Below are 72,089 nucleotides of genomic sequence, written 5' to 3' on the forward strand. Positions count from 1 at the left end.
GAGCCATGAAGAGAAAAGCAAGTTGGTTTTATTCGAAAGATTTCGTGTTTTATAGTGCCCCCAGCGCTTGTCCGGATACAAACGGTGCTTTATTCACTGAGAAATTGAACAATTTAGGTTAAAATTTTGATTTTCCCGCTCAATCGTGCGTTTTCGTGGTCCCAAGTGACATCACGGGAACCGACCGCTCTGCAGCCTAGAGTACCTTCATTCACGCATCCGCCGTACAGGGTAGAGACACGTAACGCTGGCGCCGCCATGTTCGGTTGCTCGCTCGCCGCCGAAGCAAGTCATTGTGTCAAAACTGCGCTGAAATTATCGCCGCAACGCGGTTTACTGAAGAAGTTTGAATCATATTGTCTGTTTCGCGTTGCTAGGTCTCGTGGGAAACGAAAAGAATAACGCGTTGAGCCCGTTGGCCCAATTGCGGCGGCACGGGACCGTTCAAAGGTTGTCTCCACCTTGTAGTGGTGTTGGTTTGTTCCCGCGTTTCTTTACGTTCCGTAACCTAGATGGCGCCACCATACCGTGGCAAGCGTTTGGTTTGTTTTTGCCCGCATTTAAACCTGGCTTGTTTTTGTTCTGGGAGAAAATATTCGTTCCCTGAAACAGTGCTCGCTCGACAAATGGGGTCACGTAAGACACCGTTGCTTGCGTCAATCGGCCACTGTCGTCTGAGACAACCCCAAGCCCCATAGTGCTGTGCAGCTAAACCAAAGCATGCTGTGCGCAGTACGAACAGCAGAACGCATCAGTACTTCTATGTTTACATGTGCTTTCGTAACTTCCACTGTTTGTCCCATCATTCCTATTGCTTTGTAAAGAATGTGCCCTAAATTTAAGCGCAAATCGCTCGTTCGTCTAGTTTGTAAGCTCTACCTAATTTGCGTCTGCTTCTGCCAGCCTCCGCCAATCGCAGAGCTTAGCCCATGTGACATCACAGGTTCTGTTGCGGGAAATGAGCTGGTGGGTCGCATGACCATTCCCGTTTTTCCTAATTATGTAGCTTATTTGAGCGAAGTTTACGTTAAAAGTGGTGTCAGTATGATTCTAACGAGACAATCTTTTGAATGAACCAAACTTGTGTTTTCTCTTCATGGCTCCTTTAAGTGTTACGTGGTGGCGCAACCTCCGGTAATGTTTCTGTGAAATCACTATTTTTATTTACTGAGTTAATCCTTTTCCACATATTTTCCGGTGACGCTAGTTATGTTCTGCAAGATTACATAGTAAGTGTTTTCGGTTTTTGGATCAAAGCTCAGAACTTATATAGGAAGTATTTATATTTGTTTTGTGATATTTATTGTCATTCAACTTCTAATGTTTTCTGAACCACTTAGCCGCTGACTGAATTGCAACAAGTACTTCTTTTGTTCCCCACGTAGAGATAGGCTTTGTAAAGCCCCCTTTCCTATATGCAGAAAACTGAAATATTTCAGGCGCTAAAGAACGGGGACCAGAAGAAACACGTAGAAACACACAAGGCGCCTCCAACTAAATTTATTAGTGAAATACCTTAGGTTAAATACACAGTTCTGACGTCATGAAAACAGAACACCAACAACGTGTGCAATCCTACACGTGTCCACCTAAGAATTCAAGTTCTTTAAGTGATAATGCGACCGACGGTGTACTGATGCACTCTTTTCCCACCTTGTAAATGAAGTACGCCTCCACAATCTCCCTTTCTTGCCTATCTCTGACCTATTTCCTTCTGGTCCCCATCGTTTAGCGCCTCAAATTGTTCAGTATGTTCAACCAACTAGCCCTGATCAGGCTTTTGTTCCTATATGCAATCGTTTCTGTAATAAAGAACGTGATTCTTCTAACAAGCCGATCATATTCGGAATGGATGTCAGAGCCGCCAGTTATATGAAGCTGTAGGTTCACAATTCGTGCTACCCGCCGCGGTGGCTCAGTGGCTTAAACGTTGTGCTGCTGAGCACGAGGACGCGGGTTCGATCCGCGGCCACGGCGGCCGATTTTCAGATGGAGGCGAAAAGCAAAAATGCCCATGCTTACGAGATTCTGGCCCATGTTAAAGATCCCCGGTGGTCAAAATTAATCCAAAGCCCTCCCCTACGGCATCCCTCATCACAACGTTGCGTCAGCGCGTTAAACCCTACAGTCAAAATCAATCAATCAATCAATCAATCAATCAATCAATCAATCAATCAATCAATCAATCAATCAATCATTCATTCATTCACAATTCGTATTGATAAAGAATTATGGTCGACATGGGTAATTACACGCTTTCCCATCGTATGTAAGAATGAAAACCGGGAAGTTGTATAATCTGAATCAAGGACACTTGAAGGACACCTCAAGGCGTTTCAAAGTTGCATATGATGTGATCCAGTAGTGTAGATCTAGAATACAACAATCATGTGCTCTGGTTGATTTGATTAACGAATTTATATGATTCAATTAGGTTTTTTACGATAAATGCTACGTCCAGCGTATCAACATTAATATCGCCACATATTACTGCTGACCAATGGTGGGACGAAATTTACTCCAGACCTGGCTCTCGCTTATTTAGGATATTTCTAATTTTGGTACTTAGAGGCCGGTAGACACGGCCAATTATTACCTTGTATTCGAGCTGAATGAACAGAAAATTGTGAGAATCGCTGTCTTGGTAATAAATAAAGGTATTTTTGGAATTTATACTTACTGTTTACATTCGAAGCAACACCCCCACCGCAAGAACGTCCTGAACGTGGCCGGAACACGTTTATAATTTGGGATGTTGATGAATTCTTCATGTTTTACCCAATTTCGCTCATTACGATTACATCTTAAGAAAAAGAATGGAGTTCCAACAGTAGCCATGGCAAATCGATATTTTTGTTATGCTTCGAAAATTACGATGCAGTGGTTAAATTTCAAGGGGCTCTTGTTTGACGCATTCACAATTTTGACCAAAAACGGCTTGTTAAACATTTTTTGCGGATGCGCTTAAACAACTTACTTCAGATCATCTACCGAGGCCACGTGCACAATCGTAGATTTCTCGGATTTCCTGACTAAGGTTCCACTGTTCTGCACGCACGAGAATTCCCACGCCTTTTTTTTACTTCATTGTGTGGTCATTTACGTAAACTGGCGAGTCTTATTCGAAATTAAATTTAACAGTTTAAAGCCCCTTTTTCTTTGACATCGTCAGAACCTTATTGCAGGTTTTTCGTGAAAGGAACCTGGCGGCAGTGTTAGACTTGACTTATGCTTTGTAGGTACCCGATGTATGATGTCGATTTCGGAGGATTATATCTCAATGCCAATTAGGTTAGTCCCCCGGCGTCTGGAAAGTGGTCTCAAGCAGTGTTGCGGAGTTACCACTCCAGAATTGGCATATGTCCCGATTCATTTCAACTTTTCGAGACGCTGGACTTGAATGGAAACGTACTGAGAACAACCTTTCGAGTAAAGGATTGAGAAGGGGATCAGGTGCCTGTGGCCCGGAAGCTTGAAATGAATTGCCCGGACGATCGCACACGAAAGGGAGAAAAGGAAGAGTGCGAGTGTAAAAGGCGAAGAGCGCTTGGCTTTTCGCCGTTGTGCACACTCCCCGCGCTCTGGGTCCGAATTGCCGGCATTGAATATCGCCGGAGATTTGTGCGCTCCACGCGAGCCTCTCCTCGCGCACTTACGTGAAGCGGCTAGTGTATCAATTGGCGTGTTGCATTTCACTATCTGCGACGGCAGCGCTGTGGCTTGAACGCTTACTCCTTTGTATTCTAACAAGTTACGAGTGTTTCAACCGTGCCTGTGTTGAATATTTCGCGTTCCCAGGTGCCGCGCACCGCATTTGCGCTTACGTGAAGCAGAAAGTATTTGGATACGCAGTGTGCACTCTACCGTTTCCTGTCCTCGTGATCTTACGTGAACTGCTACAACCTTGCCTCTGTGAGTGAATTCGCCTTCTCAGGTGTTGGCTGGCGCTGTAGATCTTGAAGTGACTCAACCGTTCGCAAATCGCCGCCTAGTTGGAACGCACGTTTCTCAAACGTAGGTCTATGCCGTTCACCCTGTGATCGACCGCCGCTGTAGAAGTTGTAAAGTCAACCTTTAATTGTCAGGTGTCGCCCACCGCCGTAGATTTCGAAGTGCCTCAACTGTTCGCAAGTCGCCGCGTAGTTCGAACGGCTGTTTCCCAAACATGAATCTACCGTTCACCCTACATGTGATCGGCTCAACCTTTGGCCTGGAAATCGCATTTTGTGCCCCGATTTTTTTCTGTGATAGCGCAAGCGACTATGTCGCTTTCGTTTTTTTTTCACTAGCGTTCCGTGCTGATGAACCGGCAGTTGTAACTCGCTAAAGTTTCGGCAGGCAAATGATAACTGGTCAGTGTCCTTTAATGATTTACTACTGCTTAAACGATTTCTTCAGTCGTATTAATAAGGAGTTTGCTGCGTGAGCACCAATCTGCAAAAGACGTGATCGCTCGCTGGAGAGCGGAACAGCTTGCGGTATTTGAAACAGCCTTAAATATTTTGACATCAGCGGCATATAAGAGAAAGTGGCAATCACGAATTACTGAGGAAACCTCATTTATAAAAATTGAAAAAAAAAGTGGCCCTAGAACAGATCCCTGAGAGACACCACTTGTGGCCTTGTAGGAGAGGGAAGACTGGCCGTTTGCATGCACGAAGCATGAACTATCCGATAAATAATTACATAAAAGGGATGTGATGGATGGTTGTAAATCTAGTTGACACAGGTTTCTAAATAGTATATTATAGCAGACGACATCAAAAGCCTTGCTCAAATCGAGGTTGACGACATCGAGTTCTCCTCTTCCCTATACAGCTTCCGAAGCATGCAGCATAAAATTTACTAGATAAGTGATGGTCGATCTCCCAGCGAGAAAGCCGTGTTGCTGAGGTAATAATACAGTCTTTACGCTAAAAGAGAGTATTGTATGTAGTACAGTCTCAAAACGTTTTGAAGCAGCACAGAGAATATATTATTATAATAATCAATCAATCAATCAATCAATCATTTATTTGCGTGCCCAGGAACAGCCGGGGGGGCCTTTATGCTGGCGCACGGAAACAGAAACACACGAAACATAATGTACACATCTTTCAAATACAAAATAAAATACAAAATTAAAAAAAAAACGAAAGGATAGCTTATGTTGAAGTTACGGAATGAAAGTCATTTAAGTGCATGAACTCAAGGATAAAAGACAAATGCAGAAAAAGAAAAGTTGGCAGTTACGCCAATACAAACTCACAGACATGTTTGCGAAACAGAGTAGGGCAATCATTAAATGTATCAAGGTAATCCGAGTACCGATTGTACATGCATTGCAGTCGGAACACAGGGCACAAGACACGCAGACAATTGGGGTTGCAAAAGGTATCATGTTTCCTGGTCCACTTTTGCGGCACATAAAGACGGACATGCTGTAGCAGCTTACCACAAGACACTTTGCCGTGCATAATTTTAAAGAGGAAGAGAATATCAGCCTTGTTCCGCCTGGAAGTTAAGCATGATAGCGTCAATGAAGAGGGCGATCCAGGGTTATAATTACTACTATCGCCAAAGCGATGGTTGAAGATAGATATGAACTTATTTTGGACCCTTTCTACAAGCTTACACTAATAATAATCAATCAATCAATCATGTATATTTATTGTGACCAGGAACAGCCTTGAGGCCTTGGTGCTGGCACACAGATGGATGCAAGTGAAAAAAAGGGAAAAACATTACACCATCTTCCCGTGGGGAACCCTGATGAGGATGCGAAGCATCGTGGCGGTTCCGTGTGGTTCCATTGTGTTGCCGTTATGTTGAGTGATCTGGTTTTTACTAGCGCCAGAGGGAATTCCGCGTCCGGGTCCACACCGGTGGAAAAGGCACGCAAGTGCTGTTGTGTTACGGTGAGTACGCGGTGGTGCTCGAGGCGCCGAAACTCGTCCATCATGTTCTTGTCGATGTTGTCTCTGTGGTAGAATCGGTAGTCTCCGTCAGCTTTGGTGAGGTAAAGGTTGTTGACATTGGTGCACCGGCTGAGAGCAATGTACACGCCCTCCTCTTCGCAGCTTTGTCTTCTCGTTCTTCTTCTTCTTCGGCGGTTCCCCTAAGGGAAGATGATGACGGTGGTTGAACGCGAACCTATCTCGTGATGGATTCTTTGGTTGGCCAATCCCTAGGGGCATCCTGCCACAATCAGCATCACAGGCGCTGCGGACGGGGCTGGTTGAGCTGCAAGGCGCGTGGCGCTTCCCGCCACAGCTTTCCCACGGAAAATTCAGCATCCCCCTCTAAAGTTTTCAGTTCGTCGTTTCCGTTGACGTTCAGCTTCGCGTGCCTTCGTTGTATCAGTAGCTTCTTGACGTAGTTTGAATGAGTCAAGGACATAAGGCGCGTTCGTAGCACTTGCTCCTGTCCCGGATTTGTAGCGTAATGGGAAGAGCACCGCGTACCTTCCGTTGCGGCCAGATAGTCGTGGGATCGAAACCGGGCGCCGCTAACTATTTCTTTTTTTATAGTGTAGTATCCCGGAGCTGTGGGTGTAAGGAGGAGAGTTGCGCATGCGCAGTGAGCGTGTGGACGGCGCCGCCATCAACGAAGCAGGACCAGGCGATCCTAAGAAATGCTCCGCATTTAAAAAGTGAAAGCAAAGAGCACTTTGACAACGTGTAAGATAGAACAGTAAAAAAAACTTTTACAATGTATATTACAAAGTATACCACACAAACCATTACAAAGCGTAGATAGGGTATACGCTACATGCAATGAACACAAACAAAACTGACAGGATACAACAGAATTTGTAATTACATCGTACAGATGAAAAAGAACATCTGCACAATATAGATAATCTTGTAACGTTATAACAGCAATCCACAAAATAGAAAACAACAAAAAAGTCATATAAACAGCATACTATCCATATAGTAAGGCAAGCAGGCAAAAAGAAGTTACTATAACAAGAACAAGATCAATTCAGTATGACGGAGCAAATAATTATTCCATATAGTTCCATGTAAGAGAATAAGAGGGAGCATATTAGCGAATTTTCCAAGTGTCTTAACTGAACTGATTGAGGGAGCTGTTAAAATTATCTACGGCTGCAGAGTAGAAGTTACACGGGCTCTGCAGCAGAGAACAGCGGGCAAGGTCGGTTATAGGAGCTGAGAAAACGAAAAGGATGACAGTTTCTTGTGGTTTTAACAGGCACTGTTAGCTGGAGCTGAGAAACAAGTTCCGCACTGCTAATTTGTCCATGCATGAGCTTAAAAAGAAATAAGAGGTCAGCTGTATCGCGCCTAGCCTTTAGATCAGGCAGCACTTGCAAGTACCGTGGTCCGGAGTCAAGACGGTGATACTCGCGAGGGAAGCGATGTCTAAGTATGGACAGCAGCTTATTCTGCACTTTATCAATGGCCCCGCTGTTAGATTTGCATGTGCCATTCCAGACAACCGAGGCATATTTCAGCACCGGACCACAGACAGTGGAGTACAGTTTCAGGAAGGACTTTGCACTACGAAATTCTCTAGACATCCGGCAGGCCATGCCCAAGCGGCGGAGAGCTCGCTGTTTGATGGATCTAACGTGCGGTGCAAAAGTCAGCTGGTTATCAAAGAGCACGCCAAGATCAGTTGTCGTCGAGATTCGAGGCAAAGTAACATCATGAACTGAGTAGTGATAAAGCAGGCAGTCTGTTTTACGCGTGTACGACAACACTGGTTTTCGCTGCGTTCACTATCAGTTCGTTCTCTTTGCACCAGAGTGTAAATGCATCCACGTCCCTTTGCAAATGCCTGCAGTCGCTAAGACACAAAACTTCCTTAAAAATCTTGATGTCATCAGCATAAAGTAAAAAAGAAGAATGCCTTATAGCAGCGGAAACAACATTGACAAATAAAGAAAACAAAAGAGGGCCTAGAACAGACCCCTGTGGCACACCACTTGAAACGCAGTAACGATAGGATTGCTGGCCGTTAACATTTACGTTGCAGTTCCGCCCACGCAAGTAGCTAATTAGGATGTCAAGAATCGAATTATCTATGTTCAGGAGTGACAGTTCAGAAATTAACAATGGGTGACTGACCACATCAAATGCCTTGCTCAAGTCAAAGTACACAGTATTGAGCTGCCACCTATGATGACCCGCTTCGGACGCTCGCTGCATGAAAGAAACGAGGTTAGTGGTTGTTGAACGTCCGGAAATAAACCCGTGCTGTTCGGAAATTATTATGCCCTTAACACTGGAAGTTAAAACATCGTGCAACACAGTCTCAAAAAGCTGAGTCGCCGCACACAGGAGCGAAATAGGCCGATAGTTCCTAGCGCTATCTTTAGCACCAGTTCTGAAAACAGGGACCAAGCGTGCTAACTTCCAGGCTGCTGGAACAGTAGCAGATTGAATTGAATTATTAAAAATAGCGTTAGTATACGAATCAGAAGCTCCCCATAGGTTTTTAATATTGCGGGAGCAATGCCGCCAGGGCCACAGGAAAATGACGGTCTGAGGCGGTTCAGGGCTTCCGAACGTCGTCCTCACTTATTCTGGGAACGCAGAATTTAGACGACGCAAAGGAAAAGTTGGACACAATGTTAACTTCATCCTTTAGAAATACAGAGCTGAAATTATCCGCAAAGTCATTAGCAACATCTCCAATCGGGTTGCCATTGCCGTCTATAAGGTTAACAATTATGGCAACCTTGCCAGCAGATCGAGAGCGAACATGCTGCCAGAAACTTTTCTGGTCGCGCGAAGCGCTGATTTCTACCTTGGCTATGTAGTATGACCGATCGCGGTCATACAGCTCTTTACACAGGGCTCTGAAATACTTAGACTGCTTTTTCCAAGCTTCGGATTGTGTCCCGCGAATTTTCTTGTGAGCACGGGCTTTAAATTTTAAAGCCTTTCGCAGTTCCGCAGAAAACTAGATCGGAAATTTAGATTTCTTTCCGGACGTTCTTGGTATACACATGTGCATTCCTTGCTGAATAACTGTAGAAAGTTTCTCGACTTGGTCATCAACAGAGGGAAGTTTGACGAGGACAGAGCAGACAGTGTTACATACGTAGTGGTAAAAAGCAACGTAATCTCCAGCAGCATAATTGTACGTCGGATGTGCAGAATGGCCGGAGCATCTCGAGTGCCGCGACACATACGGCAGTGAGATATGAAGGACAGGATGAAATTTGTTGATGCGGACCAGCGAGGTATCCGACAGAGAAATGGTAAGGCCCGCCTGGTTGGAAAAGCAAAGGTCTAAAACATTACCACAAATGTTTTTACACCCATTACTTTGTTCCAGATCGCTGAAAGAAATAAAGTCTAACAGACAGTAGCCCCTCTGGGAAATGTAATGATGATCGTGTCTGACAGTGCGATCATCGCAGTCTCCACCGGGAACGTTGAAGTCACCATATAAGAAATTTAGTGTCTGGGTAGGCATTAACATCCTCTATTGATACGACACAGCGCTGAAATACAGCGTAGTTAATGGATGGGGGTATTTAAAAGGTGGAATTTAGGATACTCTTTTTGCTACCGCCGAGAACCTACACCCACACTGATTCTGAAGCAGTTTCGGGGTCTCAGCGACGACGGCAGTTCAACGACTTGTCCACCGCTATGAGCACTCCCCCACCGCAATTTTTAAAAGTGGGGCCAGTACGGTCACTTCGGAAAACAACATAATTATCGGTGAAATAATCGCTAGACGGAATTTCTGAGGATAGCCAAGTTTCGGTAAGGACGATTACATCCTATGGGGACGAAGCTATAGAGAAAAAACTCAGCAGATTTGGTCCACAAACCACGGACATTTTGGTAACAAACACTGATCACGCGGGCGAGGAAAATTCAGACAGGTGCAGCATGGACTCACGCAGTACGCCCCGGAAGGGCTTAAAAAGACACTCATTTGGCCACAGAGCTGGATCCTGCAGTAATTCGTAGCCCCGATTGCTTACGGCAGCATAGAAGGAGGCATAGGTGTTGTACCTAGTTTTTATCCGCTTGCAAGCAAGAGGAGCAGCATCTCTGGCAGTCAGGTACGAGCACAGCTGAGCTTTCGTGGTTTCGGGTGAAAGTTTCGTGACGAACAGAGCCTTCGGCAGCCGCCGCCGCTGCCCCACCGTAAGCTCAGACGAGTCCGAGGTTCCAAAGGATGTGGGTTGACGAGCCTTGCCGTTGACATCACCAATGCTGGGGTGGCCCACGGTGGATCATCCTCCTTCAGCTGACGGTTGCGATGCGAAACACGCATCGGCACCAGTGACGACAGCATTGGGGCTGGAGCAGGACGACGCAATCTGCCGCTGCAGACTCTGCTGTCCGTGTTCAGCCACCGGCTGGTGACGGTGGATAGCGTTTTTAGGCGCACCACGAACAGTAACAGCAGGAGCGCCTGTGACGGCAGCGGCGAACGACGATGTCACAGGGACTACAGGTGACACAGACCCAGCCAGACCAGACGCCGCGGATGAAGGCATCACGCCGGGAGAAGACGGGGACTTCGGGGAGGCCTGCAGGGAAACCGGTTGCCGAGCGGCGAGCTCTTCTCGGAGACTGCGTACCTCTTGCCCTAGGGAAACGACGATGACAGTGTGGTAGGCCCACTCCCGCTCAATTTCCCGACGAAGGCTGTCAAAAGCCTGCATATTCTCCCGGCGCAGCTGATCATTGTCGTCACTCAGTCGGGCCATTTGGTCAGTCAAAAAAGAAATGCCCTCCAACGCGTCGGTGAGGAGCGCACGGAGGACACTAGCATCAGCCCCAACGCCAACCGGTTGGGACGGCGAAACAGGGGCCTCTTCGGCCGGCGACCTCCGTCGGAGGGAAGAGGGGGAAGATCGCCTCGTGGCGGACGGGACGGTGTCGTTGCTCGTCATTGAAGCTCTGCTGCTAGGCCTAGTCGCCGCCTCGGCCGTCTCACACAGGTTGTACTTAAACGGCCGGGCACCGAACCTCAGACGTTGCAGCTCCGCGTCCGGCCACGCAACACACTTCGCGTGTACACGTTTTTTACAGGCGGCACAGCGGAAAAACTTTTGCTTACCGAAGAAATCCTGGGAGCACAAAATACAGAAATCCGCACTAGGCGCCATCTTGAGCTATAAAATAATAATAATAATAATAATAACAATATTAATAAGAGCAATATAATAAAATTAATAATTATAATATTTATTATAATAATATTAATAATAATAATAATAATAATAATCAATCATGTTTAATTACGTGCCCAGGAACAGCCAGAGGCCTGAGTGCTGGCGGACGGATAGTTACATGAAAACAAAATACAAGAAACATATTGCGAGAAACAAACGAGCGACAAGACACACACAAATCGAAGTAGTGAAAATGACAGAAATAAAGCACAGGCGGAGCCTAGGTATAGGTAAAACAGAAGATTCCTTTGTGGCTCAGCTTATTGTAAAGACCCCACAACAAGGAGCGAACAAAGTTTGACAGTAAAACGACAAAAACAATGACACGAGTATAGAGACAAATAATAAGACAAGCATGATAATTAAACAATTTCAAATATAGGCAACTATCCATTGGTTAAACAGAACCGCAGAGAAACCAAATTCGAGCAATGAAAAAAAAAGAAAAATGAATGACAGAGATATTATAGATGTTTAACATACTGTATTCAACAGCGCAGTACGGAAAATTGTAAAGGAACTTTGAAAGATGTCAAGGCGGTCAGAGAAGCGGTTATAACAATTCTGTATTCTGCGCACAGGAGAATGATTGGAGTTGCGCGCAGCGGTCAAGAAAGGGCGATGCGACCTGGTGGGCCTTTGTGGAACACTAAACTCTAAGCAGTTAAGCAGGTCTGCGCAAGAAAGGTCACCATGAACAATTTTGTGAAGAAAGGTAAGGTCTGCACGCATACGTGTGCAGTTCAACGACGGGATGGAAGGAACTCTGGGTAAGTCAGAATACGGATGAAAACTGTGATTGTGATGACGGTGCTTAAATATGGATAAAAGCTTCTTAAAAAATAATAAAATAATAATCTTTATTGCCCTTCTATTTACAAAGTAAAATGGCAGGCCTGTCGAAGCCAATATAGGTTGGTGTGACTAGGCCTGGCAAGCCGGCGAAGCGAAAAATAAGAAGGCAATAGAGCACGTGGAAATACGAAAGTGCGAACACAATATTCACGAAGTCAATAAACTAAACAGAACGTAAGCACAACGTAAGAAAATCATCGCAGAAAAGATATCATAATCCCCATAAGTACACGCTTACATAACTACAAGACGCATATACAATACTTGTATATGTAAACAAAATGTCAGGCACACGAATTAACAAAAGGTCAACAGGGCTTTTTTAAGTTATTGTTTTGATCGTGCGGCAAGGCCTTCTTGGGGTAAGTCATTAACTAATTTTGGCACATAAACACATCTACGTGCCATACCATACGATGTAAGGGAGGGGGGGACTGAAAAGCGATGCTGATTTCTTACTGGCCGGGCAGACTTGACTTCATGCTTAAAATATCAGGCAACCAAACATGTTTAACAACCACTGTTTCAATAAATGAATGAATGAAGGAATTTATTTAGAAGGGAGAGGTCGAACGCCTCGTGCAGGGAAAGGGGAGGAAGAGAAGGAAAAATACACAAGCGGGGGGTTGGGTTCAATTAAAACGCATGTCCGGCCCCGCACACGGACCACTTGATTTCGGTCATTTTCATTAGACCTGTACGTTCAGCAAATGCCCACAGGGTCAGTAAACTTTCTTTCACGTCGCTCGACGGCGTTATCCATTCTTGAAAAGACGTGACGTGAGGAGGTAGACACCTACGCCGTTCCTCGTAGAGTCCGGCAGTCCCAGACAAGGTGCTGTATGGTGGGTTGGTCGGCACTGCACAGGGGGCAGGGAAGGGTAGGAGGGGGAACAGGTGTGGAGCCATCTGGTGTTTTTCTGCCGAAACGCCGGTACCAGGTACATCGGTCGCGGACGTCCGGAGTGACCGCTGTGCCGGAGCGGGCCTTGTGTAGAAGGACCTGGAGGCCTCGCGGGATGTCCTCGGGAACTGGTGGGTCTGGCCTTGGGGTTGTTTCCTTGAGGTGACGGCGTCGCCGCATTTTTCGGATACGGCGTTCAACGACTGGGTTGTTGAGGGCAGGTTCGGAAAGTGGGGCGGGCGTCGCATGAGAGTTCTGGGAGGTACGAAGGGACACAGATGCCATGCGATGGGCTGTCTCGTTCCCTGGGTTGGACTGGTGGCCGGGGGTCCATTCTATAAGAATTGTGGTGTCATTCATTTCGGCAAGGTTGTCGATGGTTCGTCCAATTGCATTGGAGATGTAGTCATGCGGATCTGGAGAGTGCATTGTGCTGATTGCCTCTGCATTGTCCGTACATATGACAACTTTAGAGGGATTGTGTTTTGTCTTGATGGACGGGAGATCCCTCTTAAGTAGGGCGGTGGCAAGTAGAATGGCTTTAAGTTCTGCTGTAAGTGGGTCGATTTCGGATTTCGTAGAGAACGTCATGTACTCTGTCAAGCTCGGATCGTTGACGTGGTGTATCCCGCACGTAAATCGGTCAGATGCTAGTGCGGCATCAGTGTAGATGGCATATGTGTTTGGTTCTAGTAGGTGCTGGAAACAAGATAGAGTGTTTCTTTGGTGCTTGTGCCTTTTGCGCTCTTTTGTCGACCTTGGTTTGTGATTTACCAGTTGTGTCCATTGCCAAGGCGGGTTTCGGGTCAAAGAAATGTCTGCTGACGGGCCAGGTGTAAAAGTTCGTGTCTCATCGTAGGCGATGAGATGACGGCCCTGAACAGTGAGTTCGCGACGGTCGGAATGGTTGTCGCGCGCTGCTTCCTTGTTGCTTCAATTGGTGGCAGCGATGCAAAAGTATTCAAGTCATTTAGCTTGGTGTGCCGAGGGAGTCTGGTGATGACTCGAAGCAGTTTGTGATGTAAAGTTCGAACTTTATTTAATTGGGTTTGCGTCAGGTTGAAGCAGGTCCCACCATATGTTAGCCGGGAAGTTAGAATGGCTCTACCGATGTTCCGGATGAGGGCGGTGCTGCCGCCACCGAATTTTGTGCCGATACTGTGGATAAGGTAGGCTGTAGCATCCAAGCCCTGTCGGACCGGCTTGAGCCATTCTGTGGCGTTGCCTTTTTGACTGATAGGAACGCCGAGTAGGCGGATCCAACCTTGCGAGGATAGCGGAATCTCTTGATTTTCAAGGTAAAGATGGACTTTTTGCCTTTCCTGTTCTTTGCCACCCAAAAGCAGTAGAGTGGAGTTTTCCGGTGAGGGATGCATTCCTGCTGCCTGGATGGCGTTTTCTAGGGCAAAAAGGGCTGCTTGAAGGTCTATGCACGCCTCATCGGTGGTAGGATAATCGTCTCGCTCCGTCCACAGCGTGATATCATCCGCATAGACGGTGAGGCGCGCGCCGCTGGTTTTGTGTATGTCAATTGCCACCTTTCTCATCACCAAATTGAATAGGAGGGGTGATATTATGGAGCCTTGTGGTACTCCGCGGTCATTGTAGTAGGTCTTCGGATGGTCATTGCCTTTTCGGATCTCGAACGTTCTATTTTCTAGAAAACTAGCAACGTAGTTGTACATCCTCTTGCCCGGATAATGGTTCTGGATTTCGGCCAGTATGGCTTCGTGCGACACCGTGTCGAAGGCCTTCTGCAGATCAACTACCACCAGAATATGTGGTTGTCCTGATGGCGGGCCTGGTCGAGCTGAATTGATGAGCCGTCTTAGAAGCCACAGACTGTCATGAGTCCCCATGTTGGGGCGGAAACCAGTCTGACCAGGGTGAAAGTGGTTGGTAATTTGTTCAAACTGGTAAGTGAGACGATTAGCAGCCATCCTTTCAAGAAGTTTACCTATCGTAGATGTTAGAGAGACTGGTCGGAGGTTACGAACGTGGTTTGTTGGTTTCCCTTGTTTGGGGATAGGTTGTATAACCGAGTTTTTCATGGAGGCAGGGATGGAGCCAGATTTCCAAACATCGTTGAGGAGTTGGAGGAGGAGTTGTTTGTTTTGTTCGTTTAAATTCTGAAACATAGTCCAAGTGATACCGTCTTTACCAGGAGCGCTACGCTTGTTAACCTGGTGGATGGCAGTCTCCATTTCCGCCATAGTGAACAGTGATTCTTCATTGTCCTCGTTCGTAACCGTTACGCGAGGGTGGGGAGGTGGAGGCGTAAGGCTTGCGTTGCGGAAGAAGTTGTAAGCCGCCTCTTGTTCAATTTTTTCGATAGAACAGCCAATGTTGAGAGCAGTTTTGGCAATACAGTTACCAGTCTTTTTCTTGCCGTTAAGGGATCGAAATGTGTGCCAAAGCTTTTTAGTAGAGGTGTCTTTGTTGAAGCTATCGCAGTATTCCGTCCAACGCAAGTAGGACAGTTCTTTTTCGTATCGCCTAATTTCTTTATGTTTGTGCCGGGCTCGCTTCAGGTCTCAAAATCGCCTCCCATTACATTTGTAGCGGTTCACGAGTATGTAGTACGTATCCCATAGGTTTAGCAAGTGCCGGTCAGGGCAAGGACAGTCTTCATCTACTGTGGAACATTGAGAGCTTGTTTGATAAGCGTGCTGTATTTCGTTACCGAGGTTAGTTATGTCGTGCGCTTTAGTTGGGCAGATGGAGCAGGATCGAAAGGCTTCCCAATTGGTGGTGGTAATTCGCCGTGTGCCCTGCCGGAGTTGAGCTCGTTTAAGTCCAAACCATATGGGGTAGTGATCACTACCCCAAGGGTCTGTTGCAACGTGCCAGTCATGGACGAGGGGGCCGTCTGCCCAAGTCAAATCTGGGTTAGTGTCCCTTTGTTTCACGTGCAAACCGATTCTGGTATGGGTGGCAATATTATTCTGAAGGTAGAAACCATACGCTTCCATGGAAGCCTGCAGGTCGTTGCCTAGCGGGGAGTTTGTGGTATAGTTCCAGGTGGTGTGCTTGGCGTTAAAATCCCCACCTATGATGATGTGGTCTGTTGGGTAGAGCATGCGCAATTCTCCGACCAATTCGAAGGACCCTTTTGTGCTCTTGCTGGTTTCTGGGCGGTAGTATGCCGATACCAGGAGGTACGTCTTAAATTTTCTTGAGCCGGTGGCCAGCTGTATGCGTGCTGCGATGATCTCCTGCATGCAGGTGCAGTATTTGCGTGTGTCGATAACGGTGTATACTTGGTCGGAGCGAATGAACATCCCATTCTGTCCCGCAGGCTTTTCTGTCGCCTTATGTGTAATCGTAGGAAGAAAATGGCTGATGTATCCAGGAATGTGAAAGTTGGCTGTTCGAGTCTCCTGCAGAAAGATGGCGATGGGGCATTTCGCGTAGGATAATTGTTCCGGGAGCCGAGTTTCAAGTCTGTGCCGTTTGATGTGAGGCTACGGAAATTCCATTGCAAAATGGTAGGGTAATTACGTCCCATTCACGGGTGGGTACGGAGCGGATCGATTTGGAGCGCGATGAGTGGAAGGGGCCTTTCCTTGACTTGGGGTTTGGGGCAAAGGTACTAGCGATTCCACTCTCTCCTGCAGGGCCATGATTGTGGTGTTGAGGTTGCCGATTGCTCCAGCGATGTCATTAACTTTCGTTTCGATTAGGTTTATTCTCGTTTGGTAGGCTTCCGTTTCGGTGCGGTGGATCTGCTTACTGTTGTCGAGTTTCGCGTTGAGGGTTTGCATTTGTTCGCGAGTTTCCTTTGAAGTTTCATGGAGAACCTCCGCTTTAATTTGAAGGAGATCTGATTTCGTAGCTAAGGTTGACTGTTTAGGTGGCGCTGACGAGTGTGTCTGGGAACGCTGTTTGGAGCTCTCACGCCGATATCCTGGTGGGGAGACTATTCGCACCTGGCGGTTGCGTTCAAGGTTAATTTCCGTCGTGAGCGCTGTCATTTCCTTCCTCGCAGTTTCGAATGTCTTCTGCAAGTCGTCAATCATACGAGTCAGCTCTTGGAGGCGTCTTTCCTTGTCGCGTAGGCGCGACGTAACTGGCTGCTGGTCAGAGACGACGTCGGATTATTGTTTGGAGGCATTTAGGTCCATGCCTGACGAGTTGTTGGCACTGTTTGCTGTATCTTTGCGAGTCTTGCTTCGGGAGCGGGAACGTGACCCCAAACGCGAGCGGTTCCTGGCTCTGTTGGTGCGTCGGTCGGATGATTGTTTTGTTGTTTTCTGCTTTCTCCGGTTTGGGCAGCTATTACTGGTAGCTAAATGGCCTGTTTCTTTGCATACGGAGCAGTAGCAAGCGTTTTTGCAGATCTCATTCTCTTTCAAGGCATGAACTATGCCACATTCCTGACATACCTCTTCGTTAGGGCAGTGGCGGACCATATGCCCTTCCTTATGACATTTCAAACATACCAATGTTTTGGGTTTGTATGGGGCCACTGGAAGGATCTCGTAGTGATATCTCACGGTGCGGGGGGTTTTCGCGGAATGAAACGTGATAAGCGCCTTGTTACTGCGTCCGAGCCTTTTGACGTCTAATATCTCGACCAGCTCGTTGTGAAGGCAGGACATCAGTTGGCCATTCGTTTGGTTCGGTGAAATGTTAATCACTCCTTTGCTTGTCGAGCTGTTATGGCTAAGGCGAGTCATTTCCACAGAAACGTGTTTTGGGCGTGGTCCTTGTGCGACGCTTAGGCGGGTGATAGTGCAGAGCCAATTGGCTTGCTCTTCGTCGTACACCGTTATAAGAATAGAGTTTTCCTTGACGTTTTTGCGCAGCGAAGTCGCATCGAGATATCTGGGCTTGGTGATCGTTCGTTCAAGGATTTTGTCTAGTGTAAGGTTCGGTATGTCGGTCACAGCCGTACCGTCGGTAGTACGAAGGAGCACTTGGTAACGGGGCAGACTCACCCGTTCCTGCTGCGTGGTGCGAGTCTGTTTCTTGCGCTTCCGACGCCAGAAGATCCAGCCGTCCTTCTCGTCAGAGATGTCTACGTCTCAGTCGTCGTGAACTCGTTTCGATGTTGGCTCGTCGGGTGTGCTAGGGGTCAAGTTGCTTCAAAATTCCCCGCATTTCCCCGAGGGGAAGAATGTGAAAGTGCGAATGCACGAGTTGAATTTGCGCGGTTCGGTAATGTTCCCGAAAGAGAGATCACACACACACACACAACTACAAAGAAAGAAAGATGCGTTTATTCACAGACACCTATTTGTGTTGTCGTTGTACTTGATTGCTAGAGCGGATCTCAGCTTTGAAATTTCGTGTCAGTACTCCTTTAAGCAGGTGCATTAGCCCTTCTCACGCCCGATTCTTGGCCAATCCCCCACGTAGGTATGTGCCATGTCAGCGGCCAGGCAGCGCGCGCCCATCTCCCCCCGTTGCCAAGGAAGACGAGGAGATTCCTGGCCAATCCCCCACGTGGGTATGTGCCATGTGCATTCGCACGAGCGCGGACATCGCCGGTGGACGCAGGTTCAGGGTCGCTTAAGAAGTGCATTCGCACTTAAAAGCCAGAAGGGAGGTCTCTTTGTGCCAGTGGAAGGGAGGCGCCAGAAAGAAGGTCGGTTTGCGCCAGTTGAAGGGGCGCGCTAGCGGCCACAGCCACATCACATGCACTGTCCAGCACGGGGCACGTGCCGTCGGGCGCGAGGCTCGTGCCGTCGAGCATGGGGCCACCTCAGCGCGCCGCTCACGTGCTGCAAGCAGGTGGTGAAGCTCCTAGGCCTAACCCACCGAGTGGGCTAGAACTTGCCCGGTAAAGCGTCTACTCACGTGAAACGTCCGGGATTCGGTGTCGAGGTGTGCACTAGACAACCGAGTACTCAGAAATCACGCTTACATGAGCCTGAGATGAAAATAGACAATTGAAAAAGTCAAATTCACCGGAGGCCGATGTGAGCGCATCTTCACTTTCCTCGCCCCCTGGCGGGAATCTAAAGTATCAAATGACGGCAAATTACAAGTTTTGAATATATTATCTGCACATCTGTCAACGGCAATTCATAAGTTATAGACATCAATATATTTTTCAATAGGCTGTTCACGCGAGATTTCCAACGGGATGAACAAAAATAAAAACGGTTATCCCATACCTGAGTACACTATAGCCGAGGGCATGCACAATACTTTTCTTAACGCGCAAGGGAACGAATGATTTAATGTTGTAAAGCACACAAGCCACATTTCGGAGTTTTCTACAGGCATAATCTAAGTGTTCACAATGCGGAATAAAAAAACAATGCCTTAATATTTATTAGTATCGACATAATACACAACTTCACACTCTCATGAGGTGCACTTGTGATCATGTATGTAAACAGGAGCGTTAATCACAATAGTTTTCAACGGCTTACGGAAACAGTTTATTTTAGTTTTACGAGAATTGATTTTAAGGCAATTTTCGGAGTACCAATGCACAGCATTACAAATGTCATTTTGAAGCATGTTTGTCGCCTTTTCATAATTCACATGTTTAGCAACCAAGACTGTGTCATCTGCGTACTGGTAAACTATGCTTTTAGAAATTGACATGGAAAAATCATTCATGTAAATGTTAAAAAGCAAGGCCGACAAAAAGGAACCTTGTGGAACACCAGCAAGTAGAGATACTGGTCTACTTAAATGAACATGATCATCAGTAGCAACAACCTGAGAGCGCTCCGAGAGTTACACAGAAGATCAAAAAGGGGCCACGGAAACCCAATAAGTACAGTTCCCTTAGCAACAGATTCTGACACACAGAATCGAAAGCTTTAGAAACATCTATGAATAAAGCACATGCAAATAAGTTACTATCAACAGCCCTGAGCAGGTCATCGGCAAGTTCTTCTAAAAGCGCAATTGTTCCACGGCCAGACACAAAACCATACTGCCGAGGCGACATAACCGAAACTTTTTTTTTAGAAATGAAGACATAGTTTGTAAAAGGTATTTTTCCAGAATTTGAGAAAGAATGGGTAGTATTGATATGGGCCTAAACGAATCGACTTTATCCTTCGGACCTCCTTTATAGAGAGGCTTAACGACAGCAGTTTTTAGGTTGTTAGGAATGTCTGCGCCATTAATAAATCAATTAAAAATTAAGAGAAGAACGTCCGACAAACATCTAACTTCCTGCAAAGCGTCTCTACCCTTATTCCATCATAACCAGGGGGCTTATAAGCTCGGAAACTGAACAGTATGGACCTCATCCCGGATTTAGAGAGGGAAGGCAGAAACGCCGATGAAGGAACGTATTTATTAAGTGAACAACAATCAAGTGCAGGTGAAATATTATCAGGAGTGATAGGGAATGCATGATTAAATGTGTCCGCCACAGTTTCCGCATCATCCGAAAAAGCTTTAAAGGCCAGGGGATTACTTGTCTTTCCACACAAGCTGTTAATTAAATGCCATGTCTTCGCTGGATGTTTTGCATACAGGCTGAATTTCTGAAAGAAAAGTGTACGCTTGGCAGATCTTAGAAGGGTCACAACTCTGTGGCGAGCACTTTTGTATTGCGCGCGCAGAGCCTCATCTTTACGTGTGGGCTTTACATGCTTCCATAGGCAATCCCTATACGAAATAGCTTGCATGACGCCTGCGGCTAGCCAACTATAAACATTACGCCGCTTCTAATCACAGAAGCAGTACATAAAGCCTGGAATCGTTTGAGATGCTGGCATAAGCTTGCGTACACTGCTCCACGAAACGGGTTATCCGCTATCAGAGACGACCATTCGAAACTGGAAATCATACGGTCAAACATATTTTTATTTACGAAAGAAAAACGGATATCTCGAGAAACAGGTACCCTGTCTACCTGATAAGTAGGCGCAGAAGAACTAGCGGATATTCGGCATGCCACAATGTAATGGTCCGCCAACCTTTGAGCGATGAAGCTAGAAGAAAAAGAGCAATTTTGGGCCCATAAAGCGATATGATCTAAACAAGATTGATCCAGTTTCCCGCGGACAACCTCTTCGCGAGTGAGAAAATTCATTACACTTTCAAGGCCAGACTAACAAAGCACTCTCAAATAATCTGCCACTCTTGGTTGGGCGGGCTCTAGTAAATTTATATTCAAGTGACCCGTTAAGCACAATTGATCAACTGCACCAAAACGTTTAAGTAAGGTATCAAATTCAATTAAAAATCTGACAATACTATTAGAGGGAAGGCGGTAAATTGCCAAAAGCACCATTGAAAAAGTACCATAAGCTACCTTAACGGCTAATAATTCTGCGTGGTAATTGCAATAATAATTGCAACCAGAGGCGTCACTACAAAGTGCTGGCGAATGAAAATGGCAATGCCGTCCCCTCGACGAAATGAACGAGTGAAAAAATGCGAGCTGAAACCCTGCAATTGAAAAAAAGCCAGTAGGTGTGTTGATATTTATTTCGGTAAGAACAAAAATATCAACGAAGACAGCTGCGGATTCTGCAAGACTGCTGAATTCGTCCCAGTATTTTCGAAGAATGCGAATATTAATATTAACAATTATTAGATCCTGCTCAGAGCAATTACTAATAATTATAATCAATCAATCATGTTTATTTTTGTGCCCAGGAAAGGCCAGAGGCCTGAGTGCCGGCGCACGGATAGTTACATAAAAACAAAATACAACAAACAATTTGCAAGAAACAAACAAACGACAACACACACACAAATTGAAGTAGTGAAAATGACAGAAATAAAGCAAAGGTGGAGCCTGGGTACAGGTAACAAGATAAAAAAGAAGATACCTTTGTTTCTCTGCTTATGGTAAAGACCACACAACAAGCACAGCAACAAAGTTTGACAGTAATACAACAAAAACAACGGCAAGAGCGTAGAGACAAATGATAAGACAAACAAATGACAGTAAACAGTTTGAAAAATAGGCAACTATCAGTTGGTTCGACACAACCGCGGAGATACCAAATTCCAGAAGAAAAAAAAACGAACGACAGAGATCTCATAGATGTTTAACTTACTGTATGCAACAGCGCAGTACGGTATATTGTAAAGGATTTTTGAAAGATCTCAATTCGTTCCAAGAAGCGCTTGTAACAATTCTGCATTCTGCGTACAGGAGAATGATTGGTGTTGCGCGCAGCGGTCAAGAACGGGCGATGCGATCTGGTGGGCCGTTACGGAACACTAAACTCTAAACAGTTAAGCTGGTCTGCGCAAGAAAGGTCACCATGAACAATTTTGTGAAGGAATGTAAGATCTGCACGCATGAGTTTGCAGTTCAAGGAAGGGATGGAAGGAACTATGGGTAAGTCAGAATCAGGAAACGGACTGTGATTTTGATGACGGTGCTTAGATATGGATAAAAACTTTTCCTGCACACGTTCTATTAAATCACTACTAGATTTGGAGATGACATTCCATGCAACAGAAGCATATTCTAACTGAGGGATACATAATGCATTATACAGAATTAGAAATAGATCTGGACAAGAGAATTCTTTTGTAATCCGACACATATTTCAAAGACTTCGGAGCGCTCGCCGGAGCCTAATATGAGATGAAAAAGACAGGGTACTGTCGAAAAGCACCCCGAGGTCCCTAATCTCCTCAGCCCTTTGTAGAGGACCTCCCTCAATACTGTAGGAAAACAGCAGACGGTGGGTTTTCCGGCTGTATGTGACAATCTTTGTTTTAACGAGATTTAAAATTAGGCAATTTGTTCTGCACCAGATCGATTTTTCCGACACATCTCTCTGCAAGGAACAGCAGTCCTGAACACCGCTAATGTGCCTAAATAGTTTGACATCATCAGCATAGAGAAGAAAACAGGAGTTTGTTAACACTGTTGACACATCATTGATACAAATAGAAAACAATAATGGACCCAGCAGAGAACCCTGAGGTACACCACTTATTGCAGGGTAAACACTAGACTTTTTGTAGTTTACATATACGTAAAAGGACCGGTCAAGGAGATAGTTGGACAACAAGGCAACAAGTATTGCGTCTACAACGGACGTAGCAAGCTTGTTAATTATTAACTAATGGTTCACCACATAAAACGCCCTACTGAAGTCAAAATAAATAACGTCCAACTGGCCGTTTTCACAAAATGCAGCCGATGCCTGTGTCACAAAGCTTGCGAGATTTGTGACCGTCGATCGACCCGAGAAAAAGCCGTGCTGATTTGCACAACGTTCTTGACGCAGGCCGCTGGAACTTTGTGCAGAGCTGACTCAAAGAGTTCTGAGGCGACACAAAGGAGTGAGATCGGGCGATAGTTCGAAACGGCTGACTTATCACAGACTTAAATATTGGAAAAATTCGAGCGATCATTCATGCACGAGGAAATTTGCCGAAAAGTAAGCAGTTATTATAAATGGAATTCAGGACAGGCACAAAAATGTTGCCGTAAGCCTTCATAAGGGCTGCTGGAATTCCATCTGCACCACAGGAAAATGGTGGTTTCATCCCTTTAAGGCTATCATTGACAAGTTTTTCGTCGAAAATGGGTGTATTAAAATTAGACATTCTATTGAATGATAGGCGTTCGTCGTTAGCATCAGGCAGATGAAAGACAGAGTGAAAGTACTGAGCAAACCTGGTGGCAACATCCTCAACGTGTTCATTATCAGAATTATGCAGGTGATGTGTTCTTTAGATGCCTTAGAACGGCCGCGTACATACCTCCGGAAGTCAGCAGGTTTCTGAGACGCAGCACCCTGTAACGACTCTATCTAGAGCTGGTGGTCACGCCGGTACAGGCTTTTACAAAGTGAGCGATACCGACTAAACTCAGCTTTCCACTTGTCAAGCCCAGAACGCTTAGCCTCTTTGTGGGCGATATCCTTTAAGTATAAGCGAATTTCGAAGTTCTTTAGAGAACCACTGGGGAAATTTGGAATGAACAGGCTTGTAAAGAGGGATGTACTTTTCCATGCCACTCCTGACAATGTCGGTAAAACGTCGAACCTGTTCGTCAATATCATTGACATCAAAGACACTTCACCATTCAGTGGATGAATAAAAGTAATGAACAGGCTTGTAAAGAGGGATGTACTTTTCCATGCCACTCCTGACAATGTCGGTAAAACGTCGAACCTGTTCGTCAATATCATTGACATCAAAGACACTTCACCATTCAGTGGATGAATAAAAGTGATACAGCCCAGCATAATCTCCACGCTTGAAAGCATATCGCGGGAGTTCACAATCGTCAACACCACCATCGCGATGCTGGGCAGTGACCGAGACAGAGACAATAAGAGGGGGGTTAAACTTGTCGGGGTGCACAAGAGATATTTCGGAGCCACACACTTGTACGTTTTTTAAGTTTCAGAAGCACACATCTAGAACATTAGCACAAGAGTTTTCTATGTGGCGAAACTGCTGCATAGAGGTGAACGATTGAAAATCTAACAACATGCTGCATTTCTGAGCTGCATAATGGGTTTTGTGCTCAGAGGAAAGGCTGTTCCAGCGAATACCTGGGGTGTTGAAGTCCCCAAGTATAATGAGCTTATGGTTGGAGTGTGCATTTGAGACACTGTCGTTGGATGTGAGTGTTCGATTAAATTCAGAAGTTTACACATCTGGGGGTATATAGAATGCACCGATGAGTAGCCTCTCGCCCCTCGTAAGGCCTACCTCAAGCCAGACTGATTCATCTATGGTCTCGAAGTCAGCACGCCGAATGCACTGCACTGAGTAATCAACGGCAATGAGAACCCCGCCACCTTTTTGTTTAGGTCCAGTTAATTTTCTGTCGCTTCTAAAGATTTGATAGTGAGAAGAGAAATAAACGGAAGACGAGATATCATCGGAAAGCCAGGTTTCACTAAATACAATAGCAGAAAATTTAGAGCATACAATATTTTTAATAGATTCAGAGGACTTAGTTCGTAGACCTCGAGTGTTTTGATAGTAGATGTAGAGACTATCGTACTTACTGATCATTTTCAGTTATTTCACAGCTGTGCAGCATACCAGGCTGTGACCTTGCCTTGGAACGGCTTGAAGAGGCAGCCTTTTGGCCACATAGACGGGTCGTGCAGGCGCCTAAAACACTCCTCGTTAACAGTTACGCAAAAAGAAGAATAGGAGTCGTACTTGGTCCTAAGGCGTTTGCATGACAATGGCGTAACTTGCGCAGTTGACAAGTGGGCCAACAGTTGAGCAGATGTGGTGTTAGCCGACAGTTTCGAAACAAAGATGACCCTGGAGCTCGGTGGTCGGCGTACCACAACCAACTGAGAAGCTTCCGATGCACCCACGCGGAGAGGGCTCCTTTTCTTCTGCAAGTTCGTGGGCGGGCCATTAAAAGCAGTGTCGGACATAGGAGGCGGGGGCAGAGGGTAGACCGAAGGGGAAACAAGAGTGCTCAAAGCAGTAGCAGGTTGACTGCTGGCGCGTTCAACGAACGGCGAGGCGGTGGTAGAGGACAGAAAGGGGGCACCTTCACCAGCTGCACGCGCGTAGGCTTCGACGAACTACGACCTCGTAGGGATGCCAGACTGCGGTGACGTCACCGGTGGCATAAAAGGATTAACAGGCTTCGGGGAAGCAGCGCGGGGAAGGCGGGGGACGCGCGAGCTCCCCTCGCAGGCGCCGAACCTCCTCACGCAGGGAAGCGACGATTGCAGCCTGCTGGGCAAGCCCAGCACCGTTGTCCCGTCGCAGAAGCCGGTTCTCCTCGTTCAGCTCGGTGACTGCGTCGCCGACAAAGGAAAGGCTGGCGCAGGCTTCAGAGAGGAGATCCCTCAGAGCAGCGACCTCTGCGCAGAGGTCTGCAGAAGGAACGAAGCTTGCTCCGACACGGGACGCCAATCGTTCGGCAGGGATGTTCGCTGGCTGACCGTCTTCGCTGGTTTGCTCACCGCGGTCGCTAGGCCTAGCGGGTGACGCCGCAGCCACACAGAGATTACACACGAACGGCTGCTCACCGGAGATCAGACACTGCAGTTGCTCGTCCGGAAGAAGAATGCACTTTCCGGGCGCACGGCGTTTACACGCAGAACATCGAAAAAACTCCTGCCTGCCGAAGAAAGCGAGGCAGCAGAGAAGACACTTGTCCTTACTTGGCGCCATCATGGGGCCAATTAGTAATAATAATAATATTAATAATACCACAATTAATAATATTAATAATAATAATAATAGTAATCAATCGTTTATTAACGTGCCCAGGAACAGCCGGAGGGCCTTTGTGCTGGCGCACGGAGAAAAAAGAAAGAAAAAAACAGGCAATGTAAGATGCCCACACCTCACAGGAAATGCAACTAATGGACAGCAATAATGACACATGACACACAAATTATACACAATCGTAGAGCACTGCACGGGCCCGGGCCAGCCCGAAAGCCCGGGCCCGACCCGGCCCGCGGGCCGGGCCGCCCGAAGTCGATTATTGGCGGGCCCGGGCCGGGCCCGGGCTCAGTGCCGCGGGCCCGGGCCGGGCTTGGGCTCGACGCCGTGGGCCCGGGCCGGACTCGGGCTTCAATTCATAGGCACGGCCGTTAATAGGTCCGACGTGAAGTGTAGGAAAGAGCATCAAAATGAATATTCTTAGTTTATTTTTGCGCGCTTCTTGCTGTTAGTTGTACGCATTATTTTAAAAACGTGTTTTGCTAGGTCTGATGGTCACTATACTGCAATTTTAATGACATTTCTTGCACAGCATCAAGATTTTCTATTTTGTTGTATAACATACCAAAGATACGATTACAAGGAATTCCCAAGACGGGAAGGACTTAATTCAGACATTCTGGAGCTGTGCACCTATGTCTATGTATGTACACGTGTGTTTTAGATATCGCACCAATCAAAATGCGGCTGCCGTGGCCAGGAATTAAACACACATGCCAGAGAAACACCACCCCTTAACGACCACTGCATGTGAAGTACTTCAACGCGCGTACTTACTGGTTGGTTCAAATGCGGATCGCAAAATGTCACCAATACCAACTTGTGGCCGAGACAACCAAGTGAAGTTGCCAAGAGTCTGGTCATCAAAGGTGATGATGTCTCTCGTGTAAGAATACGAGCTATTATTACGCCGTTGTGGCGTGAACTGCAGACGGTGCACGCTAAACTATGTGCCCTTTTAAACCCTTATTTTTTGCGTTTCAGTTCATGACGTGCTTGTACAGACTAGATGCTCCGTCTGATCGCCCGGAATATAATAAACATACTTTCTTTAGCGTCAAAGACCGGGCCTCGTTACACACGCGCGGGCCCTTCCTAGACCAAAAAATAAATTACCGGGCTGGGCCGAGCCCGGGCTTGAGATGGCGGGCCCGGGCCGGGCTCGGGCCAGGCTCACTTATGAATGCCCGGGCCCGGACCGGGCTAGGGCTAGGTGTTACGGGCCCGGGTCGGGCTCGGGCTTCGCGAAGCGGGCTCGGGCCGGGCTCGGGCCTTAAAATCAGGCCCGTGCAGTGCTCTACACAATCGTACACCAGAATATACACCACAATCTAACAAAAGGAGCATGGAAGGAATGTACAGTGCTCACGGATTAAAACGCGACACTGGGAGCGCGTGGGCGCCAGCACATGCAGCGCCGCCCGTGGAAGCGATGTGTTGTATTGAGCTATACCGCGAGGGTGAGAGCGGTTTGCCCGTAGGCTTTCTGCCTCCGTTGCAAATGAGCGGGATTGTGTTCCCCGCAGCGACAGCGGGGCGCTGTGGACCACGTGTGTGCGCCGACGGGAGTCGCCCGGCGGTGCGCGCAGCCAATTTCGCGATATCGTCTGCTCGCGCGCTCTTGTTACGCGTTCTGTTCCGATGCGGCACAGATAATTTAAGGCACGGTCACGCTTATCTGAATAACACGAACGTCTGCACGAAGGAATAGCAAACTTTATTCCAGGATAATGCAAACTAAAAAAAAAGGAAGGAGGCATCTTTTGCAAGCACGTTCGCGTGTAGTATTTCGTTAGGGGCATTAGTATTCCGTCGGATCTCCTCCCACGGCCACGACGGCAGCCATTCTGCGTGGCAGACTGTCCTAGAGGCTGGTGGCGAAACTGGAGCAAGCCGCCAGCCTCGGCCATTCCGCGTGCACCGCCGCCCATAGGTCGTCCGCAGAACACCGTTGCGATGGACAGAGAAAAAGGGCTTTCTTTATTTCGGCCCAAACGTTTTCGATGATGGTCATGTCCGCATCTTGCGGCGGCCAGTCGAGCACCACCCCACACCTCTCCTCCAGGAGGTTGGAGACGCATGCAGCAGTGTGGACGGGGCTGCGGTCATATTGGTAAAAAAAACGCCGTCGGGAAACGGACCCTCCAGCACGTACGGCAACATGACGGTGTCCAGCAGGTCTTTATAAGTGGCAGCGTTGCACCGGCCGTCGAGGCGTACGAGTGGACCCAAGCCGTCTTTGGAGATGGCTCCCCACATGCTCACTCCACATCGGCCGCTGCTGGCAACACGCTGGATATTGGAGGCGTCGAACCTGGGTAAAGCAGGCACAGCAGAAGACAATATAATTTTAGATTACAGCGACCCGTGAAGGCATCACATTACCGCGATAATGGTTGGATGCGTGCCTGCGTGTTCGCCGGGAGCGCCGGTTCTTTAATCTATGCAAACTGCTTGCATGAGCCGCTGCCCACAAAAAGCTTTAAAGGGTGTCAGGTTGGCCGAGTGTGTAAGATCCTTATTGTACTCCGCCACGAATTGCGGAACAGTGCAAACCGCTCCAAAAGCTGCAGCTGCCGCAAAGCGCGAGAGGCAGTCAGGGACCCTTTAACTCGCGTACTACTATTAAAGGAGCCATGAAGAGAAAACAAAAGTTTGTTTTATTCGAAAGATTAGGTGTTTCATAGTACCCTAAGCGCTTTCCCGGAAGCAAATGATGCTTTATTCACTGAGAAATAAGGCAAATTAAGCCAAAATTTTAAATCTCCCGCTAAATTGCACATTTCGTGACGTTAACAATAGCTTCATACGAGCCGGTTCATGGAACAGCTACTTAGTATGTCGACTCCATATAGCACCCACACGCGGGAATCAAACAGGAACCGGAAAGCGTGCCGAAACCGAGACGGCGGCCATTTTAAAAATTGGCCGCGTATCTGCTCCTTTCGTTGCAAATGTCGTCAAAAGACGATAGTCTTTATCGGCTTTTGCCAAGTAAATTCCTCCCTTCGCTTTCCCGCTCACCTCTCAAGTTGTTCCTCTTGCGTCGCGCTCCTCCCAAGGTAAAGACGCCAAAGGTTTGCTTAAATCATTTTAAATTTCCCGCGTTCCACTTCTCCAAACCGGGTGTCTCGATGCAAACGCTGCCGTACGGCGAAGACGCGCGTTAATCGAGGCGCCCTACTTCAACATTTATAGAACCGCGTTTCCCTACTCCACGTGCGTTGCAAGCAGAACGTGAAACCTATGTAGTGGAACCTTGCGTAACTGTTGCCGGTTGATTTCTTAAAATGGCGCCAGAAGCTATAGTGGCGCGGGTGACAGCAGGCGACGGCAGAGTGAATTCTTTTTCTGCAGTTGATGAAGTATTTAATTTCGCAAAAGTCAAGCATGTTTGATTTTTTTATAAAGGAACACTGCAAATATCACTTCTGTATTGATTTGTTGTCTCATATTTGCGTAATGTCTTGTTCTTCTTCAACAATGTTGACAAGTATGAACCTTACACCGGACATAGACGGGTAGATTTAGCTGTGACTATATAAGACTATTGCGCAGGCAGTGTTTTGCTTTGGCCGGGTGGCTGAATCGAGTCACAGACAGACAGACGGACAGACAGACATACAGACAGACCAAAATTTCTGGGTTTAAGTAGCCCAAGAAAGACTATCGTCTTTAAAATAGTAGTAAAGCCTAGTGCACCCGCAGCCCTAGTCATGGAATCGCCTGATCCAGAGAACAAAACTCTCGCCGAGAAACTCGGGCTTGCATTTATCAACCTCACACCACTTGAACGCTCAATGCCTCTAAGTGCACGAGCGGCAGGAGTTGTGGGATACGCGGCTGGAACGAAAAGCGACCATTCCGCGATAGCCACAACAGACGAACGCCCAGCCGTCGGCACCGCTGCCTCGTCAGCCCCGTCGCGACGGACGAATACATACTGGTACCAATTTTTATTACGGTTAATAATAGCTCAATTTCAGTAGCAGTATCGCTTATGCCAGTTGGCCAGTGTCGTGTATGGAAATCCGTTCGCGCGAGCTCTCTGCTTCGACCAGAAAGATACGAGCGTCAATGCGCGGTGTGTACGGTATTTTTTTTTCCAAGCTCAGAGCGCTTTGACGGCGATTTGACGAAGTCGGCGACGAGCGCCAGCATGTCCCAGGAGTGAGCTAACGTAAGGGTCCCTGCCGTAATCACTTCCTCGGAAATGAAGCGAGCACACTCGTACTTCCTTTAGCTCTCTTTCTCCTCCGTTTGCAACGTTCACGTAACGTAGCCACTTGCTTCGCTGAGGTTCGTCGTTGGGCTGCACATGAAAGGAGATCTCCTCACCGGCGGGGATGTCGCACTCCCTCGACGATTTGCCCGTACTACATGGGCATTTCAAAACGTAGAAACGAAATTTCATTGTAAAGTACTCGAACAAACTGAAGTTTTCAGTGGTTGTAAACGGGAAACGAGCTCCTAACAATAGCAGCAAGCCAACACCATTCCGAAACTGCGACGACTGTCACTATCTCGTTGCTGCTTGCTGCTCCTTACTCCCCTCGTTTCTATTTTTACCTTTGCTTGTTGGCGATATTGTCACGGAAATAAGAAGAGAAGTATCGGTCCAATCTCTAGAGAAGAAGACGAAGACCCAGCTGTGCGGTCTCCCTCATGGCCGACATCGTGTATATAGTGTAAATATATCACTCGCATCTTCCATGGTTCATTTCCGGCGTCCTGCCGTCACGTAACATGTTTTGGTGGAGGTTGCGGTGTTGATCCTCATCCTGGCCCCGCTTCGCTTCGTCTCGGCTACTTGAACATCGCTGAAAGGCTCTTGGATTGCGTCGGCCCGCCCCAGCCCCTGTGAGCCATGGACGCACCATTCCCCAGCCCCGCGTCCCCAGCCTATGACCTGTCGAGATAAACCGACGTGACCAGCCGCGACCTACATAGAAGACGACGTCGTTCCCCTGCCCAGAACTCCGGCGCATCTCCGAGGTCTTTGGACGTTGTTTCACCGTGTCGGCGGGCATTGATGCACCGGATCGGATCGGATGATCGGATCGGCCCGTGACAAGCCGATCCGACAACGACGTTTGACCTGACGACGACGACGACGTGTCCCCAGCCCTGTGGTCCGACGTGGTAGCAAGCCCTCGCCGGTTCGTGATTCCTTTGTGGGCGCGTCGCTGCTGTGCGCCGGAGCTCACCAAACCCATCTCTTACATCCGTGGTGGCAAGAGCTTCACTATACATTATCATCACATCGTTCACCTTCACCGAGCTCGTCATGCTACAGCGGCCTCGACCGGGACGGTCGCCTTCGAGGAAAGGCGCATGTTACGCCATCAAAGACGATGAAGATAGCAGCCGCATGTGGCGTCACAAACAAGCATCTCCGACGACGACGAAGCTGTGTGGGGCATGCTAGCTTGCATGCGTGTTCCCACATTACTCATCTGCGTCCCTATCGTCACCGCGGTGCAGCTTCGACCGGGACGGTCGCCCTCGACCGGGGGGGTAATGTCACGGGACACCTAGGCGGCCAATGCCCCATCATGGCTCATCACGTGAAGACGACGAGGACGAAGAAGTGGCTGGGTCCCAGCGGGCGCTGTTATGGCCGCATTCTAAATTATGTAAATAGATCGTTCCCCATCCTACAGTCGTCGTTCGAGTCATTGGCTCTGCCGCCACGTTACCATATGACGGCCAACCTCCTGTGAAGGGATTACGATACGAAGCAAGGTCGCGGCTGTGCGTGCTGGAACGGTTCGTTGGCCCCGAAGAGCCTCGAACCCGAAAATTCGTCTGCGCGACGGTGGCGACGGTGAGATGTCGAGTTCGGCTGGCGGTAATTTCGTACGCATTGGCGTACACGCTTGCTTGTTTATTCGGAACTTCAGCCGTTTACTCCACCGTTCTTTGTGTCATAAAAGGAATGTGCAGTATGTTTAACGGGCATGTAGCTCACTATGCAAGCTGGTAAGCCCTGCCTATTGCGTTTGCTTTGGCCGGCCTCCGCAAATGGCACAGCATTCTCGTGTGACATATAGGTTCTGTTGCGGTAAATGAGCTGGTGGGTCGCATGGTCATTCCCTTTTTTCCTAATTATGTAGCTTATTTGAGCGAAGTTTGTGTTAAAAGTGGTGTCAGTATGGTTCTAACGAGGCAATCGTTCGAATGAACCAAACTTGTCTTTTCTCTTCATGGCTCCTTTAAAGGCGAAGCTGACGCGTGTAGATTTTTTTCTTTCCGCTTAATCGCACTTTCGCTAATGTCAAGACAACGACAAACGGCGCTGGGGAAACCGTTATCAGGCATACTCCGTTTCTTCGTAGTACAGCACGCGCTGGCGCAGCTCGACATCTCTGTAACGAATCGCGGTTACGGTGACTGAACGCAGTTACAAACAAACAATTTTCCTCACGAAAAGGAAGAACCATGCAGCACATTTGGTTGCCCGTCTATCATATACAACGTGAATATGCACAAACCGAAAATTGGACGACCAACCTAGTGTTCTCCGTCCTCCAGACGCGCTGCTGTTGGTCGAATCGCGTTGTGAACGTCGACTCCTCCGTAAAAAGGACGCTGCGCCACTCTTCCACCGTCCAAGCCTGATGCTCACGTGCGAACAACAGCCTTCTGCTTCGGTTGTGGGCAGAAAACAACGGCTTCTGCGCCGCCACACGGCTTCGAAGGCCCGCAGAGTGCAGACGCTCACGTATCACTTCCGTGCTGGCCGCGAGCCTCAGGTCGTTGCGGATTGCTTTTGCAGTCAGCTTCGGTCCGGCCTTGCCGCTGCAACAATGCGCTCGTCGTCGGAGTCGTTTGTCGCTCTCGGTCGATGACCTCGGGGCAGGTTCTCCAAGCGACCTTCTGTTTGTACGCCCGCACAATCCTGTTAATTGAAGAGCGGGCGTGCCCAGTCGCATCGGCAATGTCCTGATCCCGGAAACCTGCTTCGGACAAAGTCAGTATCTGTAAGCGTTCCGCCATGCTAATCTCCGGCATTTTTGGTTTGGAATAATTGGCGCTATGGCGTGGTGTTCACGTTATATAGCTATTTCGATCCGGCTCAAATTCCCTGATTACGTGGCCATTAAAGTGGGCGGCGTTGATATGGTCACGTGACCATCAACGCTTGTCTTTCCTTGACCGTCACTTGTCTTTCGCCACTGAGTGCTTGTCTTTATCTCAATTTTTATCTCAATTCACCCTACCATTTCTACACCGCCCACTTTACTGGCCACGTAATCAGGGAATTTGTACCGGATCGAGATAGCTATATAACGTGAACACCACGCCATGGCGCCAATCATTCCCAACCAAAAATACCGGGCATTAGCATGGCGGAACGCTTGCAGATAGTGACTTTGTCTGAAGCAGGTTTCCGGGATCAGGACATTGCCGATGCGACTGGACACGCCTGCTCTTCGATTAACAGGATTGTGCGGGCGTACAAAACAGAAGGTCGCTTGGAGAACCTGCCCTGAGGTCATCGGTCATCGACCGAGAGCGACAAACGACTCCGACGACGAGCGCATTGTTGCAGCGGCAAGGCAGGACCCGAAGCTGACTGCAAAAGCAATCCGCAACGACCTGAGGCTCGCGGCCAGCACGCAAGTGATACGTGAGCGTCTGCACTCTGCGGGCCTTCGAAGCCGTGTGGCGGCGCAGAAGCCGTTCTTTTCTGCCCACAACCGAAGCAGAAGGTTGCTGTTCGCACGTGAGCATCAGACTTGGACGGCGGAATAGTGGCGCAGCGTCATATTTACGGAGGAGTCGACGTTCACAACGCGATTCATTCGACCAACAGCAGCGCGTCTGGAAGACGGAGAACACTAGGTAGGTCGTCCAATTTTCGGTTTGTGCATATTCACGTTGTTTATGATAGACGGGCAACCGAATGTGCTGCATGGGTCTTCCTTTTCGTGAGGAAAATTGTTTGTTTGGAACTGCGTTCAGTCACCGTAACCGCGATTCGTTACAGAGATGTCGAGCTGCGCCAGCGGTGCTGTACTACGAAGAAACGGAGTATGCCTGATAACGGTTTCCCCAGCGCCGTTTGTCGTTGTCTTGACATTAGCGAAACTGCGATTGAGCGGAAAGAAAAAAAAATCGACACGCGTCAGCTTCCTCTTTAATAGTAGAACGCGAGTTAAAGGGTCCCTGACTGCCTCTCGCGCTTTGCGGCAGCTGCAGCTTTTGGAACGGTTTGCACTGTTCCGAAATTCGTGGCGGAGTACAATAAGGATCTTGCACACTCGGCCAACCTGACACCCTTTGAAGCTTTTTGTGGGCAGCGGCTCATGCACACAGTTTGCATAGATTAAAGAACCGGCGCTCCCTATCCCCTGGGCAACACGCAGGCGCGCATCCAACCATTATCGCGGTAATGTAATGCCTTCACGGGTCGCTGTAATCTAAAATTATATTGTCTTCTGCTGTGCCTGCTTTACACAGGTTCGACGCCTCCAATATCCAGCGTGTTGCCAGCAGCGGCCGGTGTGGAGTGAGCGTGTGGGGTGCCATCTCCAAAGACGGCTTGGGTCCACTCGTACGCATAGACGGTCGGTTCAACGCTGCCACTTATAAAGACCTGGTGGACACCGTCATGTTGCCGTACGCGCTGGACGGTCCGTTTCCCGACGGCGTTTGTTTTTTTTTTTTTTACCAATATGACCGCAGCCCCGTCCACACTGCTGCATGCGTCTCCAACCTCCTGGAGGAGAGGTGTGGGGTGGTGCTCGACTGGCCGCCGCAAGATGCGTACATGACCATCATCGAAAACGTTTGGGCCGAAATAAAGAAAGCCCCTTTTTCTCTGTCCACCGCAACGGTGTTCTGCGGACGACCTATGGGCGGCGGTGCACGCGGAATGGCAGAGGCTGGCGGCTTGCTCCAGTTTCGCCACCAGCCTGTACGACGGTCTGCCACGCAGAATGGCTGCCGTCATGGCCGCGGGAGGAGAGCCGACGAAATACTGATGCCCCTAACGAAATACTACACGCGAACGTGCTCGCAAAAAAATGCGTCCTTCCTTTTTTTTTAGTTTGCATCATCCTGGAATAAAGTTTGCGATTCCTTCGTGCAGACGTTCGTGTTATTCAGAGAAGCGTGACCGTGCCATAAATGCACATTATCTGTGCCGCATCGGTACGGCACGCGTAACAAGAGCGCGCGAGTAGACAATATCGTGAAATTGGCTGCGCGCACCGCCGGGCGATTCCCGTCGGCGCACACACGCGCTCCAGTCTTACAGCGCCCCGCTGTCGCTGCGGGGAACCACAGTCCCGCTCATTGGCAACCGGAAGCACAAAGCCTACGGGCAAACCGCTCTCACCCTCGCGGTATACCACAATGCAAAACCTCTCTTCCACGGGCGTCCATGGGCGGCGGTGCGTGTGCCGGCGGCCACGCGCTCGCAGTGTTGCGTTTCAATTCGTGAGCACTGTACATGTAAAGAAAACCAGACATGGAATAAGGGGAATATATATAAAAAAAACACTTGTGTTGTCATCACTTCATGCTCAAGTGACCGCGTGTGAACAGAGCATAAAAAAGGTCCCTTACATGACAAGCTTACAGACATGTTTGCGGAACTGTGTGGAGGAATTATTAAAAATGTCAAAATATCGTTGTACTGATTTTACGTACACTGGAGTCAAAACAAGGGGCACAAGCCACGCAGACAGCTCGGATTCAAAAATGTGTTGTGTCTGCTGGTGCATTTTTGCGGCACATGGAGTGCAACATGTTGCAGCATTTTACCACAAGACACTGTGCCGTGAATGATTTTGAACAGGAAAAAAAGATCAGCCTTAAAGGGACACTGAAGTGATATGTAAACATTGCGGGATTACTTGCGCAAATTGTAGTCCGGAGTCCCCAGGCCATGTTTCGACCACCCTGGGCGCGTTTACGCGATGTTATTTAGTAGAAATATTAATTCAAAAATGCTGTCCTCCTCTTTTTACGCTCGCCCATTTTCTGCGGCGTTTTGGTGTGACGTCGCGAGGAGCCGAGCTCGCAATTGGCTGCGCTACTGCACAGCTCCCCGGCCTTCAGACGGAGTCAGTCGGCCCAGCGTTTTGTCTGCCGGCCGCGGACGGATCGTCGCAATTCGTTCGCTCAGTTGAAACGAAGCCAGGACACGTTTGTGAATGGAAGAATCTGCCTTTATTTACTTGGTTAGTTTGTACACTGTATCTAGCTCCAAGTCGAGGTCGCTTCACACAAGCGCTGCACAAGCGCACATGCGACGCTTCGCTGACTGGTACGCCAGTAGGAAAATATAAGGCCTCTTGAAGGCGGGAGAAGAGTCAGCGAAGTCAATATAGGTACTAAGGAAATAAAATAAACTGATATTTTTACCGTACAGCGTAAAACTAGGGTGCGGGAAGCACTTTTTTGCGCTGGGCGAACTAACACAGCGGTCAGCAGTACGACTACGCATCTGCGAACGCTTTTCCGTCTACGAAATGCAATTGCTAGACGTGAGCTGTTGTGGAAACTCGGGCGACGCTTACAGCACGAGCGCAATACAACAAATAGTTACCTAAGCTGCTTGAAATGCCAAAACTAAATAAAAGTGAAAACTGGTTGTACAATATATTACCAAGGTCAGCCTAGCCCGCCCCGTGGCCGAGTGGTCTGGGGCGCTAGGTATGTCCCCGCAAGTATTTTGCAAGCTACGGCTTCGAATCCCCGCGGGTACGGTTTTTTTTTTTTGTAAGTTAACTTTTTCATTTTCCGCCGATGTTTTCTATATTGAGTTCACCTTTGTTTGGGCCGCAACGTTCATGGCTCCACAAACTAGTTCACAAAACGCGCGCAGGCTGGCACTGGCGCGCTAGCGAGTTCTCATTGGAGTGCTGTTGCCATAAGCACCGACTGCTTGCAGGCAGTGGGCACAGGCCAGAATGAAAAGACCCTTGGCCTGGTGCGAACACGCTTTTTACGATACAGGCATGAGGGAGGCAAGCTCCAAAAATGGGGGAAAAGCGCATGACATTTGGGCGTCTGCGGGTACGCGGAGGGCGTTCATGCACTCCGTAGGTCTCGGCTAGTGAATGCTACGATTCCAAGCCGTCCTGGGAGGCTTATCTTTATGCATTTTTACAGCTGACAACATGGCAGAAGTGCGGTACGATGATTACTGAGTTATTGAGAATGCCCATCCAACAGCGCCACCGGTTGTGTTTTACAGAACCGAAACCGAAACTTGTTTGGTTGCTCACCTTGGGCATCGTCGAATCACGGTGCCCGCTCCTCCCAACGTCACAGCTTTAGTTGGTGCGGCCGCCAAACCGCGCATGGTAGTTTTTCTTCTTTCGCGCTTTGTAAAATAATTACCGATTTGTCAACCGGATAAACGACGAAAAGTGTGCTAATTTGAGCCAGTCTACGCAGTGCAAGCAAAAACGGGAGCTTGAGAAATTCACTTCAGTGTCCCTTTAATACGGCTGGAGTATAAGCACTCTAGTATCGGTACAGAGAATGACCCAAAATTGTTATGGCTATAAAAGCGCCGTTTGAAGGTAGAGATTAACTTTTTCGGGACACTTTCAATATGCATACATAGTGTTTTGCATGCGCTATTCCGTACCACTGAAGCATACTCGAGCTGCGGACGACAAATAGCCGTGTACAGCTTGAGAAAAGAGCCCGGCTCCTTGAACTCCTTTGATAAGCGACATATAACGCTAACAGATCGGAGGGCCCGACGAGTGACCTCCCGGATGTGCGGGGAGAAGCTGAATTTACTGTCGAGATTAACACCAAGATCCTTAACCTCCCCAACACGTGGTAGTGCTTCACCAATAATGTTATAGAGAACAACATATTGTCAGTTTTTCTAGTGTAGGTCATTACCTTAGTTTTTGATGTATTGATAAGGAATTTGTTGCATGAGCACCAATCTGAAAAAGACGTGATCGCTCGCTGGAGAGCGGAACAGCTTGCGGTGTTTGAAACAGCCTTAAATATTTTGCCATCATCAGCATATAAGAGAAAGTGACAATAATAAATTACCGAGTAAACATCATTTATAAAAATTCAAAAAAGAAGTGGCACCAGAACAGATCCCTGAGGGCACCACTTGTGCCCTCGTAGGAGAGGGAAGACTGCCCGTATGCATGCACGAAGCATGACCTATCCGATAAATAATTACATAAAGGGATGTGATGGATGCTTGTAAATCGAGTTGACACAGCTTTCTAAATAATATATCATGGCAGACGACATCAAAAGCCTTGCTCAAATCGAAGTAGACGACATCGAGTTGTCCTCTTCCATGCACACCTTCCGATGCATGCAGCATAAAATTTACAAGATTAGTGGTGGTCGATCTCCCAGCGATAAAGCCGTGTTGTTGAGGTAATAATATAGTTTTTACGCTGAAAGAGAGTAGTGTATGTAGTACAGTCTCGAAGAGTTTTGAAGCAGCGCAGAGAATAGAAATCGGGCGGTAGTTTGTGGGGTCTAACTTTGACCCTGACTTAAATATAGGAACAGCCCGCCCAGTCTTCCAATGAATGGGGAACTTACCAGTATTGAGTGACGTTCGAAATATTCGCGCCAAGACCGGAACAAGAAGATCCGCAAACGCCTTCAGTACTGCCGAAGGAATGTCATCAGGGCCGCACGAAAATGAGGGCTTAGCTCGCTTTAGAGCTCATCATACAAGACTTTCCGAAATAAAACCTTCTGAGCTTTTATCATACCCCGGAAACACTTGATGGGGGCAGGCTGCACTTTTCTTGCCGAATACTGAACTGAATTGTTGAGCAAAAGCATTAGGAACGTCAGGAATGCTGTCACCCCTCTTGTCAATGAGGTTAATATCTCCTGGGTTGTTTTTGGAAATTTGTAAACGGACATGACCCCAGAAAGCTTTAGCATTGCGTGGCGCATCAGCTTCAACCGCGGCAATATAACTGGACCTATCACGCTTAAGCAGATTTTTACAATGCGACCTGAGTTGACGAAACTCGCTCTGCCACCTCTCTTGGCCAGTTTTTTTGCTTGTTTGTGAGCTCGATTCTTTCTACCAAGGGCCTTTCTTAGTTCAGATGAAAATCAGTACGGATAATTGCTACTTCTTTAGTTTTTTTGGGTACAAACGTGCCTAAGCCATCGTGAAGAACTTCGGTGAAAAAATGAGTCATTTCGTCAGCGTCATTGAGAGTGTCCAATGGTGACCAATCCGTCTCAGCAAGGAACTGAAACAAGCCAATATAGTCACCACGAGCGAAGTTGTAACCACTGACGCCTGGTATGTTGACGGGGGGAGTGTGGTGGGCAAGGGATACGTTAGAAATCGAAATGAGTAAGGGGGTTTGAAACCTGTGTGGTTTTACGAGGTCAATATAACTACGCGACACCTCAACATGTTCCGTGTTAGTAAAAGACAAGTCCAAAACGTTTCCACGCAGATTCCTGATGAAGTTGCATTGCTGTAACGAAGTAAAAGAAATAAAATCTAGTAAAATTTCACACTTCTGTGATATCGGATGGGACGCCCGATCAAACAACTGAGTTTCCCATGCAATGCCGGGTGCGTTAAAGTCACCAGCTATTAGAAAATCGTGATCACTGTGAGAGGTTACAACATTTTCTATTGAATTTAGGGTACGTTTCAAGTCAGTGGCATTTGTCTCGGGTGGTATGTAGTACGTGCATAGTAAGAGGCGTTTGCCCGGAGAGCAAAGCACCTCTAACCAGATAGACTCAGTTTCCAATTGAAGGTCCAGGCTCCGTTTACATTTAATCGAATCGTGTAGGGCAACCAATACGCCACCTGCCCGTTGTTTGCCGCACGAAGCGTCACGGTCATGCAGAAATACTTGGTAATTTAGGGGAAAGAAGGAATTAGAGCTAATTTCCGGGCACAGCCAGGTTTTTATAAGAATTATTACTGGAAATCAAGAAGAAACTACATTAGAAAAAAATTCGGCAGATTTAGTACGTAGCCCACGGACATTTTGGTAGAAAAAATCAAAACTGCAGTTACTCGCCATCGAAACGGTTTTCCTTGACATAGATCATTTGTTCACACAACTCACCGCGGAAGGGTTTAAACAGGCAGTGCCGCGGCCAAAGCGCAGGGTCTCTCAGTTTCTCGAAACACACGTCGTCCACGGTGACGTAGAAGGAAGCGTACGAGTCATGCCTCGTTTTCAGTCACTTGCACATGATCGGCACAGTACCCACAGAACACAAGTGCGTGTCTTCTTGCGCCGATGTTGTAGAAGGACGCAGCTTGGTGAGAAATATAGCTTTAGGGGGCCTGGGACGGCCGACCGCTGAAAGTACAGTCCCATCAGAAATGCCAACCGCCAGCGGACGCGGGTTGTGCCTTGCGCGGCGTTGCTGCTGCTGCGTCGCTGGTGACAAGTTATGGAGAGGCCGAGAAGCCGAATTCACCGGCGTCGGGCTTGCAGGGGCAGAGGCTGGCAGCACGGGATTCTGCAAAGAGCCGGGCGTCCGCGGGGTAGGGGGTTTTGTTTCCGCGAGCGTCCTGGGTTGGCAGCGGCGGGAAATCGGCCAGCCGGGACGCACCCCTCAGCCGGGCCAAATCGCTGCGCAGGGAATGTACCTCTTGGCGCAGCGATTTCACGGCATCGGCGTGAGCCTCAGCCTTTCTTGCACCCTCACGGCGGAGCTGCTCGTTGTCCTCCCCCAGCTTAACAACCTGGTCGGAGAGGAAAGAGATTCCCTCCAGGGCGTCCACGAGAAGGGCACGGAGGGAAACAGCTCGGCGGCGAGGTCAACGGGCTGCGTGGTGGCGGCTGAGAGGGAAAGGCTGGACGAAAGAGCCAGCAACCTGCCACTTGCGAAGAAGTGCCGTGGTCGATGTTAGGGCTACCCGGCGGCGAAGCAGTCTTGCACGTATTGCAGACGAAGCGCCTCGCACCTGACTTAAGTAACTGGAGGTCGTCGTCCGGCAACCTAATACATTTCGCGTGAGCGCGTTTGTTGCACTCGCCGCAACGCTGAAATTTGTTTTCCAAAGAAAATACAGGAACAGAGTACGCAAGCGTCCTCGCTTGGCGCCAAGAAAAAAAAATAATATAATACCAATAATAATAATAATAATAATAATAATAATAATAATAATAATCAATCAATCAATCAATCAATCAACCTTTATTTTCGGTGCCCAGGAACAACCCTAGGGTCTTGGTACTGGTACACTATATACAAATCGTACATAAAAACAAACTAAAATCAAGACAACACAACACACAAAACCGTATGCATGAAAGAAACAATAAAGTAAAGATAGTTACAGTAATTTCAGAAAGCAAAAAAGCAAAAAAAAAATAAGAAAAGAAAACAAACAGGAGACCTAGCGTTGCAAGCCATGACACTCGGACAGCGAAATGTTCAAGGCACGTGAAAAACAGGAAATACTCACTGAACATTACAGCGATAAGTTATACGCATAACACGAAGGTTTTATAACAAAATGTTCGGAAGTTTCAACTTTGAAAGAAGTTCAGCATTACAAGCACTGGCACTCAAACCTACAGAAATTCAAGCAACGCAAAACCAGGAAATGTGGAAAACAAACAAACAAGAACATGATTTGCCTAAAATAAATACAGCACATAAATTTGCAATGACTAAAGGCACTTAAGCTACAACAGTTTTCAAGTCGTTTGAGAACAAAGCAAAAGAGCTCTGAAATATATCAAGACGATCAGAATATTAATTATATGCACATTGTATTCTGCAGATGCACGAGCGTCTTCTACTTAAAGGAGTACTGACACGAAATTTCTCGCTTTCAGTTTTAATGCTGTAAAGAATACCTATTGGCCCAGTAATTACGAAAATCGAACCGAAAGCCATCAGCCGCCAACACAGAATTAATTATAGCACGTTTATTGCAACCAATTTCAAATTTGGTCGCCGCGCGGGAAAATGGCCGTTCGAAGGCCAGCCTGCAAGCGGGCAGCCTTACGTCACGGTCTCACCCGTGACGTCAGGGACGTTTTTCTTTCCTCCATGCGTTCGCCGCAACGTCTGCTACGATTGTACATGGTCCGCGACTCGCCCGCGCAGTCGACATGTCGTCTGAATCTTCAGACTCGGATGAGTCACTGCCACCCGACAGACAGAACAACTTTATTTGGCCAGGCGATTAGGCCGGCGATGTCTTTGCCGTCGTCCGTTTTTTAATATCACTGCGGCTCGAACCGGCGCAGACCGTGATAGCAACAGCTTGTCGCCACTCTTCTAATCAATCTGATCACGAAAAAGAAGCTCTACATGCGAGAAACTAGATGTTAGTGTGTTGAAAATTGTGCTAGGAGTTGTTATCAGGGCTGAATTTAAAAGTGGCGTTCAGATATTTGCCGCGATGGGAAGCCTACGCTGACCAGCAGCGGAGGTTCGGCGCTCCGACCCAGCACTGTCGGCACCACGGTGCGGCGAGCAGCCGAAAGATGGCGCCACCTGCGCGCTAGAATCAAAACAGGCCGCGGCAGATGTCTTGGTCACCGATCGCAGAAACGGAAATTATTGCCAAAATAAAGCTTCATATGCGAAAAAGGGGATGATAGTGTGGTGAAAAGTTGTGTAAGGGATGGTCATTCGCAGTTGTACAGATACCAGCGATCAAATAGTCGCCACGATACTAAGTTCCCAACACCCAAGGTGACCCGTACAACCCCGAGCCCGCGGGCTTGGGCGACAGTTCTTGCGGCCGCCGGCGTGCACGAACTCCACGAAGTCCACATTTAGCGCTGCATGTCGTCGCGTGGAAAATAATGCATCTTGGCGTCGTCGTCGATTTGCTCGGGCAGGCTTCCACGAGCAGTACTTCGCATACCGCGAGCTTGCCATAGCACAACGTGGGCGAGCTCGGCGACGCGCACCGCCGCGTCGCCGCGGTGCCCGTCGACATCGCGCACCACGCCGTTTTCGGCACCAGTGTCGAACACCATGCGCCGGCAACGAACTGAAGAGCAAAGACGTCGAACACGCAACGTTTACAAGCATTGCTCACACAGCTACGCCCACGTCTCCTGCCCAAACGAATACCACCGACAACAGCAGGGCAGGATATCTTTTCCGGTTCTGAAAACGACTATATGACGTCACCCTGAACCGGCCAGACACGTAGGCCAATGTTTCGTCACGCCGAAAGCGATTGCGCTAGTGCTGCCGATTTGTGGAAGCTCGCGGCCTGGACAATCAAAATCGATTTTAGATGTGATTACGGCCTCGGATCGCTGCAAAAATTTCTGTGAGGCATCTGTACAAACTACTGAAGCCAATTATATCATTTTTTAGGTATCAAAATTTGGTGTCAGTACTCCTTTAAGGCATCTGTTCTAAAAGTTCGAAATGTTCGGAAAAGTGTGTTCGGCAAGTTGACATTGATAAGTGTAACCAAGTCGTCACACAAAATATCCCCATGAAGAAGTTTATAAAGAAAGATAATATCAGCTCGCATTCGTCGATACCGAAGGGAAGGAAGACTTTTCAGAAAAGGCACACTGCCGTAAGCGTCTTCTAGCACATGACGGAAGCGGTGCCTAAAGATAAAGAGGAACTTATTTTGAACTCTTTCGATACGATCACTATTGGACTTGCAAGTTCCATTCCAAACAACAGAGCCCTATTCGAGAAGAGGTAGGCAGAGAGCCGAATACAACTTTAAAAAAGGAAGAGGACCTTTAAACTCTCTAGAATACCTGCAAACAGCACCCAGACATCGAAGACAGCGACGGGTAATTTGTGTAACGTGGGAAGAAAAAGTCAGAGAAGTATCAAATAGTACTCCCAAGTATCGAATTTCAGTCACCCTTGGCAATGCAGTGCTTGCAATTTTATACGAGTATTGCAGCTGTTGAGTTTTTCTACTATAGGAGACAACTTTCGTTTTTGAGGGGTTCAAAATTAGGTCGTTTTTGGTGCACCAACGATGGAATGACGCAATATCAGCCTGAAGATAATTACAGTCATGAATATTGCGCACTTCTCTAAAGATTTTCATATCATCAGCATACAACAAAAAAGAAGAATTTTTAATTACAGAAGCAACATCGTTAGTGAAAAAATTCCCCGCATTTCCCCGAGGGGAAGAATGTGAAAGTGCGAATGCACGAATTGAATTTGCGCGGTTCTGTAATGTTCGCGAAAGAGAGATCACACACACACACACACAACTACAAAGAAAGAAAGATGCATTTATTCACAGACACCTATTTGTGTTGTCGTTGTACTTGATTGCTAGAGCGGATCTCAGCTTTGAAATTTCGTGTCAGTACTCCTTTAAGCAGGTGCATTAGCCCTTCTCACGCCCGATTCTTGGCCAATCCCCCACGTGGGTATGTGCCATGTCAGCGGCCAGGCAGCGCGCGCCCATCTCCCCCCGTTGCCAAGGAAGACGAGGAGATTCCTGGCCAATCCCCCACGTGGGTATGTGCCATGTCAGCGGCCAGGCTGCGCGCGCCCATCTCCACGTGCGCGGACATCGCCGGTGGACGCAGGTTCAGGGTCGCTTAAGAAGTGCATTAGCACTTAAAATGGAGAAAAGAAGGGGACCCAGAACAGATCCCTTGGGTACACCACTGGTTGCTTTGTACCTAAATGAAGTTTGACCGTTAACACTTACATAGCAATATCGCTGCTGGAGATAGCAACGTATAAAAAATTCCCCCGCATTTCCCCGAGGGGGAGAATGTGAAAGTGCGAATGCACGGTTGTCGGCCCGCTTGCGGCGCTTGCGCTCGGCCCCCGCAGCCCACCGCCTCGCCGCCTTCTCTTCCATCTCTTCAATCGGGTTTGTAGTATCACGTGTACACCACGCAGTTATCAAGCCGCTATAACGCCGCTGAGTCGCCAACGCACGCCGCTGACGACGTAGTTTGAATGCGTTAAAGATATAAGGCGCGTCACTAACACTGATATCAGCGTCGCGTCCGTGGCTTGGTCGGTAGAGCGTCGCGCTGCGGCCGCAAAGTCCTCGGATCGAAACCTGGCGCCGGATGCTGTTTCTTTTTTAAATATAGAGGAGCACTGCGGACGCCGACGCCGCCGCTGCCGCCGCCGGCGGTGGATGGTTTGGGGTCGCTTATAAAGTGCATTCGCACTTAAAACCCACCAAAGAAGCGTGGACATCTAACAGAATGAGCTTGGCAAGCAATAACGAGTGGTTGACTACATCAAAGGCCTTGCTCATGTCACAGTAGACCACATCAAGCTGGCTTCTACCAACGATTGCTGGGACAGCCTGCTCCATGAAGCACGCGAGGTTTGTGGAAGTTGAACGACCACGCATAAAGCCATGTTGATTAGGAATGAGGACGTGTTTAAGTGAGAAATACAACACCATATGAAGAGATAACTCGAATAGTTTAGAGGCAGAACAAAGGAGCGAGACTGGCCTATAGTTTATGGCGTTAGTTTTTGGGCCTGACTTGAATACAGGGAATACGCGAGAGATTTTCCATGAGCGAGGGAACGTGCCAGACCGGAGACAGTTATTAAACATTGAAGTGAACACTGGAACGAATATGTTTGCATACGTTTTTAGAATGGGGGCAGGAATACAATCTGGTCCACAAGAAAGCGAGGGCTTTAGCCGCTTGATACTGGTCCGCACGATGTTCTCATTTAGTTGGAAAAAACCAGAGTTACCGCCCTGGTGACAAGGGGCGCTACTGTTATCACTGCCACCGCTAATTCCACAAAAAAGAAGAAAACTGACGAGCAAAGCAGTCGGCCACCTCCGCAACCTCATTGCCGTTGGAGTCTAGTAAATGAATAGATTCTTTAGTTTTACTAGATCTTGAATGAATGTACTTCCAGAAGGCTCCCGGTTGATGGGTTGCTTTAGCTTCTACTGACGCCAGGTACGAAGCATGATCACGCTTGTGCAATATTTTGCATAAGGCACGTAGGCGCCGAAACTCCTGAGCGAACTGGTTCGCACCAGAACGCTTCATCTTTCTATGCGCACGTTCTTTGAGTTTAAGGGCATCCCGCAATTCAGAGGAAAACCAGTGTGGGAATTTGAACTTCTTTGGTAAATATTGCGGGATGTATTTCTTCATACCCAAAAGTACAATCTCAGTAAAACGGTCAACTTGTTCATTGACATCAGGTTCGTCAATGACTGTCGACCAAGGGACAGCAGAAAAGTAATCATACAGCCCAACGTAATCTCCCCGGGCGAAAGCGTAGCGAGGTTGCGTGTTGCAGGAACTTACGGAATGGTGGAGCATTGTGGGAAGGGAACAAGAAATAGAAAGAGGAGGATGAAATCTGTCTGGTCTAACTAAAGGACAATCAGAGTGTGACACACTAACATCATCAAAATTCGAAAAACACAGGTCCAAAATGTTTCCACTGCAGTTTTCTATGTGATTATGCTGTGCCATGGAAGTGAAAGACGAAAAATCTAGTAATCTATTACCCTTCTGTTCAATGTGGTGGTTATGGTGGGAACAGGATAGATGGCTCCACTGAACGCCAGGAGCGTTAAAGTCTCCAAGAAGGAGGACCTTGCGGTTGCATTGAGTAATAAGCTCTTGTTCAATGTAGGAAACTAACTGATTGAATGCGTCAGGAGCTACATCAGGGGGAATGTAAAAAACCCCAACAAGAAGTTTTTCAGTTTTAGAGATAAGAATTTCAACCCATACAGACTCATCTGCATTCTGAATATCACTACAAAGCACACTCGGGAGAGATTTGTCGACGGCAAGAAGGACCCCACCCCCTTTTTGTTTGCTTCCCGTCAAGGCACGATCACTACAATATACATGGTAATTTTGAGGGAAATAATCACTGGACAGAATATCAGGGCACAACCAAGTTTCAGAGATAGCTATTAACGGAAAACACGAAGCCAGAACAGTACCAAAGAAGTCAGTTGCCTTGGTACGAAGACCACGCACATTCTGATAAAACACATCCAATGTACTAGTCATCACTGCGTTTCTTATGTGATGCGCACAGAGCTGTGAAGCATGCCTTCGCGAAACATGCCTCGGAACTCCTTAAACAGGCAGTCTTTCGGCCAAACAGCGGGGTCATTCAAGCGCTCGAAAAACTCTTCACTGACGGATATATAAAAGGATGAGTACGTGTCAAACTTCGTCTTCAGTCGTCGGCAGCTCAAGGACAAGACACCTAAGGTTGACAGATGGGCATTAAGGCTAGCAGAGGTGGTGGATGGGGAAAGCTTTGAGACGAACATATTTTTGTGGCGCTTCGGCTGCGGAACGACTACGAGTCCACATGTGTCCGATGCACCTACACATGCCCGGCTTCGGCGCTTCTTCTCAATAGTAGGAGGGTTACGATCAAGCACAGACACGGATTGCACCGGGGAAAGTGGGGACGGAGTGGGAGGCAGTGTCGGAAAAGCCGAAGACGCCGACTGCAGCGGAGCCGACGTAGCCGACGGCGACACTTCTTTGCAGACAACTTGCGTGAAAGAAGGCTTTTCCGAGCTGCGACGTACTTCATCCTGCAAGGCAGGGAGGCGACGAAGCAATTCGGCACGCAAGGAGCACACCTCCGCACGCAGGGAACTAACCACCTTCGCATAATGGCGCGGTCTCCCTCCCTCTCTTGACGGAGACGGTCGAAAGAGAGCGCGTTTTCCCGGCGCATGAGGTCGTTGTCCTCCCGCAGCCGGGCCACTTGGTCGCTGAGGAAAGAAATTCCGTCCAGCGCGTCGATGAGGAGCGCGCGGAGACCGGCAGCTTCGGCGTCAAGGTCAACCGGCTGGGAAGGCGGGGCCGGGGCCTTCTCGACGACGGGCGGCGAGTCTCGTCGAAGGGAGCAGGGGGAAGGAGCCCCGCTTGCGGACGTGCCGATGTCGTCGCCGGCTCCGCTAGGCCTCTAGCCGCCGCCTCAGCCGTTTCACAGATGTTGCACTTGAACGGCCGAGCGCCAGAACTCAGGAGTTGAAGCTCAGCGTCCGGCCACACAACACACTTCGCGTGCACGCACTTGTTACAGGAAAGGCAGCGGAAAAACTTTTGTTTACCGTAAAAAACACAAGAGCATAGAATACAGCAATCCTTGCTGGGCGTCATCTTGCCGCAATAATCAATCAATCAATCAATCAATCAATCAATCAATCAACCTTTATTTTCAGTGCCCAGGAACAACCCTAAGGTCTTGGTGCTGGCCCACCATATACAATACATTATTAAAAGAAACGTAAGACAGCACGGCACAACACACAAAATCCCCGATATGACAGAAAAGCAAAAAAAAAACAGCGTTGCAAGCTATGGCACTCGGCCAGCGAAACTTTCAAGGCACTTGAAAAAGAAAATATACAACAAAATACACAGTGCACATGATGGAGACAGAATTTACATATAAAACGAGAGTTTTTATTTTTGAAAAGTCACACTGCAATAAAGTATTACCCTAAAACGAGCGATGCCTTTGCGATGTCCCATCTTGTCGAGACACACAGCAAACAGAGCAACAAGTTTGACAGAACAATAGCGAAAAAAAACAATGGCAGGAGTATAGACATAAATGATCAGACCAACAAATCGCAGAGATAATAAAAATGATGAATGAAACAACCAATTAATTGTTCATTAGTGTGTCAAGGAACGATGTGCTGGTGCGGAAAGAAAGAAAAGTGTATATCTCAGAGAAATGTAGAAAATAGCATTGTATAGTCTGAATAATAATAATAATCAATCAATCAATCAATCAATCAATCAATCAATCAAACAATCATTTATTTGCGTGCCCAGGAACAGCCGGGGTCGGCCTTTGTGCTGGCGCACGGAAACAGAAACACACGAAACATAATGTACACATATTTCAAATACAAAATAAAATACAAAATACAAAAAAAACGAAAGGATAGCTTATGTTGAAGTTACGGAATGAAAGTCATTTAAGTGCATGAACTCAAGGATAAAAGACAAATGCAGAATAACAAAAGTTGGCAGTTACGCCAATACTAACTCACAGACATGTTTGCGAAACAGAATAGGGAAATCATTAAATATATCAAGGTAATCCGAGTACCGATTGTACGTGCATTGCAGTCGGAACACAGGGCACAAGACACGCAGAAAATTGGGGTTGCAAAAGGTATCATGTTTCCTGGTCCAATTTTACGGCACATAAAGACGAACATGCTGTAGCAGCTCACCACAAGACACTATGCCGTGCATAATTTTAAAGAGGAAGAGAATATCAGCCTTGTTCCGCCTGGAAGTTAAGCATGATAGCGTCAATGAAGAGGGCGATCCAGGGTTATAATTACTACTATCGCCAAAGCGATGGTTGAAGATAGATATGAACTTATTTTGGACCCTTTCTACAAGCTTACGGTTTGTTTTGCTCGTGCTGTTCCAGACAACAGATGCATATTCAAGCTGAGGACGACATATAGTTGTGTAGAGCATGAGAAGAGAAATCGGCTCCTTGAACTCCTTGGACACGCGACAGACAACGCCAAGCGATCGAAGAGCTCTACGAGTAATTACCTGAATATGTGGAGAGAAGCTCAGTTTACTGTCGAAAGTGACGCCTAGGTCATTAACCTCTACCACACGTGGGAGTAATTCACCGTTGATGTTATAGGGAAACAAGATCTTGTCAGTCTTTCTTGTGTATGTCATTACCTTAGTTTTAGATGTATTAATGAGGAGTTTGTTGCATGAGCACCAATGCGAGAAGGACGAGATTGCTCTCTGGAGAGCGGAACAGCTGGCAGAGTTGGAAACAGATTTAAATATTTTTACATCATCGGCATATAAAAGAAAATTACAATCATTAAATATTGTCGCGACATCATTTATAAAGATTGAGAAGAGAAGTGGCCCGAGAACTGAGCCCTGAGGGACACCACTGGTGACCTCATAGGAAAGAGAAGACTGTCCATTTACATGCACGAAAGATGACCTATCACATAGATAATTGCATATAAGAAATATCATGGATGGTTTTATATCAAGCTCAGATAGTTTTTTGGCTAAGTGCTCGTGGCAGACGACATCAAAAGCCTTGCTTAAATCAAAGTAGACTACATCAAGTTGACCTCTCCCTTGCACAGCTTCCGAAGCATGCAGCATGAAGTTGACGATATTGGTAGTGGTCGATCGGCCCGCGAAAAAACCATGCTGTTCAGGTATTAATGTGGTATTTATACTGAATGTGAGTAGTTTATGCAGTATTGACTCAAACAATTTAGAAGCAGCACATAGAATAGATATCGGTCGGTAGTTCGTGGGGTCCAATTTAGAACCTGTCTTAAATACAGGAACAACCCTTGCATCCTTCCAACGAGCGGGGAACTTGCCAGACTTGAGAGAAGTTTAAAATATACACGTCAATACTGGAACTAGGATATCACCAAACGCTTTCAGTACGGCAGAAGGAATGCCGTCAGGGCCGCATGAAAATGACGATTTCAATTGTTTCAGAGCTTTCAAAACGAGACTTTCCGAAACCAGCACTTCTGAGTTTTTACAGTAACCTAGAGATTGTGGAGGGGGGCAAGCTACACTGTTGTTGCCATAAGTGGAACGGAATTGTCGCGCAAAGGCATTGGCAACGTCCGATATGCTCTCTCCTCGTTCATCGATGAGGTTAATGTTCCCAGGTGAACTTTTACATGTTTGAGAACGGACGTGGCCCCAGAAAGCTTTTGCATTGCGTGTTGCATCAGCCTCAACCGCGGCAATGTAATTCGACCTATCGCGCCTAACCAGACATTTAGAAAGAGATCTGAGTTGGCGAAACTCATTCTGCCACCTTTCCTGCCCCGGTTTCTTAGCTTGCTTGTGCGCTCGATTTTTCCTCCCCAAAGCTCGTTTAAGTTCAGCAGAAAACCAACGCGGAAAATTGCCTTTCTTTTCTAATTTTCGGGGAACAAAGCTCCTCAAGCCATCGTGAACAACTTCAGTAAAAAAATCGGTCTGTTCATCAACGTCGTTGAGGTTAGCTATTGGTGACCAATCAGTGTTACTAAGAAAGTGAAATAAACCAATGTAGTCACCACGAGCAAAGTCGTAACTACTGCTTCCTGGTGTGCAAACAGGGGGTCCGTAATGGAGGAGAGATACGTTATGCAATGAAATATGTAATGACGGATGAAACTTGTCCGGTTTTACAAGGTTAGTAGGACTGCGCGATACGTCGACAGCTTCCAAGCTAGTCAGACACAAATCTAAGACGTTCCCACATGAATTCCTAATGAGGTTGCACTGCTGCAAGGAAGTAAAGGAAATAAAATCAAATAGAAAGTCACACTTCGGAGATATTGGGTGAGACGCCTGACTGACCCGCTGAGTCTCCCAAGAAATCCCCGGTGCGTTAAAGTCCCCAGTGACAAGGAAATGGTTATCACTGTGAGATATTACTGTAGTTTCGATTGTGTTAAGGATATTTCTGAACTCACTGGCATGTGTCTCGGGGGAAATGTAGTATGTACACACTAAGAGCCGTTCACCCCGATCACAAAACACCTCTAACCAAATACACTCACTCTCTAATTCAAGGTCAAGGCGGCCTTTACACTTGATGGAGTCATGTAGGGCAATAAGCACACCACCGCCCCGTTGTTTATCGTGCAACGGGTCACGGTCATGCCGGAAAACTTGGTAATGCGGAGGGAACAAGGTATTGGAACTTATGTCCGGGCACAACCAAGTTTCTGTTAGAATAATTATAGGTCAGCAAGAAGAAACGACATTTGAGAAGAATTCAGCTGACTTTGTGCGAAGTCCACGGACGTTCTGATAAAAGCAATCAAAGCTACTATTACCTGCCATCATCATCAAGTCGTTGCTGCTCTGCATGAATCATTTTTTCATGCAATTCACCACGGAAGGGCTTGAAAAGACAGTGCCGAGGCCACAGCGCAGGGTCTTTGAGCCGCTCAAAACACGCGTCGTCAACAGCGACGTAGAAAGAGGCGTAAGAGTCATGCCTCGTCTTTAAACGTTTGCACACAATCGGGGCGGCCCCCACACCGGACAGGTGCTCGAAAACTTGAGCTGAAGTTGTACACGGAACCAGTTTTGTTACAAACACAGCTTTTGGGGGCTTGCGACGGCTGACAGCCACAAGACCAGATCCCTCAGATACACCAACAGCCAGGGGACGCGGTAAGGAGTTCTTGGGAGTGCGTTGCTGCAGGGGTAGGTGCAGGGGCGGATGGTCCAGGCGATGGGATTTCGAAGAAACCACCTTCGAGCTGGGATCGGCCGAGAGAGGCGATGCGGCAGGCGAAGCACTCTGCGACAGCGGAGTGGGGGGTATTATTTCCGCGGACGACGCGGTTGGAAGCGGCGGGAACTCGGCTAGCCGAGAGGGGGAAGGAGGGTCTCCCCTCAACCGAGTCAAATCTGTGCGCAGTGCACGCACCTCCTGCCGCATGGTGCGTTATTATTAATAATAATAATAATAATAATATTCAATGAATCAATCAATCAATCAATCATTTATTTGCGTGCCCAGGAACAGCCGGGGGGGCCTTTGTGCTGGCGCAGGGAAACAGAAACACACGAAACATAATGTACACATCTCTCAAATACAAAATAAAAAAAAAAATAAAAAAACGAAAGGATAGCTTATGTCGAAGTTACGGAATGAAAGTCATTTAACTGCATGAACTCAAGGATAAAAGACAAATGCAGAATAAGAAAAGTTGGCAGTTACGCCAATACAAACTCCCAGACATGTTTGCGAAACAGAGTAGGGCAATCATTAAATATATCAAGGTAATCCGAGTAACGATTGTACGTGCATTGCAGTCGGAACACAGGGCACAAGACACGCAGAAAATTGGGGTTGCAAAAGGTATCATGTTTCCTGGTCCACTTTTGCGGCACATAATGACGAACATGTTGTAGCAGCTCACCACAAGACACTATGTCGCGCATAATTTTAAAGAGGAAGAGAATATCAGCCTTGTTTGCCTGGAAGTTAAGCATGATAGCGTCAATGAAGAGGGCGATCCAGGGTTATAATTACTACTATCGCCAAAGCGATGGTTGAAGATAGATATGAACTTATTTTGGACCCTTTCTACAAGCTTACGGTTTGTTTTGCTCGTGCTGTTCCAGACAACAGATGCATATTCAAGCTGAGGACGACATATAGTTGTGTAGAGCATGAGAAGAGAAATCGGCTCCTTGAACTCCTTGGACACGCGACAGACAACGCCAAGCGATCGAAGAGCTCTACGAGTAATTACCTGAATATGTGGAGAGAAGCTCAGTTTACTGTCGAAAGTGACGCCTAGGTCATTAACCTCTACCACACGTGGGAGTAATTCACCGTTGATGTTATAGGGAAACAAGATCTTGTCAGTCTTTCTTGTGTATGTCATTACCTTAGTTTTAGATGCATTAATGAGGAGTTTGTTGCATGAGCACCAATGCGAGAAGGACGAGATTGCTCTCTGGAGAGCGGAACAGCTGGCAGAGTTGGAAACAGATTTAAATATTTTTACATCATCGGCATATAAAAGAAAATTACAATCATTAAATATTGTCGCGACATCATTTATAAAGATTGAGAAGAGAAGTGGCCCGAGAACTGAGCCCTGAGGGACACCACTGGTGACCTCATAAGAAAGAGAAGACTGTCCATTTACATGCACGAAACATGACCTATCACATAGATAATTGCATATAAGAGATATCAGGGATGGTTGTATATCAAGCTCAGATAGTTTTTTGGCTAAGAGCTCGTGGCAGACGACAACAAAAGCCTTGCTTAAATCAAAGTAGACTACATCAAGTTGACCTCTCCCTTGCACAGCTTCCGAAGCATGCAGCATGAAGTTGACGAGATTGGTAGTGGTCGATCGGCCCGCGAAAAAACCATGCTGTTCAGGTATTAATGTGGTATTTATACTCAATGTGAGTAGTTTATGCAGTATTGACTCAAACAATTTAGAAGCAACACATAGAATAGATATCGGTCGGTAGTTCGTGGGGTCCAATTTTGAACCTGTCCTAAATACAGGAACAACCTTTGCATTTTTCCAACGAGCGGGGAACTTGCCAGACTTGAGAGAAGTTTGATATATACAATAATAATAATAATCAATTAATCAATCAACCTTTATTTTCGGTGCCCAGCAACAACCCTAGGTTCTTGGTACTGGTACACCATATACAAAACATACATAAAAACAAACTAAAATCAAGACAACACAACACACAAAACCGTATGCATGACAGAAAGAATAAAGTAAAGATAGTTACAGTAATCTCAGAAAAAAAAACAGCAAAAAAATTAGAAAAGAAAAGAAACAGGCGGCATAGCGTTGCAAGCCATGACACTCGGACAGCGAAATGTTCAAGGCACGTCAAAAACCGGATGTACTCACTCAACATGACAGAGATAAGTTATACGCATAAAACGAAGGTTTTATAACAAAATGTTTGGAAGTTTCAAATTTGAAAGAAGTGAAGTATTACAAGCACTGGCACCCAAACATACAGAAATTGAAGCAACGCAAAACCAGGAAAAGTGAAAAACAAACAAACAAGAACATGATTTGCTTAAAATAAATACGGCACATAAATTTGCAATGACATAAACGCAATTAAGCTACAACAGTTTTCAAGCCGTTAGAGAACAAAAAAAAGAGCTCCTGGAATATATCAAGACGATCAGAATATTCATTATATTGCCGCGAACCATACATTGGGTTTGTTTATTTGTGTTTTGCTTTACCGCCCGGCTGTGCCGGTCTGTGTTATCTCTGCGCCAAAGAAAGCGCGTGTTCAATTCTTTCTTTCTGTGCCGCATGTGTTATCTGTTGTGATAGGGAGAGCATTCCGATCTAACGTGAACAGCCCAGAATAATCTTCTTGGGTCTACTATGTTCTCGATGCGAATCGACGTTTCGAGAACCACGCGCGCCAAAAGATAAAAAAGCCTGCAGTGCGGACGCCGGGGCATTCGATTCTGCGACGCTCGCTGACGCAAGTCACTTTGTTGACCGCTGCTTCGCCGCCTCTGTATTCTTTTGAGTTGTTAGGGGAGCACAAGTTCGCTCCAATAAACTTGTTTCTCCTGCAAGACAACTGCGTCGTCCTTGGCTTCGTGACATCTGGTGGAGGTGCGGGGTACGCACCCTTCATGCCCACTACAACCTCGAGAAGCCGCCAAGCCAGTCCAACAAGAGCCAGCGCCCGCCTGCAAGATTTACCACCCGAGTTCGGTTTGATGCCAGAAGGGCCCAAGAAAAAGAACGCTGCAACCAACACCATGGTGCAAGAAACAACATCGCCAATCGTCCTGCAGCAGCCCCGGGAACCGCCATCGTTCCGGGGAGCCCCCGCTGAAGACCCCGAAGAATGGTTGGAGAAGCTGGAGCGCGTCCGCATCTTCAACAGGTGGGACGACGAAGAAACTTTCCGGCATGTCTTCTTTTACTTAGAAGATGCTGCTCGAACTTGGTTCGAGAACCATGAGAGTTCTTTGACCGACTGGACTCACTTCAAAAGGGAGTTCCTGAAGACATTCACTACCGTTGTGAGAAAAGAGCGAGCTGCGCTTTTGCTTGAAACTCGGACACAACACCCCAACGAAGGGGTCGTGATCTTCGTTGAGGAGATGAAGCAATTATTTCGCCGCGCGGACCCCGAAATGACGGAAGAAAAGAAGTTACGCTTCTTGATGCGCGGTGTGAAGGAGGAGCTGTTTGCTGGACTTGTCCGCAACCCGCCCAAAACCATCGCTGAATTCGTGACCGAAGCCAGCACGATTGAGAAGGCTCTCGAAATGCGTGCTAAGCAGTATGACCGGAACTTTGTTGGCGCGGCCAGTGCGAACTACATCGACAACATGCGGGTTCCGGCTGATAGCCTACGCGAGGCTATCCGCGAAATAGTGAGGGAGGAGCTGCGGAAACTGCTCCCGACGACGCCGCAACCACAAGTCGCTTCTCTTACCGACGTCATTAGAGAAGAAGTGCAGCAAGCGCTGGGAACTTCAACGACGCCAGTAGCACCTCGCGAGCCGCAAGCCATGACCTACGCGGCTGCTGTACATCGCCCTCGCCCACCTGCACCCTATCGTCACGAGGCTCCGTACCGTCGTCCCCTCTCGCCGGCCCGACCACCTGCGGCGCAACCCCCTGCCCCAAGGAAGACCGACGTGTGGCGAACGTCCGACAATCGTCCGCTGTGCTACCACTGCGGAGAGGCCGACCACGTCTACCGTCGCTGCCCCTACAGGAGGCTCGGTTTGCGAGGGTTCTCCGTCGACGCACCCCGCCCCCGAACTGGCCAGCACCCATCGGAGATCGAAGAGTACCTGTCCAACACCAGCCGTCGACCAGCCCGTTTCAACCGTTCGCCGTCACCCTACCCATACCAGTCGCCGAACCGCCGTAGCAATGCTGAGTTCTCACGTGGAAGGTCCCCCAGCCCACGCGGGGGAAACTAAAAGCAGCAACTTCTGGAGGTAAAGTTGCACGATCGCGGAAAAATGAAAACCCTCCAACGACGCAACGACTCGCGGAAGACAGTGACTCACAACATGCCCTCATCCCGACGACCCGACCCAGACCTGACGAGACTCCCGTACACGACGAGACGTCCGCTGAGAAGACGATGACAACGACGACGCACAGTGCCCGACCGTCAACACGCACAAGCCGAGATGCGACGCCCCGACGCACCCGGAACTCGAGGAAGGCGGCATCCGACGTCAAGGTGTCCATCGACGGCTTTGACGTAGTCGCCCTCGTAGACACGGGAGCCGACTATTCGGTAATGAGCGGACCATTTGCGTCTAAACTGAAGAAAGTTATGACCAGATGGGACGGTCCGCACATACGCACAGCAGGAGGCCACCTCGTGACGCCAAGTGGAATGTGCACATCGCGCGTCACCATAGACGGCACAACGTACCCTGCGGCGTTCGTCGTTCTGCCTAACTGCTCCCGCGACGTGATTCTCGGAATTGACTTTTTGACGGACAACGGCGCAATAATTGATCTGCAGACCAAGTCGATAACATTTTCCTCCGATCACTCCACGACGCCGCAACCGAACCCCGATCACCGTGCTGCTGTCAGGATCGCCGACGATCACATCACCCTGCCACCCCGCGCAAGCTTGATGATCGCCGTCTACTGTGAGGATGCTGCTTCTGACATCGACGCTATCGTAGAGAGTGATCGAAGGTTGCTTCTCGACCGCGGCGTCTCCGTCGCAAGAGGCATTGCGCACTTTAAGCAACGCCAATCTCACGTTTTGGTCACTAATTTCACCGAAGAGTACCAGCATTTAAACAAGGGAGCTGCAATTGCGTTCCTCGAAGAAACGCAAGAAGCAAGTGATGTGATCGCAGTCGCCGACTTTGAACGCACACCCGTAGAAACCTTCAAGCTCCCGCAGCCATTCGACGTGAATCCGGCGCTACCGCAAGAACAACGGAAAAAATTATTGGCTTTGCTGCGTCGCTACAGCGAATGTTTTTCGTCGAGCGCAAAACTACGTCAGACCCCTCTAGCGAAGCACCGAATAATAACCGAAGATGGAGCCCGACCTACCCGACCGTCACCGTACCGCGTCTCTTCACACGAACGGGAAGCCATCCGGACTCAAGTCGACGACATGCTGAGCGATGACATTATACAGCCATCGAAAAGCCCCTGGGCTGCGCCCGTCGTACTCGTAAAGAAAAAAGACGGCACATTAAGGTTTTGCGTTGACTACCGGCGACTGAACAAAATCACGAAAAAGGACGTGTACCCCCTTCCCCGAATCGACGACGCCCTCGACCACCTCTGCCACGCGAAGTACTTCTCATCGATGGACCTGAAGACCGGCTACTGGCAAATCGAAGTGGACGAGAGAGACCGAGAGAAGACTGCATTTATAACCCCAGACGGCCTATACGAGTTCAAGGTGATGCCGTTCGGGCTGTGCACAGCACCAGCGACGTTTCAAAGAGTCATGGACACTGTGCTAGCTGGCCTTAAGTGGCACACCTGCCTCGTATACCTCGACGACGTAGTGGTATTCGCCCGGACTTTCGACGAACACCTTGCAAGGTTGGAGTCTGTACTCGAGGCCATTCGTACGTCGGGGTTGACGCTAAAGCCTGAAAAGTGCCGTTTCGCATACGGGGAACTCAAGTTCTTGGGCCACGTCGTCAACGCCGCGGGAGTCCTACCTGACCCGGCAAAAACTTCAGCGATTGCGAACTTCCCAAGGCCGAAAGACAAGAAGGGCGTGCGAAGATTTCTCGGGCTGTGCGCATACTACCGGCGCTTCGTGGCAAACTTCACACGCATTGCAGAGCCACTCACGCGCTTGACGAAAGATAGCACCCCTTTCAGCTGGGAAAACGACCAAGAAAAAGCATTCTGCGAGCTGCAAATACGCCTGCAAAGCCCGCCCGTGCTCGCTCATTTCGACGAAAATGCCGAAACAGAAATGCACACGGACGCCAGTGATATCGGCTTGGGTGCCGTCCTTGTCCAAAAGCAAAGCGGCTGCGAAAGGGTAATCGCCTATGCCAGCCGTGGTCTGTCGAAGGAGGAGAAAAACTATTCTGCCTCTGAGAAAGAGTGCCTGGCTATTATATGGGCGATTTCAAAATTTCGCCCATACGTGTATGGAAGGCCATTCAAGGTTGTAACAGACCACCATGCGCTGTGTTGGCTCGCCAATTTGAAGGACCCCTCTGGCCGTCTTGGGCGGTGGAGCTTGCGCCTGCAGGAGTTCGACGTTACCGTCGTTTATAAATCCGGCAGGAAACACTCCGACGCCGACTGCCTGTCCCGCGCCCCCGTCGACCCACCACAAGACTATGATGAAGACAGCGCGTTCTTCGGGATCGTGACGGAGAGCGACCTAGCCGCCCAGCAGCGTTCCGACCCCGACTTACGCGTCATAATCGAGTACCTCGAGGGATGCAACGTTGCCGTTCCTAGGACCTTCAAACGCAGCTTACCAGCATTCAGCCTGAGAAACTCCGTCCTTGTGAAGAAGAATTTCTGCCCCGGAACAAGAGCGAATTACCTCCTCGTCATCCCCGCGGACCTTCGTGACGAAATTTTGGAAGCGTGCCACGACGACCCGTCTTCCGGACATCTGGGCACAGCCCGCACTATTGGAAAAATCAAGGCGAGGTACTACTGGCCCGGCCTTACCTCTGACGTCACCCACTACGTCCGGAGCTGCCGTGACTGCCAGCGACGAAAAACGCCGCCGACAAGACCCGCCGGACTTCTGCAACCGATCGCCGTCCCATCGAGACCATTTCAACAGATTGGAATGGACCTTTTAGGCCCGTTCCCTACGTCACGATCACACAACAAGTGGATTGTCGTAGCGACAGACTACATGACGCGCTACGCAGAGACCGCCGCTCTTCCGAGGGGGACTGCACAAGAAGTGGCAAAGTTCTTTATAAGCCAAGTTGTGCTGCGACATGGAGCCCCGGAAGTCCTAATCACCGACCGCGGAACGGCATTTACTGCGGAGCTGATGCAAGGAGTATTACGCTACAGCAACACGGATCACCGAAGAACGACGGCGTACCACCCCCAAACGAACGGACTAACAGAACGTCTGAACAAGACAATCGCAGATATGCTGTCAATGTACGTTGACGTTGAACATAAGACTTGGGATGAAGTGCTCCCGTATGTCACGTTTGCGTACAACACGGCTATCCAGGAGACGACGCAGCTGACGCCGTTCGAGCTTGTCTACGGTAGAAGGCCGACTACGATGCTCGACGCCATGCTTCCGCACGTAGAAGACGACGACCTCAACGCCGACGTCCACGGATATCTTCAACGTGCGGAGGAGGCCCGCCAGCTCGCTCGAGTTCGTATAACGGGCCAGCAGCTGGTGGATGCGGGCCGCTACAACCTCCGACGCCGAGACGCCGAGTACCAACCAGGGGATCGTGTGTGGGTTTGGACTCCCATCCGACGACGCGGACTCAGTGAGAAGCTCCTGCGACAGTACTTCGGACCCTACCAGATTCTACCACGTGTTGGCCAACTTACCTACGAAGTGATCCCCGATGGTGACTCCGGCACATCACGACGACGCACGCGGCCTGAAGTCGTCCACGTGGTTCGCTTAAAACCTTTCTACGAACGATGACGAACTTTTATTTTCATTTGTTCGGACTGTCGCTTATGTTAGCATCGGGTCGATGCACTCTTAGAGGGGGGGTAATGCCGCGAACCATACATTGGGTTTGTTTATTTGTGTTTTGCTTTACCGCCCGGCTGTGCCGGTCTGTGTTATCTCTGCGCCAAAGAAAGCGCGTGTTCAATTCTTTCTTTCTGTGCCGCATGTGTTATCTGTTGTGATAGGGAGAGCATTCCGATCTAACGTGAACAGCCCAGAATAATCTTCTTGGGTCTACTATGTTCTCGATGCGAATCGACGTTTCGAGAACCACGCGCGCCAAAAGATAAAAAAGCCTGCAGTGCGGACGCCGGGGCATTCGATTCTGCGACGCTCGCTGACGCAAGTCACTTTGTTGACCGCTGCTTCGCCGCCTCTGTATTCTTTTGAGTTGTTAGGGGAGCACAAGTTCGCTCCAATAAACTTGTTTCTCCTGCAAGACAACTGCGTCGTCCTTGGCTTCGTGACAATATGCACATTGTATTCTGCAGATGGACGAGCGTCTTCTACTTAAAGCATCTGTTCTAAAAGTTCGAAATGTTCGGAAAAGTGCGTTCGGCAAGTTGACATTGATAAGTGTAACCAAGTCGTCACACAAAATATCCCCATGAAGAAGTTTATAAAGAAAGATAATATCAGCTCGCATTCGTCGACACTGAAGGGAAAGAAGACTTTTCAGAAAAGGCACACTGCCGTTAGCGTCTTCTTGCACATGACGGAAGCGGTGCTTAAAGATAAAATGGAACTTATTTTGAACTCTTTCGATACGGTCACTATTGGACTTGCAAGTTCCATTCCAAACAACAGAGCCGTATTCGAGAAGCGGTAAGCAGAGAGCCGAATACAACATTAAGAAAGGAAGAGGACCTTTAAACTCTCTAGAATACCTGCAAACTGCCCCCAGACATCGAAGAGAGCGACGGTAATTTGTGTAACGTGGGAAGAGAAAGTCAGAAGTATCAAATAGTACTCCCAAGTCTCGAATTGCAGTCACCCTCGGCAGTGCAGTGCTTGCAATTTTATAAGAGTATTACAGCTTTTGAGTTTTTCTACTATAGGAGACAAGTTTCGTTTTTGAGGGGTTCAAAATTAGGTCGTTTTTGGTGCACCAACGATGTAATGACGCGATATCAGCCTGAAAATAATTAGTCATGAATATTACGCACTTCTCTAAAGATTTCCATATTATCAGCATACAACAAAAAAGAATTTTGAATTACAGAAGCAACATCGTTAATGAAAATGGTGAAAAGAAGGGGACCCAGAACAGATCCCTGGGGTACACCACTGGTTGCTTTGTACCTAAATGAAGTTTGACCGTTAACACTTACATAGCAATATCGCTGCTGGGGATAGAAACGTATAAGACCCACCAAAGAAGCGTGGACATCTAACAGAATGAGCTTGGCAAGCAATAACGAGTGGTTGACTACATCAAAGGCCTTGCTCATGTCACAGTAGAATAATAATATTAATAATAATAATAATAATGTTTATTAATTCTGTAAGCAGGATGCGGGTCTGCCAAGCCACAGGGGCTTGAAGGGCAGTTCCCGGCATCGAGCAACACATCGTAGGCCATACACAAACACATAATTGTCACTATCATTAGGCAAAACTTTACAGATATCCAACAAACAGGCAAAAGTTATAAGAAAGTATGTTAGACAAAAAAAGCACCGTTAATGGCGAAAATCAAGTTCTATCAGACTGTTTTTATTTTCCTTTGACTATTCATCGAAAAAAAAAGCCGTCTGGCAAAGAATTCAGGACCACCGGGACATAGCAGTCTCGAACCTGTTCACTAAATCTAGTTCTAGTTCATGGTAAAAGGAAACGATCACGAGGGCGTAAATCCCGCACAGAAGTGTACAGCTGGCAAAATTGCAGTGACCAAATATACTTAAGATCAATCGTTTGTTTTAACAATAAGGTAAAATCGGTCGTGCGCTAATCACAAAAATCATCATTATTATCAAGATCTGGTGTACCATACAAAACATGTTTGAGTATTGAACGTAAAATAGCATCTACTTTATATTTTCAGAAATCAGAGCAAAAGTAAAAACAACAACTTCCGTATCTTAATGGGGAATAGGCTAAGGCAAAAGTTTTTTGCTTACGAGCTGCTAAAGAACAAAGCGATATGAGCCCGTACATCAAACAGACAGTTTTTCTCGGCTGAGAATATATAAAGGCCATATGAGTGTTCCAGGACATGTTAGAATAAACAAAAATACGCCCAAGTACTTAACAGAGTCCACAGGCAAAATAGGTGTGCATTTACCGTTCGAACAATCAGGAACATGCAAAAAATTTATGTAACCTTCGGTATTGGCCTTAGGCTATTATGTAAGCAAACAAATTGAGTTTTTTTAGTGTTGATTCAAATTTCGTTGCTGCAAATTCATTTCGCTATCTGTTCACAATCACGTTGCAGATTCCCAACGGTAAAATGGAAGGTACTATGCCTAGAAACAAGCAGAGTGTCCCCCGTGTACTGAAATACCCGGGAATGAAGTACACAGTTTGAAATGCCATTAACATAGAAGTTAAAAAGCAATGGTGTAAAGATGAACCCTTGCGGAACGCCAGACTGCAATATTGGTTGGGCACTTGATATTTTGCCTAATAGGACATTCTGTCGGTGGTTATGAATGTAATTTTGTAGAAGAGTTAAGAAAGACCCACGGAAACTGTATTGGTGCAGTTTGTCGAGCATTCAATTGTAGTTTACAGAATCAAATGCTTTTGAGACATCAAGAAACACTTAAGAGGCCAATTCATTGTGATCAATGGCATCAATAATTACATATGAAAGGACATTCAATGCTTTTTGTGTAACCCTGCCATAGGTAAAACCACTTTGGTTGGACGAAAGTATGTCCTGTTTTTCGATAAATGAAGTCATTGTAAAAACCAAATGTTTTTCTAGGACCAGGGCAATGGTTCGCAAAATAGATAAACCTTGGTAGCTTTAGACACAATTTTTTACACCTTTTTTCTAAAGAGGTCTAACGAGAGCACTTTTTAAACCTTGTGGTAGGTTTTGGATTGACATAGTATTGTTGATGATGGAAAGAATTACACATTTAAGCTCATCAAAACGCTTACAAAGTAATTCAACGAATGCACCATCCAAATCTGGCGATTTCCGCTGGTTAAATCCTGATAAGACATACCTTAAGCCATCCTTAAGACACGCAGAATCCTTGACAGAACTAATACTTTGAATCTTCGTATTACTTCTTATGCCTTGACCAGCAGAGGAAAAGAAACAGTTAAACTCACCAGCAATTATAAGTGATGCCATGCCAAACCTTTCCGCAATAATATCAGAGGCATGTTCTGCTGTTTTGCCCTGTAATGGATTAATGGTAGATCATGTTTTCGATGGTCTATTTTGGAAATTGCTAAATACGCTGTGAAAATATTTTCTTTTTTGAGAGCGAAGCACGGCATTTGCTTTGTTACGGGCTGTTTTAAATTGGGCTCTTAAATGGTCATTTTCGTGTGAGTGTCTGCAACGGGCCCAGGCCCAATCTCTTTCGGCTATTGCTGCAAGCACCGAAGAATTAATCCAAGGGCAATCCATTTTCTCTATTGTAAAATCACTGCATTGTAGTGCATAACAGAGTGCAATGATTGCCTTAGCTCAAGAAGAGAAAAACGTGTACGCGCCCCAAACAATGTGAAAAGAGCCCAGCAACAACCCTTCCGTCTTAGTAGTGGACAAGGAAGGCGGGTTTGGTGTCAAGACTAGGATGGTGTATGAATCAAAAACCAAGTAAGACATCGCTAAGAATTTTGTTAAATATGATTCATCAGTGTCTAAAGCAAAGAAGAATGCCCTAGCTTTGTGTGAGCGCGGCTTAATCTCGCTGGCGTAAGAAAGAAGGTTTCGGCTGCCAGAAAGGAAAGCATTTGTTTTTTTTCGGCTAAGGCCCATAAGGACAACATTCCCTTTAGAGCAATTGTTACAGAATTGGGTTTGTGGCAAGAAGTCATTTCAAGGTATTTGCAGAAACAACTTAGTTGTCTAAATGTGGACGACCCCGCTTTTGTACGGAACTCAGAACAAATTGTGACTTTTTTTCGCGAAAAGAAAACTGTGCTAAACCACGTTTCTGCCGTCTCTATCGACGTATAAGATTTTTTTATTCAATTCCTCGGGCGGAGCTTCTGTTAGCAGCCAACGATCCAATTGAAGAATATGGGACAGTTGCTTTTCAGAACCAGGCTCGTTTAACTGTAGGTATTTTTTTTTAGAATTGCTGTCATTTTATCCGTCTACCACATTTTTCACTTTTAACGATGAAGCTTTCATCCACAAAGATGTCTGCACCGGGTCGTGTATTGCTCCGGTTTTAGGTCATTTGTTTACCAAGTGCGACAGGAGTGTTGCTACGCACAATGACACCACTAACGTAGCAAATATTTTTAGATACGTTGACGATTACATGGTAGTCACAAGGTTGGTCAGGCAGGAAAACGTAAGCCTTTAATCAAGGCGGGTTAGGAGACCTTTGTGGATTGTTCGGGGGGCCTGAAATTCACTCATGAATTACCGACTGAAGGTGCCTTGCAGTTCCTCGATGTTTCTTTCACTTTTGTTGCCGAACATATGTGTTGGGCGTACACGCTGAGGTCAAAAAAGGCAATATTTGACTATGGTTCAACTCATTTGAAGAGATTTAAAAGGGGTATTGGCGTTAGCATTCTTCGCGGTGGCCTCCAGAGGTACTGTCAGCACCTAGTCGCCCATAGCACTCAGCACCAAGTGGCTCGTTTACAAGATGCTAGCTTCCTTCGCGAAGTAATAGCGTCGGTGGTGAAAACCCTCTTGCATGACGCCAAGTCAAGCGCACAACGACAAATGAGAGGTGAAGTTCGCAAACAAAGGAAGCCTTAGGTCGTCCCCGCCGTTCACAATTTCTCCCACCGCCTTAAAAAGGTGGCTGGGAAATGTGGCGCCGACGTCGTGTTTTGCTTACCGGGAAAAACTAGCACGAATATGCTCTGCTGTGAACAGCAAGAAGAAAAATTACACCATCTTCCCGTGGGGAACCCTGATGAGGATGCGAAGCATCGTGGCGGTTCGGTGTGGTTCCATTGTGTTGTGGTTATGTTGAGTGATCTGGTTTTTACCAGCGCCAGAGGGAATTCCGCGTCCGGGTCCACACCGGTGGCAAAGGCACGCAAGTGCTGTTGTGTTACGGTAAGTAGGCGGTGGTTCTCGAGGCGCCGAAACTCGTCCATCATGTTCTTGTCGATTGATTGATTGATTTTAGGGTTTCACGCGCCGACGCAACGCAGGCGATGAGGCGCGCCGTAGTGGAGGGCTCCGGATTAATTTTGACCACCTGGGGATCTTTAACGTGCGCCGAAATCCATCAGAAAAGCGGCCGCCGCGGCCAGGAATCGAACCCACGACCTTGTGCTCAGCAGCGCAACGCGTTAGCCACTGAGCCACCGCGGCGGGTGTGTTCTTGTCGATGTTGTCTCTGTGGTAGAATCGGTAGTCTCCGTCAGCTTTGGTGAGGTAAAGGTAGTTGACATTGGTGCACCGGCTGAGAGCAAAATGCACGCCCTCCTGATGATGGTGATGATGATGTCCTCAAATTTTTTGGCACGTACCCACAAGGAGGGATTGGCCAGACACGCCCTCCTTTTCGCAGCTTTGTCTTCTCGTTCTTCTTCTTCGGCGGTTCCCCTACGGGAAGATGACGACGGTGGTTGAACGCGAACCTATCTCGTGATGGATTCTTTGGTTGGCCAATCCCTAGGGGCATCCTGCCACAATCAGCATCACAGGCGCTGCGGACGGGGCTGGTTGAGCTGCAAGGCGCGTGGCGCTTCCCGCCACAGCTTTCCCACGGAAAATTCAGCATCCCCCTCTAAAGTTTTCAGTTCGTCGTTTCCGTTGACGTTCAGCTTCGCGTGCCTTCGTTGTATCAGTAGCTTCTTGACGTAGTTTGAATGAGTCAAGGACATAAGGCGCGTTCGTAGCACTTGCTCCTGTCCCTGATTTGTAGCGTAGTGGGAAGAGCAACGCATACCTCCCGTTGCGGCCAGAGAGTCGTGGGATCGAAACCGGGCGCCGCTAACTATTTCTTTTTTATAGTGTAGTATCGCGGAGCTGTGGGTGTAAGGAGGAGAGTTGCGCATGCGCAGTGAGCGTGTGGACGGCGCCGCGATCAACGACGCAGGACTAGGCGAGCCTAAGAAATGCTCCCCATTTAAAAGTGCAACTTCTGCGCTAAGAGGCATGCCACATAGTTTGTAAGTCGCAAACGAAGTGCCGTGTACAAAGTCAATCTGTCGTGTGGGAAATGCGACATTGGACTGAGAGATGGTGCATTAATGGCAGACTTTGAGAGCACCGTACTGCTGTTGTAGCGCTCGCGCCGGGGGGAAATTTAGCTGACCACTGCCGCCGCAGCCTGTGCATCTCACACTGCGTTCAACTTTACGAAAGCACGAAAGTTTTGCGCTGTTTTGAACACTCGGCCACTAATGAATTGTTTGAAGCGCGGTGTATTGTAAATGCAGGTTACAACTGTGTTAGCATGGCGTGTATGGGCTTGACAAAAAAGAAGTAGATTATCTTAATAGGCACTTGCCACGTGCAGCCGTGAGCTCAAGTAAACGGACCACGGGAGCGGTGGCCAAAATGTTGTGTCGTGGGCGACGGCGAGCGGCCTCGGCGGCGACGGGAGCGAAGGCGCACCGCGCCGGCCCACGCACAAACCCACAATAAAGAGTGCGACCTCGCTGTTCCAACCCCAGACAAAGAATGATTTATTTCACATCACAACGGCACCACCGGACACGCATACGCACGTGATTGGATCATTAGCATCACGTGCGTCCCACCGCAACGACATCTAGTAACAACCTAATGCAACACAACGCACACAGTGCGCGGGCGCTCCACAGAGGGCGCCACTACACCACATCATCTCCCCGTGGAAAAGACGTTCGCCCACTCTGTGAAATACACACTCCACACCATTCCCCCGTGCTTAAAAAGACTGTCTGCATGTTGCACATGATCCACACAAAAGCACTCAGTCGCTCATGACAGTCCTACATAGTCCCACAAAAGCACTCGTCACTGGCGCAGGAGCAGTGGAGGTATGACCAACAGAGTCGCGCAGACTCCTGTAAGTTGGACACGCGACACGAAACAGAGTAAGACATTTTTTTAAGACCCAATAAGAAAAACGATCCAAAAACACTTTAAATGGTGATATGCGACCCAACACAAGACATGACACGTCCAACATGACACAAGGCATGAACCCTACGTCTACCCCCTACCGCACATAGTCGCGAAGCCACTGAGGCTGCTTAGTCTTACGGCTTGGACTCGTAGAAGATGAACTTCAATTATCTGACGACCCAGACGCCCCCTCATTTTCCCTTGTGTTGTGTTCATGGCTATTTGGATCTTTTGCTCACTATTTTCTTGCTGACATTCTACTGTTTCCTGAGGAACAACGGATCCAGACCTTGCACTGGAAGAAAGCGCTGACAGATCAGAGTCTGTCTGGACACTGGGGCTTGCTCCATCTGTCAACAGTAGACTAGGGGACTGACTGTCACAAATGTCTAAGTTAGACGAAGAGTATAAAAACTCGAAGAGAGTTCAACATTTTCAAAGGAATATGGTGCCGAGCCAACCTCAATTCCTTTCGGAACGACTGTGAGTTTTAAAGCGTTCCAGATCTCTCCATCACTGAGCTTAAAGATGAAAGGTGCAACCTGAGCTTGCCCTGTCAACGGCTTACTATGCTTCAGAAATCCTTGCTTACGGAATTTTACTTTCACGACATCTCCCACCCTTATGCGGGTCTGCTGCGCACCTTTCCATCTGTCAAAGTACTGTTTAGCTTTATGTTGCTTCGTGAAGACCTGATTCCGAACATGGGGCAGGAAATTGTCCGATTCTGCTGCCTTTTTACGTATCATGAAGTTGCTAATATCCACTTTGGAACGAGGCTGACGTCCATGCAGCAAAAAAGCTGGAGAAAGACCTGTCACTGAATGTGGTGTGATCCTATACGACCCAAGAAACAGTGTAATGCTTTTCAAAGCATCCTTGCCTTCAAGTCTGGCTACCTGTAAATGTTCTTTGAGAACCCTGTTAAACCGTTCAATCTGGCCGTTAGCCTGAGGGTAATAATTCGACGAGAACATGTGGGGATACCTTTCTCCTTTAGATACTTTTGCATTTGTTTGGAGACAAACTGGGGTCCATTATCCGTCACTAAAACCTCAGGGAGCCCTTCCCGACTGAAAGACCAGTCCAACAACTTAATGACATCCTCAGTTGAAATGGAATTTGTGCCCAGAACCTCAGGCCACTTAGAGTAGTAATCGACTAGTGTAACAAGAAATCGGGGGTACGACACATCTAATGTACCGACGATGTCCATTCCCAACTTTTGCCAAGGCCCTTCAGGCCATTCCACTGGCTGCAACGGAGCTACATGAGGCTTAGCGGACTTGTCTGCCAGCTGACAAACGTGACAATGCTTTACATGTTCTTCAACATTGCGATCCATTTGAGGCCACCAGTAACGTTCCCGGAGAAGTTGTTTCGTACGTACTATTCCTTGATGATTTTCATGTGCTAACTGGAGGAACGTAGGTACAAGTACACAAGGAATAACTACACGGTCATCATGCATGAGTAAACCGTCCACGACAGAAAGTTCATCCTTTACATGAAAATAGGCTGTTAATTCATTGTGTACTTTTTTCTTATCTGGCCAACCCTTAGACACATACTCTGCTACCTTCTGCAACGTCACATCTACCTTCGTTGCCAGCTGCACGGTTTCTTTATCGACTACTGATGTTACTAGTGACACTATCTCTTCCTCCTTAACAAGTTCTTGACCAGTCTGAATGGGTAATCTCGATAGAGCATCAGCCACCAGATTTTCTGATCCTTTGCAGTACTCGATGTCAAAATTGTAGTACAGCAGACGAGCCGACCACCTTGAAATCCTTAAAGGTCTCCGACCTGCATCTCCTGCGTTTCTCTCCTTCCTGCTTGGCAGCATGGGCCTCTTCGATAACCTGCCCGTTTTCCTCGAATTGCCGGGGCCGCTTCCGATTCCGTGACATAACTGGAAAAAATTGTTTCAGGCCCATCTCGAGGCTGCTGGTGGCAGCGATTGGAGCGACGGACTGCGCGCGTCGGCGCTCGTCATTGTTTTGGGTAGGGAGGGGCAACGGAAGTATTTTGCCGAGACGGAGCAGGAGGAAGCAAGGAGGGACGCCGCCAGTAACGTGACCGACGCTAATGTGACCAACCCTATCGGGACTTACTCCGCGACCGACTGTAGTGTGACCGCATCCTCGGTTTTGGCCGTTTCAAAATTCTACCAACTTTTGGAGCAGCTGGACCGGCTCTTCGCCGCGTCCACAAACACGCCTGTTGAACGACATGAGTTCACAAGCCGTTGTCAATTTCAGGGGGAAAGTTTTTTAGAATACGTGACCGCTCTAAAGGAGAAAGCCGTACGTTGCAAGTTCGGTCTAACGTACGCGGACCGCGTCCGAGATCAAATTATACATGAAACGTCTAACCCCCAGGTTAGAGAAAAGCTGCTCGCGCATGGTGAAATGTTCTTTTTGGAGAAAGCTGAAGAGATTGGTCGGAGTTTTGAATCGTTGTCTTCGGTTCGCCTTCGGTTCCCATCATCATCAAGTACAAGCGGTAGGACGGCGCGGAGAAGGTGGCGTCGCAGAAGATGGCAGTCGGGGAAGCCGGCGCACTCAAGATGGCGGCGTGGAGAATCAAGAAGTTTGCAGGCAAGCTTCAGTTGTGCGAGCGACGCGAAAATGAATGGCATAATTCAGCATTTCAAAATTGTCCAGCCCGAAATCGGCGCTGCAACTCTTGTAACAAGTGGGGACATTTTGCGTCGATGTGTCGCAAGCCGGCAGCAGTGCATCGAGTTTCTTCGAAGGAAGCTACGGGTTTCGCACCTCGCTGTTCCAACCCCAGACAAAGAATGATTTATTTCACATCACAACGGCACCACCGGACACGCATACGCACGTGATTGGATCATTAGCATCACGTGCGTCCCACTGCAACGACATCTGGTAACAACCTAATGCAACACAACGCACACAGTGCGCGGGCGCTCCACAGAGGGCGCCATTACACCACATCACAAATCTAATCGCTGCGCCGTCTGTTTGGGCAACGCCTGCTGTCGAGACGGCGCACAGCGCAGGCACGGCCTAGCAGTACAGCACACATGGCGCTATCGCTCGCTTCTTCGCGACTGCTTCTTGCTTCGATAAATCAGCTCCAGGAGAATCATGCTAAACAATGAAATATGGTGATACGTGTCCTATTGTCCCGCAATTAACCCTTGCAGTCAAAGTCGCTCATGCACATATCTCTATGCCCGCCTTCTGTGTGTGGTTTTTCTGAGTAATTGAAACGCTGTGCAAAAAGCCAGCTTAAAATTTTATGCGGTGCGGGGACGTTATTCTAACATATCAAGCGGCAAATCCAATTTTTTTTTAGTTCGCGGCAGGGTTTGGAAAAAAAGGAATTTGGGAGTATCGTGGAGGGACCAATGGAGTCCGAAGTGTCTCCACGTTCCTTTTTTTGTCTGCGGACCCCCTTCTGAGAACGACGGCCCTGTGCAATGCTTTGTAGAATAATATGTGTAAATAAGCTTGGCTGTTTTGAAGTATACCGTCGTTTGTCTTCCGCATGCCGTCCACCATAAGCTAGTAATTTTTTTGTCTTCAATAATCGACTGAAAGGCCACCCTTTGAATCAAATCCTTCAATTTTTCCTGATGTCCCAGAAGTGCACAAGAACTCTTAATAATGCTTTCAAATGCAAATAAATCTACTAGAAAAATGTAGTTTTCATGTGTTTCGGTAGTCGCTGGGTATTCAAGGCGTGGTTCAATGATATGTCATAACGCAATACAGTTTTTGAACATTAAATGTACGTTTCGGTACCTCGAAGTTGAAAAAAATTGCGAAGGTGGATTTTCCCGAGCAACTGCGAAATTGCACATGTGCCGCATACGGCAAACGAAGTTTCATAAAGCAATGCAGTACATACATAAACACAGCAGTATTGGTCAAACCTTAGCCTGAAAGGTGAGCATCGATAATTTTTGAGTTTGCTGATATTCTGGGGAGGCTATAATTTAGCATCTGTCCTCACAACCGACAACGGTGGTGCACGGTTATTTTCCTGCTTCATTTTCTGCTTCAATATATGACGCCGGGCGGGGGGTGCAAAAATGTCTGCACAGGAGGCCGCCTCGTTCTTGCTGCGGCAGGAAACTAAACATCCCCCTCGCGAGGGGCACGATCAAATGCAGAGCATTTCCGGGGGCGCACGACGTTAAGTAGTTTGCGTTACGTTAATGTTGTTGCACTTGTTGCTGTTGGTTGTTGTATTGTAATTAAATGAGGAGACGTAATTACGTGGTCACGTGACATCATTTATTAGCAGGTGGGTATGATTATTCTGGCGCAGTGGAAAGAGCACCATGTACCTCGCGTTAAGCCCACAGGTAGTGAATGCGTTGTATCAGCAGCTTCTTGACGCAGTTTGAATGAGTCAAGGATATCAGGCGCGTTTGTAGCCCTCCATTTTGTGTCGGCTTTGTGGCGCAGTGGGTAGAGCACCATGTACCTTGCGTTCCGCCCGCAGGGTCGTGGGATCGAAACCAGGCGCCGGTAAGTATTATTTTTTTATATAGTATAGGGGGGGGGGGTGCGGACTACTACGGACAACTAGAACGGGTGACATCGTGAGTTAAAGAAATGCTCTGCATTTAAAAAAAGATACAAGCACGAGATAATCACCAGCGCGGCTACTCTGCCAGTGGAGCCGCGTTGCCGCCGATTGCGCAGGCAC

The sequence above is a fragment of the Haemaphysalis longicornis genome, unplaced genomic scaffold, assembly GCF_048455015.1.
Source record: "Haemaphysalis longicornis isolate Haplotype H1 unplaced genomic scaffold, Haemaphysalis longicornis Haplotype H1 scaffold_8, whole genome shotgun sequence".
NCBI classification, from domain to species: Eukaryota; Metazoa; Arthropoda; class Arachnida; order Ixodida; family Ixodidae; genus Haemaphysalis; species Haemaphysalis longicornis.